Source organism: Triticum aestivum, chromosome 2A (assembly GCF_018294505.1).
Source record: "Triticum aestivum cultivar Chinese Spring chromosome 2A, IWGSC CS RefSeq v2.1, whole genome shotgun sequence".
Classification (NCBI taxonomy): Eukaryota; Viridiplantae; Streptophyta; class Magnoliopsida; order Poales; family Poaceae; genus Triticum; species Triticum aestivum.
The window spans coordinates 142,720,949-142,781,896 of NC_057797.1; the positions used below are offsets into that span (position 1 = coordinate 142,720,949).

A 60,948-nucleotide genomic window follows, 5' to 3' on the forward strand; every position below is an offset into this window, starting at 1 on the left:
TCACCAAACTGATCAACAAAAATTGTTCTAATAATAATTGGTGTGTATACAATAAGATGTGCTAATGAAGTTAGTGACCATCTTTGACTATTTCCAACGTTATATATGTTGCATAGATTGAAATTTATTTATTTATTTCAGGGAAATCCTTATTATTGTATGGGCAGTAAAAGCGACCCCGAAATAGTAATATATATGACAAAATGAGAATGAATTAACAACATATAGTCCTTGTGTTACATAGCTTTGGTGAACATGCTTTTTCCTAAAAAAAGGCCATGCATGCATTCACGGGCTGGGGTATCCAAGTGTATTGTTACTAGCTGGTACCTGAAGAGTTAGAGCATCTCTAGCCGCGCCCCCGGAAAGGCCTCCCCAGGCGATTTTTTTGCGTCGGCGCCCAAAAAACGGCCGCCATGGCAGAGTATTTCCCCGGAGACGAGGCGGCGGCCAACGGCTTCGACCGCCGTTCGTTACGCGAACAGGAGTCCTGGCTCCTGTTCCAGGCGAACATTCCGGCGCCGCCGGACATGCGCATCTGGCCGACGGGGTGGAGGCTCAGCGACGGGGGAGTGCCCGTTCCTCCTTTGCCCGACGCCGTGGCCAAGCCAAATTACTTCGCCGAGGAGGTCGAGGTCGTTCGCGCCTCCCTCACTGACGCCCAGCTCTCCCTCCCCCACTACGCCGCCGACAACCACACGGCCTGGGCAGCGTACTTCGAGCGCCGCCAGCGACAGCGGTTGGCGTCCACCAACGACGCGCCGGTGGTCGGCGGCCAGAAGAACAGCGAGGGGCGCCACCTGTGGTGGGGCGTCCTCGGCCGCACACTCGAGGGCGTGCTAACGCACCTCGAGGGCGGCAACAACCCGTTGTTGGCGTACCCGGCGAGGGCAGCTGCCCTGGCGCACCACCGACGCGCCGGGCCATGGGCGCCAAGGAGGTTCGGATCCTCCTCCTCTTCTTCCTCCTCTCGATCTTCCTCGCACTCCTCCGGTGCCCCGGCCCTGCTCGGCGTCAAGGCCGAGCCCGCGGCGAAGACGCCGCTCGGCCGGCGCACTCGCAGCGCCGGCATCGTCATCAACGAGGGCGGCCGGCGCGCCTCCTCGTCGGCTCCTCCGCGCTTCGTCAAGCCAAAGACGGAGCCGGGGCTCGTGCCGGTGAAGAAGGAGCCGGCCGCGCCGGTGAAGACGGAGCTCGACGACGACGACGCGACCCTGGAATGGGCGCGCAGGGACTCCATAGCGATGGAGAAGGAGCGCCTGGAGAAGGCGAAGGAGCGCCAGTGCGCCGCCCTGTGCCGCTTCGCGGAGCGCCGACGCGGCCGCGACGAAGGCGGGGTCGTCGTCATCTGCGACAGCGACGACGACGACGCGCCACCGCCACCAGCCCGCGTTGGCGACGCCGGTCAGAGGTCCACCAGGGACGGCCGCGTCAAGGAGGAAAAGTCCGATGACGGCGGCGACGACGACGGCAACTACTCGGCGTTCAGCCAGTTTCTCTTTTAGTTTATTAGTTATCTATTTTTCTATGTAATGAAAACTGGCGAACATGTCTAATATATGCCCAAGTTTGCCGAAATTTATCATGTTTCGCCGAACTTCATCGAACTGTGCCGAACTTTGCTAAACAAATTTTATTTTCAAACGCGCCTGGGACGGCCCTGGGGCCGGCGGCTAGGGACCAACTCGCCCCCAGGCTCAATTTTTGCGTCGGCTCACCCCCAGGCGGCGATTTAGGCGCCCCCTGGGAGGCCAACGGCTGGAGACGCTCTTAGCTAGCTAGCTAGAGCTGCTTGAGGAATGGTCACCAAAATGGAAAATTGCATGGTCACAGCACCTAGCGGCAGACCGATAGCCGCTCGTCCTGTCAAAAAATTAGTGCAAAACTATGCAATATAAAAAGCTAGTCATTTTTTTTGCCGGGAATATGGGGAGCTTTATTGCTTTAATAACATCCGATTACAGTCCACCCGTAGGCTGCTAATAAGAAAGGAAGGGCACTCCTCCAGCCAGCAGTCTGACACCAGCATGGTACAGGCTTGCTTTGCACAGAGATCGGCCAAACAATTACCACCCCTCGGGACATGCCTAATAGAAAAAAAGATAAAACTAGCCGACTTCTCCTCAATTTCATCTAAGATAGGCGCAACAATAGAGCGACAATTATTACGCGACGACCAGAGGTTCAGCACCTCTAAGCAATCCACCTTCATCACGACGTGTGAGAAACCACGAAGTTGGGCAAATATAACACCCTCCCTGAGTGCCATTGCTTCAGCGATTAGTGGATCAGTTACTCCGGGGAAGGGTTTACTCCAAGCTCCCATGAAGGACGGGCGGGATCGAGCTACACCACCTCCCCCAGCACAATGTACTTTGCTGTTTATCGCCCCATCCGTGTTGATTTTGACCCAGCCAACGTCAGGTGGGCACCATTGCACCCCCAAGACAACACTAGCAGGTTTTGGAATTTCTAGAAGTAGTAAATCATCTCGGATGGTCTTCACAGCATGAAAAGGATTGAACGGAACCTTGTCATGAGTCCGTCGATTTCTGGCAGACCATATTGCATGCATGATAGTCACAATCTTGCTTCTATCTTGGTCTGCGATCATGTCGTCCATCAATATGTCCTTCGCCCAAGTCGCAGGATGTAATCTGGGTAGTTTGAGGCCCAAAAGGTCTCTCGCTGCAGACCAATACTGCTTGGCGTGTGAGCAGGCTACAAGTGCATGTTGTAGATCTTCCTCTGCCGCATTGCATAGATCGCATCTCGCCATCCTCCTAATATGGCGATGTTGCAGAGTGATGTAGTCCGGCAAAATACCTCGCAGGACACGCCACCAAAAGACACGAACTCTTGGAATGACCTTGAGTTTCCACAAGGCTGTCCAAAGGTGTTTATTTGACGATGAAGTTTCCGCTATCGTTGTGCTCGATCCGAGTCATTAGAGCACGACATGCCGTTTTGACAGAATAAACACCTGATTTTTCCAAGGCCCAAGCATAGAAGTCCTCCCCACCAGAAGCTCTTAACGGAATGTTTAATATTGCATCTGCATCCGGAGCAAGGAAAATGCTATGTACCCTATCCACCAGCCAAGACCCATTCTGATGGTCAATTAACTCTGACACCTTTTGAACATGATCATTGCCAAGGCGCCCTATGGGCTTGAACGCGGAAGTGTTGGGGATCCAACGATCTTCCCATATGGAGATGGAATCACCATTCCCCACCCTTTTGATCAGTCCAGTTTCAACCACAGCACGACCGGCAATTATGGCCCTCCATGTTGTGGATGCAAACTTGGGTGCTGTTGCCTCCAAAAAGTGACAGTTAGGGAAATACTTGCCCTTTAAAACTCTGGAGCACAAGGAATTGGGATGTGTAATGAGCCTCCAACCATGTTTTCCTAGCAAAGCTAGGTTGAATTGAGCAAAGTCCTGGAATCCCATGCCTCCCTTTACTTTTGGTGCTGAGAGTTTATCCCACGATATCTAGTGCAAGGACCATCTATTAATATCACTACTCCACCAGTATTTCGCCATAGAAGATGTAAGTTGCTTACAAACTTTTTTTGTCAATTGAAAACAAGTCATGTTATAGGTAGGAATGTCCTGAACCATGGATTTGAGAAAAACTTCTCCACCTGCGCACGCCAAGTTTTTCACTGACCACCCTTCACTACTAGGAAAAGGGCTATAGATGGAATTGACAGAATTGACACTAATGACGCACCAGACATGTGGTGCGCCATTACTATATACTAATGGCACACCATCTGTTGGTGCGCCATTAGTGTGGAAGACACTAATGGCACACCAGGCACACGGTGCGCCACTAGTAACAAAATGTTTTTTTCATTTTTTTCAAACATACTAATGGCGCATCCGGGCATAGTGCGCCATTAATAGTTAGAACTACTAATGGCGCACCAGTCATAGAGTGCGCCACTACTGTATTTTTTTTACTTTTTTGCAAAACTACTAATGGCGCACCGTTGCATAGTGCGTCATTACTAGTTTAAACTACTAATGGCGCATTGTGCCACGGTGCGCCATTAGTATAAAAAATATATTTTTTTACTTTTTTGCAAAACTACTAATGGCGTATGTCTGTGTGGTGCGCCATTAGTATGTTGGGTTACTAATGGCGCATGTCTCTGTGGTGCGCCATTAGCACCCCCCGCACCCTCCCCCCGCTCCACCGCCGCCGACGACCCCCCGCACCCTTTCCCCCGCTCCACCGCCGCCGACGACCCACCGCAGCCTCCCCCGCTCCACCGCCGCCGATGACCCACCGCACCCTCCCCCGCTCCGCCGCCGCCGACAACCAACCGCACCCTCCCCCGCTCCATCGCCGCCGACGACCCCCGCACCCTCCCCCGCTCCATCGCCGCCGACGACCCACCGCACCCTCCCCCACTCCACCGTCGTCGACGACCCACCGCACCCTCCCCGCTCCACCGCCGCCGTCGACACCCCGCACCCTCCCCCACTTTTTGATAATATTTTTAAATAACAAATTTGATGATATTTTCAAATAAGAAATTTGATGATATTTTCAAATAACAAATTGGATGATATTTTCAATTAAAAATAAAAAAACAAATTTGATGATATTTTCAAAAAAAATTGATGATATTTGATAATATCTTCTGTTCTAGTCCTCCTGAAAATAAAAAATTTGATAAAAAAACTAATTATTAGATGCAACAAGAAATAATGAAAAAAAACGTTACTAATGGCGCACCAGAGGCGGGTGCGCCATTGCTATCAGAAAAAAAAAGTTACTAATGGCGCACCAGAGGAGGGTGCGCCATTGCTATCAGAAAAAAACTACTAATGGCGCACCAGAGGGTGGTGCGCCATTGCTATCAGAAAAAACTACTAATGGCGCACCAGAGGGTGGTGCGCCATTGCTATAGTGTCTAGCTGGATACCCCGTCGCCCGATCCCCCCTTCCCTCTCCCTCGCCAGATCCCCCTTCCCTCCCCCGCCACAACCGCTCCGACGACCCCCGGTCCGCTCCGACGACCCCCGCGCCCGCTCCACACCCGCTCCGGCTCCCCCGCTCCCGCTCCGACAACCCCCGTGCCCGCTCCACACCCTAGCACCTCCCCACTTCCGCTCCCCTCGCGCTGCTTCACCCGAATAGGTCGTCCCCATCGACACCGCATCGTCCCCGCGACCACCGTCGTCCCCGCACCCCACCAAGGAGTACAGGAGCTTTGCAGTGTTCTTCTACGTCATCTACAGCCAGCCGTTCGAGCTCGACGACTCTGCATTGTGCGGATCGAGGTCTTCTTCCACCTCCGGCCACCGCGGCCTCACCGTCAATCCGCACCACCTCGTCAACCCCGGCCCCGCACGAGCTCGCCATCGTCTTCCTCTCGGTGAGCTGCACCAGTTCCCCTCCCCCCCCCCTCTCGGTGACCTGGCTGTCTGGCTTAAGTTGGAGGCTGCAACGGAAGAGTTCATTCAGAAAAAAATACAGGCTTTAAAGATGATTTTTTTCTTACTATTGCCATGTTTTTTCAATTTATCAAGCTCCAGCACAAATATCCGATAGTATTTGGGCTGCAGTTAGTGTACTAATTAGTTGGATATTTGAGTAGTATTGTCAACAGTAATAACTTTTACATGTTTGCATTGCTTCCAAGAGTAACAACAGGTGCTTAGGACACCTTTAGGAGATCTACTCATCTCTAATCATGCTACTCAAGGATAGGAACCATAGGCTTCTCTAATCTGCTTGTGCTAGGTTGTTCTACAGTTCAAGATTTACTCCTTAACTGAATTCTGTAACTAACAAACCAGCTCTTGCAAGTAACAACATGTTCAAGATCAAGGTTGACAGTATGTTCTGACAGTATAAGAGTAGGAATTCTGTGTTGTTTCTAAAAGCTCTACAATATCCAGATTTTATGATATTTGTACATCCAGTTTTTGTGGTTAGATATCTGACAGTATAAGAGTATGTTCTGATAGTATAAGAGTAGTATAAGAGTATAAGAGTAGTATATCCAGTTTTTGTGGTTAGATATCTGAATTGAGAAAAAACATAGCTTTTGCGGTCTCCATATACTACTAATACTACTACTGTATTTCATTTCAAAGTTCAAAATGCCGGTACTGAGATTTTCATTTCCAATGAGTGATGTTTTTCCTAGCAGTAGAAAAATAGCAGTAGCCATGTACTAGGAGTGCATTTTTTTCTAGGGTGATGGATAGATCTAGTGAGTACTGCATTGCTTTTGTCCAACTTTTGATAGGACCAAGGAAATGAGTGCTCGAAAGCATGCCCATGCGTTTGCCCCCCTTCTCTTGGGCCTGGTCTTCTCCCCCTCTTTATTCCCTTTTCTTTTGAACGAGAAAAGAGGGTCATAACCCTTGTAATTATGCACAAGCTCTTTGCTTTATACCCACAAAAAATGTTGGTTCATGGCTGGCTAACTGCAGGTCCAGCCAACTGGTAGGTGGGTGTAGATGCTTGAATTGCATAGGGCCAACTAACTGCCCCTTGAAGGGGGCAAACAAGATGTTGTTGATACATAAATGTAGTTTTCAGTATTCTGTCCAAACTGAAAACTGTTAAAAAGACCATGTGTTTTTTGGTCAAAATCTGCATGTAAAACTGAAATAATCTCCTAGTAGTTAACTGTTATGGACAATTATCAATTTTCTGTAATGATGATGGAACATTATAAAACATTGTACTCCAGTGTATATGAAGGATACAAAAAATTTAGCAACTTCTCTGATTTTATAAAGTTGTTCTTATATGGGTGAAACTTCACTTGTTTTTAGGCTAGTGCAGGGTGTTGCTTCTTCTGTATGGGCCAACTATGTCACAAATAAATTGTTCCTTCTTCTGAATTTGACAAGTAATGACTTGCAAAGATGATGATCATCTTGCTAGTTTGCTGGGTTTTGTCTCCGACCATTGTGTCGTGATGAATTTGCAGGTACCCCGAGAGGCCCTTGAGTTTGCCGGAATGTCGATTAACTTCCGTTCCGGCAAATTCGGGTACTCCATATGTCCTATTTTCAGCAAAGGTCATGCCGAAATTTTCCGTGAATTTTAGCATGACTTTGCTAAAAATAGGACATATGGGGTACTTGCGACTAATGCATGGGCCGGGGTATCTTAGTACTTAATTAAGTAGGATCAACTGCCCCGCCATTCTTGTTGCATTAAACCATAGGTGGCAATAGAGCCAAGTGATTAAGCCCAACTTAGAATTCTCCTTAGCATCGATAAACCCTAGATGATAGATCCAACATAGGTGGCAATAGAGCCAAGTGATTAGTGCCAAGTGATTAGGCCCAACCTAGGGTGCCTCGGCATCGATAAACCCTAAATGATGAAAACTTAACTTGGCTTCTATAGGGTGCCTCGGTGTCGATGAGAACCTAAATGATGTACGCTTAGGCTTTTAGGGTGCCTCGGCATCGACAAACCCTAAATGATAAAAGCTTAGCTTTTAGGATGCCTCGGTGTCGACAAACCCTAAATGATGAGATCATGATCTTGTTCCTTGACAATAACCAACTTTTTGACCAAACTTTTTTCCTATTTAGAGCGAAACATGGCCCACAACGATGAGGTCGGCGGTTCGGGAGGCAAGCAATTCTGGGAGCTGTCCCAGGAGTTGGAGGAAGAACCTCACCGCTATGAGGACGCCGCGGAAGACACCGATCCTGACTACACAATCCCTAGTGGCGTCGGGGATGACACCACTGATGATGGCGCCGCGGATGCCACCACTGATGATGGAGGCGCACGCACAGATGGCAGCCAACCGAAGAGGCAATGGAAGGACCGGCGCCCGAACGTGCTCGACACCGTCAGGGAGGAATTTACTGAAGTGAACTCCGACGGGCATCCGACGGCGCCCAAACACGTAGTCAAGGGGTACTCGATTCAGCTCGGGTGCATTCTCCGGAGCACCGCCTCGATCAACACCGAGAACCTAAGGCATAAGGACCGAGGGAATTTGCGTAGCCTCCTCTTCACGAAGCTGCACGAACGATACAAGTTCCCTGCTGAGTTCGCAAACACACGCCTCTCGGGTAATAAAGTGAACGGTGCCGCCCTCACGACGATGAGCACGGCCCTGTCTACTTGGAAAAGCACGGCGAGGGCAATGATTGACAAAGGTGATAGTTATGAGAAGATCAAGGCGAAATATCCTTTGATTAGCGAACATGACTACAAGGAGTTCAAGATCAAGTGCAATAGCCCTGCAACCCCGAATCAAGTCAGTGGGGGGAAGAAATGCGGCAGTTGAACATAGGGGTCCACCAACTCGGTCCCGGCGGTTACAGAGTGGCGGAGCCTGTATGGGACAAGGAGGACACGGAGCGTGCCGAGCAAGGCCTGCCGCCCCGCTTCGAGAAATACAGTGACAAGCAAACCAGGAACTTTCTCAGGGCCCTGTACAAGGAGGACCCGGTAACAAAGGAGCTTACCACGGATCCGAAGACCAAGGAGCTTGAGCTTGTTCTGGTAAGGAATACACCCCCGCGTAATTAGCTCCATATGGTTGCATTCTAATTAATCCCCAATATTTCTAAATGGTTCACGTTCCTTCCGCGGGACAAAGAAAGCAGTAGCGCGGGGTCGTCTCAGAGCTCCCCTTTCGACACCCCTTTGAATAGGGCGTTGAACGTAATGAAAAACAGGGATAAGCTCAATAAGCCGACATCAGCTGGTCGTGTGGACGGCAAAGGCTTGTCCACAAAATGATCGTCATACTATGCCGCTGGTGGGCGAAAGGAGAAAAAGACCAGCTCGGAAAGCCAGTCGCGCGAGGTTGAAGCACTCAAGGCGCAAGTGGCGCGGATTCCGGAGATGGTCCAAGAGCAAGTGCAACAACAACTGGGATCGACGCTCACCGGCATTATGCCTACCTTGATTCATGGGATAACGACGTGGATTGCGGGTGGCCAATAGGGGCCGCCCCCGATTCCCAGCTTCACGGCCAGCAACTCGCACAACGCACAGGCGGCGCCATTGGTGTCTCCGGCGGCGGCTGTATTGGTGTCTACGGCGGCGGCGCCATTGGTGTCTCCGGCGGCGGCAGTATTGGTGTCTTCGATGCCGGCATTGGAGCTTAATGCACCCGAGTGTACGCCGGCCGGCACCTCGCCAGCAAGCGGCCCGTCCGTCAGTTGCACGCCCGCCGTTAGCGGTGCCTCGACATTAGCCGAGCTCGACGGCATCACGGTAACTAAGCCTCTCGGCCGAGGACTTCATATCCTTGCCTTTGATTGGGCATCCCTGATGCCCTACATGTTTTCGCAGGGCGCCGCCGACGTTCCTTGCACTCTCCTGCACTTCGTGGGCGGCGAGTTGGTCGATGTCGCCAAGGGTAGAATCGTTCAACCGGGCAACCCCGTGTTCCATGGTAATCCGATGCCACCCACAATGTATAGGGTTGAAGTGGTTCAGGTGCTGCCAGGCTGCGACGAGCTGTTACCTCCGATTCGACCCGCTGGGGCCGACGAAAAAGATGAGATGACCCTCAGTGCCTGCGTAAACTGGCCCCTGCTTTGGCCGAAGAGCCAGATTCGTTTGGGGGCGGGGGACACCACCCCACAGACAAGACCGCCAGTCGTGCCGGCGCCAAGCCATGGCAAGAACGCCGCAACGCTACCGGACATGCCGAACATCCCTATGGCACAGGATCCGGACATGCATATGGCACAGGATCCGGACGACGACAACAACGACGATGGTACATTTACCAACGTCGATAAGTACTTTGTCGAACATGGGTACGGTGACGAGTTATGCGGGCCTCCTTCTCAAGAACCCAAACAAGATGACCGCGATCTAGCTGGTACGGCGGAGAAACCCAATTGCAACAGGCGTCGTCTGGCGTTCAGTTCTCAGGAGACGCCTCCAGCTGCCGCCTTCACCGAGCCTCAGATAGCGGAGGTGCCAAATATTATCAGCCCCAACACACTCAAGAAGGCGGTCTGTGAGCAGAACTCGGTCCCATTACAGCAGATCAAGAAGAACGGCCGGAAACGGCAGACTAAAAAGGCCGCCGGTGTGAGCCAGCCGGCACCGAGTACGATCTGTGCTCAGGAAGGGCCACCTTCACCTAAGGATATCTCGAGGAGGGTGCATGTGGCGGGTAGGGCGATGCTACTGACAAATATGCTCAATGCTGCAACCGGTGCTATGCGGAGTCTGCACGACAGTGTTCTTTTTTTGGAGAAGCGGCATCTCAGAGAGAATGATGTGGCATACCCGGTTTTCGTGGCCAAGGTGCCAGAGGGCAAGGGCTTTGTGGATGGCACCATCGGGGGTACGATCGTCCTGCGGTTTGATGACATCTTTGCTATGTTCAACCTTCATCCGCTGCACTACACCTTCGTTCGGCTGTTTTTGCTGAGTATGGAGATGCGGATCATTAGAGACAAGACCCCGGACATCGTGATCGCCGACCCCTTCTACATGCGTGCCAAGCTCTTGAGCAGCGCTGGGGACCGCCAAGTCGCGAGTTCACACCTCGAAGACGTCATTCTGGCAAACCCAGATAAGGATAACTTCCTTGTGGCTTACTTTCCCGAGTAAGTCATCCCTTAACCGCCCCGTAACATATGATTTCTTAGATTTCGATCGTTATTTTTTTTCTAACATTCCGTGTTCTGTGCAGTGACACACATTGCACACTCATCCTCTTAAGCCCGAAATATTCCATGGCCACGTATTTCGACCCGAACCGTAACTCCAAGATAGACTACACAAATATCAAGAAAGTTCTTGATGATGTTCTCCCCGGCTACGCCAAATCTGGAGGCACCTTCCCCAGGGCAGTTCGTAAGTACGGCAAGCACATGTTTGCCCACAATACGATGTTCTGCTGCGTCAAGCAGCCGCCTGGCGGTTAGAAGGATGCCTACTACGCCCTCCATCACATGCGGGCGATCATAAGGGACCATCATCACCTTCTGCTACCAAATAATCTCAAAGATTGGGCCGCGAGCTTGTCGGCAATCCAGGACGCGGACATCAGACAAGAATTCTTCCGCATCCAGTCGGAGTTTGCGGACATCATCCATCAAGATGTCCTTCATACCTCGGGGCAGTTCTTCCTCAGATATCAACCGTCCAACATTGAGATAGACGGAATGCTACAAATGCAGGCTGACAACGCCCGCGATTTCATGACCATCACGACAGACGGCGGCTTCATCCATGCTTCTGTCCATGAGTCGAGTCGAAAGTAGTGATGTGTAGTTCTGAAACATTGATTGGCTCATGTTGTAATTAAACTTTAATGAATTGTATGTCTCTTTGGTTTGGACAGTCGTTCAACTTAGATGTAATCGATGCTATTTATTAGTAGGACCATGAATCGTGCTATTAATGTCTTGCTTTTCTCTTCCGATCCTTTTGTTGCATACTTATATATTGCTTATGTATGTATTGTCTGTTGTTTGGCTTGTGCATAGAGATGCCGTCGTATGTCGTGTACAAGGGTAAGGTTCCCGGAGTCTACGACGACTGCGAGGAGTGTCGGAGACAGGTTCACCGTTTCAGCGGTAACAGTTACAAAGGATACACCACTAGGGCGGAGGCGGAATCTAGATACACCCGCTATCTAGCGGGAGAGAGGAGGGAGCGTTGGAGGAACCGGATGAAGACCAGTTTCATCGTGATGATGCTCATCGTGATGACCGCAGCTCTCTTCTATGTGATGGTAGTTTAGATGATCGATATCGACTTGTAATGTGAAGACAAACTCGATACTCGCGGTCTCAAGACTTGTAATGTTTTATCTTTGTTCGGTCTTTTGAATTCGGAGACTAATATGATGAATTGTATTCGGAGACTAATCTTCTATTGTATTTGATGAATCTGCTGTTGCTGTGTGCTACTATCTATATTCTGCCAAATAATATATTTTGTAACCTGTGTAAAAATCAGAAAAGTAAAAAAAAATCTAATATTCATACTAATGGCGCATCACTACAGAGTGCGCCATTAGTATGCTAAAGTATACTAATGGCGCATCACCAAAGAGTGCGCCATTAGTATGCCAAGTATATTAATGGCGCATCCATCCGCAGTGCGCCATTAGTGTACCAAAGCACATAGTTAAATATGGCCCCTGGGAGGCATACTAATGGCGCATGGTGTTATATACTAATGGCGCACCAGTGGTGCGTCATTAGTAATAAATACTAGTGGCGTGATACTAATGGCGCACCAGTGATGCGCCATTAGTAGGCAAAACTGGTGCGCCATTAGTAGGCCTTTTCCTAGTAGTGCTTGCACTTTACCTCGACACCTTTCACCAATGTGATCAAAGCTACCACTTGTAATCCTTCCCACGGCAGTTGGGAGACCCAGGTAGCGTTCGGTAAAAGCTTCCATAAAAATACCAAGTACTTGTTTAATTTCTGTCCTCAATTGATCTGAAGCATTTGGACTGAAATAAATGACACTCTTCTCCCTGTTAACTGCTTGGCCGGAGCATGCAGCATATAACTGGAGAATTTCATTCAATCTATGTGCGCTTTGTACATTTGCATTCATGAACATCAAACTGTCGTCCGCAAAGAGCAGATGATTAATCCAAGGTGAATGTACACTCACCCTAATTCCTCTATCAACCAGTGCACCACCATAATGATTCATCAAAGAAGTGAGGCCTTCTGCACATATGAAAAAGCTAGTCATTTGCTTTGAGAATACACAGCTATGAAACCTGTCAATACGGTATGCGAGGTCCCACCAGTGTCAACTTTTAGTCAGATGATATAGAGTTTGCATGCATGTGTTGCTATTCTCTCTCTTCTCTCTTCCAAACTAATGCATCCATTTATTTCACATTTAGTACCTTAAATCATTCATATCTCATAAACCAAAATTCCACTTCCAAAACTTTTTATATATTTGAACTCCTGTTAAGACCTTTAAAACAAGACCGATTTTGCATAAATTTTTAATCGGTTTAAAATTTATGAAACATATTTCACATAAATCATATCTATTACAATATCACATTTTTGAAAAAAATTATTTCACTCTTCTCAAACCAAGGTGACATTTCGGTTTCATATTGTTTTCATTTTCAGAACCCATATTTCACTTTTCATATGCTTGTTTCAGAAGAAAGAAATGATATCTATTTCAATTCCACATTTTTGGAATAACATATTTCTCACTTTTGAAATAAACTATTACACATTTTTAAATAATCATTTTCATAAGTTAACATTTCAGTTACATAGTATTTTCATTTTTAAAACTCACATTTCACTTTTCACTTCCTTGTTTCACAAAAATCACATCTATCTCAATTTCATATTTTTAAAATAACACGTCTCACTCATTTGAAATAAACAGTTACACATTTTCAAATAATCAGTTTCACAAGTTGACATTTCAGTTTCATATTATTGTCATTTTCAAAAGCCGCATTTCACAAAAATCACATATATTTCCGTTCCACAGTTTTCAAATAACATATTTCACTTTTTAAAAAATGTTACACATTTTCAAATAATCAGTTTCATAAGTTTACATTTCAATTTTATGTTGTTTTTTTACTTTCAAAACCTATATTTCACTTTACACTGGTTTGTTTCCCAAAATCACATCTCACATTATTGAAAAAGCATATTTCTCTTCTAAAATAAACCGTTACACATTTCAAAATTTTCAATTTCACAAGTTGACTTTAAGTTTCACATTTTTTTCACTTTCAAAACCTAGAATTCACTTTGCACTAGCTTGTTTCACAAAATTACATCTATTTCAATTTCACAATATTGAAAAAGCATATTTTGTTGTTTTGAAGTACATTGTTACACATTTCATAATTTTCAATTTCACAAGTTGAGATTTTAGTTTCACATTTTTTTCACTTTCAGTAGGTGTATTTTACTTTTCACTGGCTTCTTTCATAAAAATCGCATCTATTTCAATTGCACAATTATGAAATAAATTATTTTACTCTTTTGAGATAAAAATGTTACACAATTCCAAATAATTAGTTTCACAAGTTGACATTTGAGTTTCATATTTGGGTTTAATACGTTTATTTGAAAAATGTTATTGTCAAATATTTCTAGTGAAAAAGGTTATTTTCGGATTTTTCTAGTAAAATGGGTGTATTTCAAATATTGGTCTAGAAAGTTCTTGGCGCCAGGAGTCCAAATATATAATAAGTTTCAAAAACGAGTCTATAGTTTCAAAGATATGGTTGATTTAAATTGTCTAAGAGGAAATAAAGTCTATAGATTTGTTCTGCAGGTAGAGTAAGAAGAGAGTCTTGCATGCATACCGTCCCTAACAAAAGGTGTATTTTAGGGTCCATTATGCCGCCATTGAATTTGATTTGACTACAAATAGAGATACAAGAAATATACTAGTGATATAAATCTAGATGGGCCATACAATTTCACGTATCTCGGAAAAAATTGGATAACCTTAGATCTATCGATACATGACCTAACCTAAAAAAATGACTTTCCGGAATGGTCATGCCAACAGGAAAAGGAAGGCGTCATGGATTGGTCACCTTCAACTCTTGAAAAAGTCAAATGTACTTCGTCACAGATGACCGTTTATCTCAACAGCTTGTCCTTACAAAAAAGGCTTTTGCCCCGTTTTATATATCAATCACAGCTCCAGTACAAACACACCCCACGACAACACACGCACACAAGGCGGGATACATAGGAGCTGAGCGCAGCAACACCGCCCCTAACACTACAAGAGCAATCGGGGACCTTCAACGTGAACACGCCACCGCAAAGAGATGAAGCCACATATGACGAACCGTAAGCTCCAAGGCGGCGCCTCCAAGAAGGTTACGACGCTAGCGCGCCGCCACCGCCTGACCCGTGGGTCAGAGTTTCCCCTGGAGCGACACGATGACCGGTGAGAGCCGCGACGACGCCTTCAAGAAGGTAACGCGCTACGCCGCCGCCGGTCCGTCCGAAGATAGAACATGTTTTCACCCCAGCAAACACTCACCGCCACCACACCCCTGCCACCATGCCGCCCACACGACCATGGTCACCGGGCAGCACCAAGCCACGGGCTTTGCCCATGAGCACCGCGCTACCACCATCAGGCCGTCGCCCCGGCATCCAAGACCTTGACACCACCGCACCCGAGACCCGTCGCTACCTCAACCAAAGATACAAAGTGAAAAGGTCTCTCCTTTACACACCCCTGGACAGCCCCGGCGCCGAGACCCAAAGGGCCGGCCCAAAAAAGGCCTCCATCACCCGTCCTGCTGCACCAGGTGCAAGACAAGCTCGGTCCCGCCGTCGGGCGCGAGACGAGGTCGGTCCTGCTGCCGGGCGCGAGACGAGCTCTGTCTCGCAGCCACGGGCGCGAGACGAGCAATGGACCGCAACTGGGAGTGGTCCAGCCCTATGACGAGGGTAGAGCCCGGACGACGAGGGGAAGAGTCGAAGGTCAAAAAAGGCCGCTCACCAATGACCGACGCCGGAGGAGACCAGCCGCCGCCGTGAAACGATCCAGACCACCACCATGAGCTACCACCACGTCGTGGCAGCCCACATCCACGCCAAGACCCCGAGGAGCAGCCCCGAGCCACTTTGCAGCAGCTGCGACACGCCGCCGAAGACGCAGCCCACCCTCGGCCATGGACGCCCGGCGCCCCGCCACCCCGCAAGGAGCAACCAGACCGTCGGCCGCCCCGCCACCACCTTAGCCAGGTCGCCGCCGCCACCCACACGACTGCCGCCGCCACCACCCGGATCTGGACAGGGGCACCCAGATCCGCCGCCAGCAAGGTTCCCGCCCCCGGAACCCCAAGAGCCGCCGCCAGGAGGGAGAGGGGGCGGCAGGACCACCGGGACGCCAGCACGCCGGGGGGGCGGGGGGGAGCAGAGCCCGAGGACGGGCGACGACCGCCGCCGACGATGCAGAAGGTCGTGCCCCGCGACGCAAGCCTCCGGCGCGCGGGAAGAAGACGCCCCGCCGCCTACGCCGCGCGGCCTTTGGGCGGCGACGCGACCGGCGGCGGCGAGGGGAGGGAGGCCGGGGAGGGGGACTGGGGAGCGGCGGTGCTAGGGTTGCCTCCCTGAGTCGCCCGCGGGAGCGACTCGGGAGCGGGTCGCCCGTCGACCCGCGGGAGCGACTCCAAGTATACTCCAGCAGCTTGTCCTTGAGACCTTGACATGCAAGTCTTGAATGCATCGTCTCCTGATGGCGTGGCGCGGCCGGCCGATGACCCGCATCACGCACGGGACCGTCGAGTGACGTAGCTAGGGGATGACCAGGGGTGGTCCATGGACCACCTTGAAATTTATGTAAATATTTTTATTGATGAACTATCCTGACCAGCCCTGACGGGTCTCGGGTAGGTGGACGACCTGCTTCCATCAGGAGACGGACCAGCCGGATCGATCAGGTAGCCTCGGCGAACCACGCAGCCGATCGTCCAGCGCAGTAGAAGGATAGCGAAAACGACCGGGACCTACTACCCAGAGCAGCTGAGCTGCCGATGGATCGAGATCAGCTCAGCAATTGATCCCAGGAGCACTTGCATTTCGGTACTGCTGTCAAATCACCGTCCAGCGGAGGTTTCGTGTCTGAATCCGACTTCTTCGTATGCTTTTGTAGATGTTTCTCCTCAGACAACAACTGACAAAACAAGTGTTTTTAAAAAGGTAATATCACCAGAAGTTATAGAACTTACGCTCGACGTTCAGTTTGGTGTTAGAACTTTGAAAATACGAATTTGTGGTCATCTAACTTGACATCGCGTGTAAATACGGTCACAACATATGCATGTGGACGTATCAGGGTGTATGGCCGCACCTGTTAGTGAGTGGTGACGCATGATGGATTTATTTTGCACAAAACACCCTCATATTTTTTATTTCTGAAAAAGTCAAATTAGTGAAAAATGGGGGAGAGCCTGGAATCCAACCCACGACCAATGTTCACCACAGCAGCCACTCTAACCAACAAGCCATCCCTGTTTGCATGTAACGTATGGGTAGCTAAGTTAGATGTACTGAGAGCTTAAATGATATTTATTTTTTTGCATCTATGAGCAGTGGATGTACATCTGCAGCCCATTTAAGCTATGTTAGTGGTCCTTTTTTCTTACCTGAAACATGTAGAGGCGCGCACTGCTACAGTGATTCATTTAAGCTACTTTAGTGGTCCTTTTTTCTTACCTGAAACATGTAGAGGCGCGCACTGCTACAGTGATTCCGTTAAGCAGGATGAGAAGTCATGTCCAGGTAGGTTGACGCATTAAGATCAACATATAATGCCATCAACATAGTACTTACAAGTATTTTCTTTTGAGAAACACACAGTACTTACATGTGGAGTGGTAAAACAATGTAAGTGATACTAATTGCACATCAGGATGGTTTGACATAGCAGTAAATACAGTGACATTTCATCAATCAAGCTCCTATGCATGGAAATCTGTTCTTTCTCCGTCTGTCACTCTGGCAGGCTCTCTTTGGCAGTATCCACAAGATGCGTGTCTTTCAGAAGGTGATCGTGCTGATGGCTTATTTTTTAACATACTGAGGCTCATTTTGCATATATTTTTTGCGAACTCAAAACCTTGTATTACTCAATCATGGTCTCATTACAATCATCAGCAACTACCTCCAACACTTCAGGAGGACCCGACCCTAACCAAGTCATAGTCCTATTATTTAGGCGACCAAAAGAAGCTAGCAAGTCGCTCGCCTTATTCCGAGAACAAGCGACGTGAGTAATACAAGTTTGATGAAGACTTAACAAATCTCTAATCTCACTAACTAAAGACGAGTAGATCGAACGATCAATATCACCACATGTGATCATGGCCACCGCAACAGAAGAATCAAGCTCAACTTGTATCGGCAATGTAGTTCGTTGGACCGAAGCAGTCAGGCCCTCCGGGCAAGCGCGAAGTTCAGCCTCCAACACATTCCGGCATACCCATATCGCCCTGCATGCAGAAAAGATGATACCTCCTGACTCATCTCTTAAGATCATGCCTGCCCCAGCATCTCCACATGACACAAAAGCTCCGTCCGTATTCAGTTTTGTCCACCCCTACTTCGGTTTTTCCCAACGAGGTAGCTTAGCCTTTACAGCAGCCGTTTGAAGATCCATCATCATACTGGCTTTCCCTTTCACCGAGTCCACCCCTTTATCGTTCTTAATGGCCATCAGAGAGTGAAGGTAACTCTGTAGGAAACGGACCGATACTTCCATCTGCAGTGTCGGTTTATGATGCACCACCTCATTGCGTATGTACCAACTTCTCCAGAACACAAGGAGAATCATACACCTCTCAATATCACTCATAGGCGCGAGAACTTGCAGTAGCCACTCCCTACCACAATTAACAATTGACTGTAGCTGAGGTAATCTCCAGACTTTGGCCATTCTCAAATAAAGATCCCTCCCCAATTGGCAACACACGAACGGGTGAAAATTATCTTCCGTGTCTACTCCACAAACCGGGCAAACATTTGTGGTCTCCAGACAAATCTTATGCTTATTTTTCCATGTTGGCAGTCCATCCGTCGCGACCCTCCATGCAAAATTTGCCACTGTTGGCGGAGCACCACACCTCCAGATGAACTTCCAGCAACTTCTTGCCCCGGTCGGCGATGAACTGGAAGATACTGTATTGGACCTGTGAATCTCGTCGAACGCAAAGTGGTATGCACTCTTCACAGAGAAAACACCCATCTTGTCCGGCCCCCATGCAAGAATATCCTCGCCACGCCTAGGTGAAACCCTGATCTTCAAAATCTCCATCACATCTGCTGGCATGAAATATTGGTTCAGAGTTTGAACTTTCCATGTCCCATTATCGTTCAAAAGATCAGAAACATATCTAATGCGACATACACCCTGCCTCGTGATCGGTTTGTAAGAGAAAGGCCTCGGTATCCAACTATCACACCACACCCGAATGCTTCTCCCATCACCTATTCTCCAAATCAAGCCTTTCTTTAACAGATCCAAACCATGGCTAATAGCCTGCCATGAAGATGAAGCATTACCAGTAAACACCTTGTCTTCTAACTTGCCCGCCGGGTAGTATTTAGATTTGAGCAGACGGGCACACAAGCTATCCGGCCTTGTGATCAACCTCCACGCTTGGCGAGCTAGCAAGGCTTGGTTGAATAAACGAAAATCTTGGAAACCTATTCCACCTCTATCCTTTGGTTGCATTAGATAGTCCCACCCCTTCCAATGCACCTTCCTCTTCCCCTTCTCCGATCCCCAATAAAAGTTCCTCACCATTCTTGTGAGATCATCGCACACCGAGAACGGGAGCTTAAACACTCCCATTATATATGTGGGTAAAGCTTGGGCGACCGACTTTATGAGTACTTCCCTTCCCGGCTGCGCCAAAAATCCATCTCCCCACTGGACAAGCCTTTTCGTAAGGCTTGTCTGAAGATTCTAAAACTTCCCTTTAGACATGCGACCCTCGGGTGTGGGAAGACCCAAGTACTTCTCCTCAAAAACCATGCTTTTGACGTTGAGAACATCCCTGACCTGCTCTTGAAAGGGAGCCGGGCAAGATTCTCCAAAGAAAATAGAGCACTTATCATAATTCAAGCTTTGCCCTGTGGCCATACTATAAAGATCCAAAGATGCTTTAACCTGCTCCGCTTGATCCCTCGACGCCTGAAAGAACAACATGGTATCATCTGCAAACAACAAGTGGGATATGCCTGGAGCTCTCCTACAAATTTTCACGGGAACAATATCGCCGGACTGCACCTTGCTTTTCGAAATAGCTGAAAGTCCATCTGCCACAAATAAGAATAAAAATGGAGAGAGAGGGTCTCCTTGCCGTAGCCCACCCGACGGTGCAAATGAATCCAGAAGAGTTCCATTTAATTTAACTGAATACCTCACCGATGTGACACACGTCATTATCCAATCAATTCATCTGTGAGAGAACCCTAACCTTTGCATCACCTGCTTCAAGAAAGCCCAATCAACTCTATCATAAGCTTTTGACAAGTCCAGCTTATATGCACAAAAACTCCTTGAGGGATCCTTCTCCTGTTTAATATAATGCAAACACTCGAAGGCTACCAGAGCATTGTCAGTAATCATCCTGCCTGGTATGAAAGCACTTTGCTCCACCGAAATTATGTCATCTAACAAAGGTCTTAACCTGTTAACAAGGCACTTGGAAATTACCTTGTACGTGACATTACACAGACTTATTGACCTATAGTCAGACATCCTTACGGGATTAGATATTTTTGGAATGAGCACAATTGATGTATCATTAACCCCCTCTGGCATAACACCAGAGTCAAAAAACTCTCTGACTGCAGCCAACACTCCCTCCTTTACCGTACTCCAATTCCGCTGAAAGAAACGCGCGGGAAACCCATCCGGCCCTGGTGCCTTCAAAGGCCCAATTTGAAACAATACATCAGAGATCTCCTTATCCGTAAACGGCGCACATAACTTGTCATTATCAGCCGGCGTCACCACATGTTCAAACAAGCTTACTACTTCAGATGCATTCAAAGTAGTGTCAGCAGCAAAAATATTGTGGAAATACTCATTAGCAACATTGCTCATCGCTGCAAACTCGGTATGTACGGTACCAATACTGTCCATCAATTCCCTGATCTTATTCTTCCTCGCTCTCCACACTGCTTTACTCTGAAAGTACTTTGTATTGCGATCTCCCTCCTTCAACCAGGAAATCCTCGACCTCTGCATCCACAACATCTCCTCCTGGTACAGCAATTCATTCATTTTATCCATCACACTCCTTATTTCTTCCCTGTCCGCATTCATGTGCATCAGCTCCTCTAATTGGCTTCTAGACCGTGCAAGTTCTTTAGTTACATTACCGAATTTTCTGCTCCATGAACCCAACGCAGCCATTGTTTTTGACAGAGGCTCATTTTGCATTTGCAATTTCTTCAAGATATTTGTAAAACATAATTAATGAAGTTATGTTCTAAGAATATTATACATAAAAACTATCATTAGTGCATAAAAACATTTAAATATGAACTTGTGTATTATATGAAAAATAGTTAATACCGACATTGAAAATGTTTGTTAAATAAATATGTTTAACGAATCCAAAATGTATAGACTCGCAGCTTATATTTAAATTATGCAAAATGATGAATTCAAACATTTACGTGCCTATATGCAGTACAGTGTGGTTGTTAAAAAATGTGAGGGTGTTTTGTGCAAAAATTAAGTAAGCTGAGCGCCACCACTCACTAACAGGTGGGGCCATACACCCTGATACGTCTGCACGCGTATTTTGTGACCATATTTGCATGCGATGTTAAGTTAGATGACCACAAATCCGTATTTTTAAAGTTGTAGCACCAAACTGAACATTGAACGCAAGTTCTATGACTTACAGTGATATTACCTCTTTTAAAATCACCGCTAAGAATCCTCTCGTCTAAACATGAAACAATGGAAAATATTGCAGTATTATTTCGACTCCCTGCTTCCATCACAATGGCGACCTTATATGCCTTGCATTATGCGCACAAGCCTAATAGCACGGATGTGTAGCAAACGTGTCCCTTAATTAGTGTTAGCCTTCTCTCTGAATTTAGAGAGGAAGAAGAGCATATGCCCACCATAAATGGACAACATCACCCCTAAACTTCAAAACCGGTTAATTGATCCCCTAAAGTTTAGAGAACCTAAAAAAACAGCCTCGAAGTCCATTCTAAGTGGTCTGGATAGGTGATAGACTGACTATAAACATCAAGTTTAGCAAAATTATTTGGTCAGCAATCAACTACCGGCTAGCTGACAAGACAGTCAAGATCAAGGCCCATTAAGCACCAAGGAAAAATACACGTATCATCCGGTGGAGTTTGTGATCTATATAGATCCCCAACTGTCTACGCTCACAATGTTAACGTTCCACAGGTGCTGCGTCCTACATTTCCTTTTTCTGACATTTGGACTGCTTTATCCACTCACGGCACTCCTCCGCGGTACCTTTGGGATGCGCAAGCTGCCACTTCACTAGCCTTTCTTTCTGAAAGTGTGAATAAATCTTGCATTAATAATGTCGACAACTAGAACAATGTGATCACTTACAAAGGGAATGGAAACATCAATGTGTACCCATTCTCTGACCAAGGGACCTTCTCCGATGCCCAAAACTCCCATGATGTCTTTCCCATCGAGCAGCGGACCTGTATCTATCTTCCATGCATCGTCGAGATCTGAAGAACCAAATGGTTAAGGTATAAATCAGGACAGCAAATCAGAATTTCAGACTAGTACTGACTGACTCAGTCGGTACTTCACCGAAAATAATTCGGCATCATCAGGTAGGAAACTGAAAATAATTCTGCATCATCAGGTAAGTTCTTTACCGAGGTCGGTTATTAAACGCTCAACTCTGATATATATCTCTTTTCTTCTATTTAGCTCATCCTGCTGGCTGAAGGAACCATTAGCACTGTGGGCTTCTGGATAGGACAGAGTGGATATCAACAGTGCCAGACGCCAAAGGTCCTTTATTCCAAGGAGTAGAAGTCCTGAAATGCTTACACCGTCACAAAATTTTGGTCTAGCAACAAAAAAGGAGCAAGAATGTCATGCAAGAATAGATCCAATTGATTCATCGACAGCAACTATTCCAATATTCTAATAAGTTTAACCAAATATATCGAATGATCAAATCAAGCAATTGACATCACAGACATGGGGTTATAGAGAACCCGACAATATAAAAAACGTTCAGAATTTGAAAACAAGCATGTTCAGCACTGACCTGCCAAAACGCGTGCTACCATGTCTGTTGGTATCTCAAGATATTTGTCATTCGGGTTCTCTTTAACAGTTTCCAGATTTCCATTTGACTCGAGGAAAATAATTAAATCGGCAAACTTGTCACTTGCAGCATGTATTTGGACAATCTTTAACAGCAGAAATAAAAAGATCATGAAAAGTTATAATCCCAAGGCGTACGATATGCAGAAACAAATGCTGTTGGAGGCTGCTCAGGAAACTGTACCGCTTCAGCATCAGAACCATTCAACTTTAGAGAGTTTCCAATAATATAGCGAACGACCTCCTGCAGATGATGCCACAAACTTGGTAATGTACTTGCTTCAAAACCGACCAAATTAGCTCAATTAAAGCACCTAATATCCAGCTTCGTCAGCTTACTTACAGAAGAACTGACCCAAGTCTTTTCTAGAGAACAATTCAACAAAATTTAAGTACATAACAAAAGAATTTTTTTTCCTGCTTTAACAGATACAATTTTTGAATCAAAAAGGGTGAAGATGATGCAATAGTAGCATCTAATATTTGTACTAAGATATATAATATGATTTCGATGAACCAAGACTGCTCTCTCCAGTCATTCTACTTGCAAGCAAAGTTCGAGCTTGCCTCCTTAAATAGTTACCGTTTGCATTGAAGTTTGGAGGATTCATGAGTTAGATGTTACCTTTTTCTTCGTGTACACCATATTTCGAACTGGAGTAAATAGTGCACTATACATGCAAAGCCTTCTCTGTTCATCCTAAACAGCATCACAAAACTTAATTAGTGTTATGAAAATAAAAGGAAATTATTTGCAGGTAAAAGAATGTCAGTCATAACAAAAAGCATGTATAGTAAAGTTGTATACCATAGGAATCATCAGTTTTTCTATAATTAAGATGAAACTGTGATGAGGATCTTAGTATCAAATTTTTTTGACAAGAAAACACTAGGAGAGGCTCCTACTGCTGTATTATTATATATAGTGGAGGATTTACATGGAATATTACAAGTCCATCAGCAAAATTCTATGACCAAATTACAAAGATCTGAGAAAGAGTTTAATAGATGATATAATGTCCTTTTGGAATCTATAACGAAGAAACTCAAAAAACTGTTCGCAACCTTCTCAACCAGGTTCAGAGTGATAATACTGTGTGTAATCATTTATAAGATTTACTGAATTGATAAACAGATTCATTTTTTTACGAAATTGATTAACAGATATTGGAAAATGGAGAAGCTTTACTTGGTAGTACCAACCATGATTTCAATCGGGTGCAAAAAAAATGTATGTGCCCTGTTTTTGTTTGTAAAAAATGAATCCCACACAGTTTACAGATAAGAATAAGGGTAATGTTGGTTACACTTTCGACTCTGCTCAAAATGTTACACCCTTGACTATAAGCATTTTAAAACCATCACTGAAAAGTATTTTAAGCCAAGCATGGAAGATAGAACAAAGAAAAAAAAACATGCATAAATCATGTCAGAGTACGATATTTCACGGTATATCCTTAACAAGACATGCTGAAAATCTCAGACCTGCGACATGGAACCAGAACCACCTCTGAAAACAGAGCAGCCAATTGATTGTGCAAGATTCCATGCTGCTTCAATATGTGAAACACATAGCCTGCGTCAACACAAGATACGAGATGAGACTGAGTTGAAGTAAATATGCCAATGGAAATAAACACATCAGTGAACACTGGTGGTGTAAAACTCTACGAATACAGAAGTTCGAAGTGTAATTTTGCCAGACATTGTTGCATATATTGAAAACATGGAATAATTACATATTAGAATATGGACATACCAATCATGTTTGTTGAGAACTGGAGGAACTGTTTTCTCAGGAAATGCAAAAACAACGTAAAATAATCCCAAATCACGGATATGGCACATTGCATCAACCGGATATTTGTCTGACATCATGTGGTCAACCTGCACAATGTACACTTAGATAAAAATGGTGACCTAGGGTTTTGCATGATATCAAAAGATTAAAAAGAAGTGACAACGAAACATGGCTTGGCAATAAGAAGTGTAGAAATCAAACTTCCTGACCAATACGTTCTCTGCTAATCTTGCTACCAAGATTCAACTTCACTTTTTCATCAGAAGCGGCTTCCTATAAATTTTCAGCTAATGTAAAGCTGAATCTAGCAGCTGTCAGAGATAAATATTGGCACATACAACGGAAATTAATGTTCCAAGTCACTGTTCAACTATTTAATTAACTAGAAAGGCTATGAGTTGACTACTTATGAACACACATATAAGATTTTGACTTACAAACATGAGAAACATTTTTACTTCTTTTCATGTCATATAGTGTGTAATATTAGCAAATCAATTTATACAACTTTGTAATCTTAATGGTTTAGATAGTAGCATCATAAAATTAAAGGATAAAACTATAGCAAGAGTTATTGGAGATCAGGTATGTGATGTTTGAATATACCAAATCGGATTGCTCAAAGAACCCTCAGGGGATCATCGAGGAATGTAACTTTGGCTGGTAAAGGAGTAACAATAAGGCCTTTCTTCAGATCTTCAAGACCTTCATAGAGTATAGGATCGATTAATTATGGTTACATAGAAGCACGGATTTTAAACTGGTCACATGAGTTTACAAACGTATAACGGCTAAACTCACCTCTTCCAGTTAAATCTTCCACCGATTTCGTGTTGATATTATAGAATAAGCTGCCCAAATTCAAAATTCAGAGAGGACAAAATAGGATACTATATTAAAAATAAACATTGTAGCAATGAAAGCATAAATCTAAATACCCAAAAAATATCATTTGAAAATGAAAATTGTATTACCTATTAATTGTTAGGTCCCTGCGGAATGCATCTTCTTCGGGCGTACCATCCTCCTGCACATCAACAAGTATGACATACCAGTAAACTAGCAAATTGGTGCACAAGGTCTGTAAAATGAGTATGCAAAGCAATTCTAAGTGCATGTGCATACCACAGTGGGAATACGACTGTTTTCAGCATATTTTTCGGACCTCAAGTTGACAAAATCAATCCAGATGTCAGAGATGTCAGATAGATGTATCCTTGCGGTTTCCAAGTGCTTAGATTGGCTGGGATTGCTGAAGGAAACTATAAAATGTCACAAGTTCAGGATAAAAGGCATTTAAATTACTGCATATGTTAATGCGAGAAAGTATGGTACACTTGGGAGCTAAGAACATGTATGAGAGAAGTGCATATGACACCCCCCAACTGTAGCCCTAGTCTAATATACACCCCCCAACTCCAATACCGTCTAATATACACCCCCCAACTCTCAAAACTGGCCATAATTCAACCCTCCCTTCCCTGTTGACCGGTTTTGACCCAGTTTAACCGGTTTTGACTGAGTGAACAGTAAAAATAATATTTTAAAAACCATAAATATTTTCTTTGAAAATTTTCAAAAATGTTCCAAGTTCTTTTCACCGCGTGAACAGTAAATTAAAAAAAATCACCTTTTCAGCATGTTTGGACACCTGAGTAAATTCGAGATGTCCGTAAATTCGAATTTTTTTTCAAAATTTCAGCTTGGTGAACAGTAAAATCGGTTTTTTAAAAACCCTTTTTTGCATGGATGATGTTTGAGTGCGTGGTGATTTTTTTTGGATTTTTTTCCCGAAATATTGTTCACCATGCTGAAAATTTTGAATATTTTTCGAATTTACGGACATCTCAAATTTACTCAGGTATCCAAACATGCTGAAAAGGTGATTTTTTTTTAATTTACTGTTCACGCGGTGCAAAAACTTGGAACTTTTTGAATGTTGTCAAAAAAAAATTTGTTTTTAAATTTTTTATTTTTTACTGTTCACTCGGTCAAAACCGGTCAAACTGGGTCAAAACCGGTCAACAGGGAGGGGAGAGTTGAATTCTAGCCAGTTTTGAGAGTTGGGGGGTGTATTTTAGACGGTATTGGAGTTGAGGGGTATATATTAGACTAGGGCTAGAGTTGGGGGGTGTAATATGCACTTCTCTCAACATGTATATAACACTCTGCTTGGACCAAAAGGTGACCTATCCTATGGTACACTTATGAACATGTACAAAACACTTGGCTTGGATAAAATAGTGGCTCTCCCTGCCTCTATTAAACTCAACTCAAACAAAATTGAAATGCACAGAAGTGTTAAGGCTATAAATCTGAAAGAAATGGCAAATGATATCAGCTATAGTAAGATTGCATACCATGGGATAATACAAGGTTCTTTCAGCTCCTGACCGATCACCTTGTAGTACTTAGTTATTTCCCCACAAAATTTTACGCCGGTCATGTTATCATCAAGCGCGATATCGATGTCGGTAGAGTCTTTCCCCAATAGCTGCAAAGAATATGCCAAAGCATGAGTTTAAGTCACGAGACTGGCCAGTGCACAACAATCGTTTCATAAACTGCAAGCCAAATTAAGATGCGATTTTCATGGAATTCACTACTTGATCATTAAACAATTCCTCCTTTATTTTGACAACTAAAAATGTCTCCTTAAACCCCAGTACATAAACCCTAGTAGTAGAGAATATAAAGGACCTACATCTACGTATCATTCAACGATTTTTCCTATATTTTTCTAAACACGAAAAAAGGCACTGCTCACCTTGTCTCTGACCCATCCGCCGGCGACGCGGAGCTGGGTGCCGAGGCCTCGGTGGTGGACAACATCGAGAAGGCGCCCGAAAATCCGCTGCTCCAGCTCTGTGAGCACTATGCCCTGCTGCTGCGCTCCCACCGCCATGCCGGCTGGAGACAGTTCTCCGAAGGCGGAGAGGGGGGAGCAAAAGGAGGAGGCCGCCGCGAGGTGGGAGGAGCAGGCGGAGAGACCTGCAGTGGTTGGCCTCCCGGTTGTTAGGATTACACCCTCCCGTGCCGTGTGACAGCACCGTGCGGTTCGTCGGCGCGAGCATCGTGTTCTCCGGAGTGGCGGCCGCCGGAGAACAGCGGCATATGGATCGATCGCTCCCGTCGTTGGCGTAGGGTGAGCTGGCCCATTAACTCCGATCGCCATGTTTGTAGGCGTAGGGTACAATCTGGGGAAGCAACTTGTTAACAAGCGCTCCTTTGGAAACCTCGCAACGATCAGCGCCACTTGGCGCGTTTTTAGCCATTCGACACCTGTCGCTCTGGGCTTTTTCTCTAGATTTTGTTTTTTTATTTTCCACATGCATTTTTGGCTTTTTAAACGGTTATTTTGGGTTTTTTCAACATTTTGTTTTCCACCGGTCTTCTTTAGCTTTTTGATTAAAAAACAAAAAAAATGTGCAAAAAAACACATTTTTTTTGTTCTTTCGCGAGAGTCATAGTTTTGCTTCCGTCAGAAAATTTTGTGAATATGAAAAAATCATGAATTTGAAAAAAAATTACGAATTCAAACATGTTTGTGAATTTAAATTTTTGCCTCCGTATTTGAGAAAACTCTCAAAATTGAAATAAATTCGGATTTGAAAATTGTTCTCTAATTTAAAATAAATCCTTGAATTTTACAATTGTTCTAAAAAAATATTTAAAAAGTGTGAATTTGAAAAAAGTTAATAAATTTAAAAAATTAGTGATATAAAAAAGGTTCATGGACTTTGAAAAATGTTAGCAGATTTAAAAAGGACTATGAATTCTAAAAATGTTCATTTTTGGTCAATACCAGTCAAAACAGGGATGAAACTGATTTGACTAGAGACATATTGATTTCTGACCTGTTTTGAAAGTTTGAGGTTATAAGGTATACGTTTTTGAAGTTCGGGGTTGTTTCTTATACTTTTGAGAATTGAGGATTGTAATGTGGACTTCTCTCTAAAAAAATAAGTATGTCGGACTGGACGTCAATCACACACACAAGGTTGCTGTTGCTGAGTCGCCAGCGACAACGACCTCATGGCCAACTAGTCCGTGCTCACAAGCGACCCTCCTCCCCGTGGCCAAGTGGCTCGGCGACGACGTTTACGTATAAGTGTATCCTCCTCCTGGACTGTACAGGAGGAGTCTCCTCCGTCCACTGCACGAACTTGTCGGGCGATCTTCACCACGGGATGGATAGTCCTCGACAATGAGGGAGGATCTGCACCGCTGGTTAGGGAGCCTTCCTCCACCAATGGCGTGTGGTTACCGGCAATTTGCGCATCGAAGTCGCACATGAACTAGGATAGGGCCAACCGGAGGACGATTGCGGCATGGAGCTAATGGAGAACCAGGCTGAATTGGGGGCTCTGAGCTACTCGAAAAAGAATTTTTTTTTGTTGATACGAGTAGTCTATCACATGTCAAGACGTCATAATATTGTTGTAAAAAATATGGCTCAATTTAATTAGACATCAACTTTTTAAAAACGCGTGACACTTACAAGTTTAATTGAGAAGATAAAAGACTGCACCCGCTAAAAAAGAGAGAGAGGATGAAAGACTAAACTCTCGACCATATAAATCCAGACTAAAAATATTTTACTCTCTTCGTAAAAAAATATAAGAGCGTTTAAATCACTACTTTAGTGATTTAAATGTTTTTACATTTCTTTATAGAGGGAGTATTTATTTGTACACCAATCCAAGATATACAAACACATAATTCCATCAAACGTCAGAAAACATAGTAGACATATAAACGACAGAAACATGACGCCCCTAGCCAAAGCGAGTAACAGATAGCTACACACTGATAAAGCACATCACCGTAGTCTACATATAATTGTACGTGCATACTAAGACATGCTACATAGACATGTCCTTCATCATGGCTTAGCCTTCGTCCTCAGGTAGTGCGCATCGCCCTTTGGCCCCTCTGGTGCAGCTGGGTGTGGGACTTCAGGCTTAGACACTTCTGAAACGTCGATGTGAGGCACTTCAGGAATCTTTGGCATCTCACCTATTCTAGGGTGCGGTATCTCTGGCATCTTTGGCCCCTCTGGCATAGGAGGGTGTGCTAGCTCGGTCTTAGGAGCCTCGGGCACAACAGGGTGCGGGACTTCAGGTATCTTTGGCACCTCCGGTACAATCAGATGGGGCATTTTTGGTATAGCAGGGTGCGGCACTTCCGGCACTGTAAGGTGAGGCACTTCGTGTTGGGGAACGTAGTAATTTTAAAAAAAATTCCTACGCACACGCAAGATCATGGTGATGCATAGCAACGAGATGGGAGAGTGTTGTCTACATACCCTCGTAGACCGAAGCGGAAGCGTTGACGCAACGTAGAGAAAGTAGTCGTACGTCTTCCCGGTCCAACCGATTCAAGCACCGTTACTCCGGCACCTCCGAGTTCTTGGCACACGTTCAGCTCGATGACGATCCCCGGGCTCTGATCCAGCAAAGCTTCGGGGAGGAGTTTCGTCAGCACGACGGCGTGGTGACGATCTTGATGTTCAACCGTCGAAGGGTTTCGCCTAAGCACCGCTACAATATGACCGAGGTGGAATATGATGGAGGGGGGCACCGCACACGGCTAAGGAACGATCACGAAGATCAACTTGTGTGTTCTAGGGTGCCCCCTGCCCCCGTATATAAAGGAGCCAAGGGGAGGGGGCAGCCGGCCAAGGAGGGCGCGCCAAGGGGGAGTCCTCCCTTCTTTCCTAGTTGGAGAAGGAGAAGTGGGAAAGAGCAGGAAGAGGGAAAGGAAAGGGGGGCGCCGCCCCCCTCTCCTTGTCCTATTCGGACTAGGGAGGGGAGGCGCGCGCGGCCACCTCTTGCCTCCTTTCCTCTTCTCGCTTAGGGCCCATGTAGGCCCAATAACCCCCGGGGGGGTTCCGGTAACCCCCCGGTACTCCGGTAAAATCCCGATTTCACCCGGAATGATTCCGATATCCAAATATAGGCTTTTAATATATCGATCTTTATGTCTCGACCATTTCGAGGCTCCTCGTCATGTCCATGATCACATCCGAGACTTGAACAACCTTCGGTACATCAAAATACATAAACTCATCATGAAACTGTCATCGTAATATTAAGCGTGCGGACCCTACGGTTCGAGAACAATGTAGATATGACCGAGACACGTCTCCGGTCAATAACCAATAGCGGAACCTGGATGCTCATATTGGTTCCTACATATTCTACGAAGATCTTTATCGGTCAGACCGCATAACAACATACGTTGTTCCCTTTGTCATCGGTATGTTACTTGCCCGAGATTCGATCGTTGGTATCTCAATACCTAGTTCAATCTCTTTACCAGCAAGTCTCTTTACTCGTTCTGTAATACATCATCTCACTGTTGGGGAACGTAGTAATTTCAAAAAAATCCTACACACAACGCAAGATCATGGTGATGCATAGCAACGAGAGGGGATTGTGTTGTCTACGTACCCTCGTAGATCGAAGCGGAAGCGTTGACGCAACGTAGAGGAAGTAGTCGTACGTCTTCCCGGTCCGACCGATACAAGCACCGTTACTCCGGCACCTCTGAGTTCTTGGCACACGTTCAGCTCAATGACGATCTCTGGGCTCCGATCCAGCAAAGCATCGGGGAGGAGTTCCGTCAGCACGACGGCGTGGTGACGATCTTGATGTTCTACCGTCGCAGGGCTTCGCCTAAGCACTTCTACAATATGACCGAGGTGGAATATGGTGGAAGCGGGCACCGCACACGGCTAAGGAACGATCACGAAGATCAACTTGTGTGTCTATGGGGTGCCCCCTGCCCCCGTATATAAAGGAGTGGAGGAGGGGAGGGCCGGCCCTCTCTATGGCGCGCCCTAGGGGAGTCCTACTCCCACCGGGAGTAGGATTCCCCCTTTCCTAGTCCAACTAGGAGTCCTTCCATGTAGTAGGAGTAGGAATCAAGGAAGGGGCGCAGCCCCTCCCCCTAGTCCAATTCGGACTAGGCCTTGGGGGGCGCGCGGCCTGCCCTAGGCAGCCCCTCTCTCTTTCTCGTATGGCCCAATAAGGCCCAATACTTCTCCCGGCGAATTTCCGTAACTCTCCGGTACTCCGAAAAATACCCGAATCACTCGGAACCTTTCCGAAGTCCTAATATAGTCGTCCAATATATCGATCTTTACGTCTCGATCATTTCGAGACTCCTAGTCATGTCCCCGATCTCATCTGGGACTCCGAACTCCTTCGATACATCAAAACTCATAAACTCATAATATAACTGTCATCGAAACCTTAAGCGTGCGGACCCTACGGTTCGAGAACAATGTAGAAATGACCGAGACACGTCTCCGGTCAATAACCAATAGCGGAACCTAGATGCTCATATTGGCTCCTACATATTCTACGAAGATCTTTTATCGGTCAGACCGCATAACAACATACGTTGTTCCCTTTGTCATCGGTATGTTACTTGCCTGAGATTCGATCGTCGGTATCCAATACCTAGTTTAATCTTGTTACCGGCAAGTCTCTTTACTCATTCCATAATACATCATCCCGCAACTAACTCATTAGTTGCAATGCTTGCAAGGCTTAAGTGATGTGCATTACCGAGAGGGCCCAGAGATACCTCTCCGACATTCGGAGTGACAAATCCTAATCTCGAAATACGTCAACCCAACATGTACCTTTGGAGACACCTGTAGAGCTCCTTTATAATCACCCAGTTACGTTGTGACGTTTGGTAGCACACAAAGTGTTCCTCCGACAAACGGGAGTTGCATAATCTCATAGTCATAGGAACATGTATAAGTCATGAAGAAAGCAATAGCAACATACTAAACGATCGGGTGCTAAGCTAATGGAATGGGTCATGTCAATCAGATCATTCAACTAATGATGTGATCCCGTTAATCAAATAACAACTCTTTGTCCATGGTTAGGAAACATAACCATCTTTGATTAACGAGCTAGTCAAGTAGAAGCATACTAGTGACACTCTGTTTGTCTATGTATTCTCACATGTATTATGTTTCCGGTTAATACAATTCTAGCATGAATAATAAACATTTATCATGATATAAGGAAATAAATAATAACTTTATTATTGCCTCTAGGGCATATTTCCTTCAGTCTCCCACTTGCACTAGAGTCAATAATCTAGATCACATCGCCATGTGATTTAACATCAATAGTTCACATCTTTATGTGATTGGTTCACATCTCCATGTGACTAACACCCAAAGGGTTTACTAGATTCAATAATCTAGTTCACATCGCTATGTGATTAAGACCCAAAAAGTGATCATGTTTTGCTTGTGAGAGAAGTTTAGTCAACGGGTCTGCCACATTCAGATCCGCATGTATTTTGCAAATTTCTATGTCAACAATGCTCTGCATGGAGCTACTCTAGCTAATTGCTCCCACTTTCAATATGTATCCAGATTGAGACTTAGAGTCATCTGGATCAGTGTCAAAGCTTGCATCGACGTAACCCTTTACGATGAACCTTTTGTCACCTCCATAATCGAGAAATATATCCTTATTCCACTAAGGATAATTTTGACTACTGTCCAGTGATCTACTCCTAGATCACTATTGTACTCCCTTGCTAAACACAGTGCATGGTATACAATAGTTCTGGTACACAGCATGACATACTTTATAGAACCTATGACTTAGCCATAGGGAATGACTTTCATTCTCTTTCTATCTTCTGCCGTGGTCGGGCTTTGAGTCTTTACTCAACTTCACACCTTGTAACACAGGCAACAACTCTTTCTTTGACTGTTCCATTTTGAACTACTTCAAAATCTTGTCAAGGTATGTACTCATTGAAAAAACTTATCAAGCGTCTTGATCTATCTCTATAGATTTTGATGCTCAATATGTAAGCAGCTTCACCGAGGTCCTTTCTTTGAAAAACTCCTTTCAAATACTCCTTTATGCTTTGCAGAATAATTCTACATTATTTCCGATCAACAATATGTCATTCACATATACTTATCAGAAATGTTGTAGTGCTCCCACTCACTTTCTTGTAAATACAGGCTTCACCGCAAGTCTGTATAAAATTATATGCTTTGATCAACTTATCAAAGCGTATATTCCAACTTCGAGATGTTTGCACCAGTCCATAGATGGATCGCTGGAGCTTGCACATTTTGTTAGCACCTTTAAGATTGACAAAACCTTCTGGTTGTATCATATACAACTCTTCTTTAATAAATCCATTAAGGAATGCAGTTTTGTTTATCCATTTGCCGGATTTCATAAAATGCGGCAATTGCTAACATGATTCGGACAGACTTAAGCATAGATACGAGTGAGAAACTCTCATCGTAGTCAACACCTTGAACTTGTCGACAACTTTTTTGCGACAATTCTAGCTTTGTAGATAGTAACACTACTATCAGCGTCCGTCTTCCTCTTGAAGATCCATTTATTTTCTATGGCTTGCCGATCATCGGGCAAGTCAACCAAAGTCTATACTTTGTTCTCATACATGGATCCCATCTCAGATTTTATGGCCTCAAGCCATTTTGCGGAATCTGGGCTCATCATCGCTTCCTCATAGTTCACAAGTTCGTCATGGTCTAGTAACATGACTTCCAGAACAGGATTACCGTACCACTCTGGTGCGGATCTCACTCTGGTTTACCTACGAGATTTGGTAGTAACTTGATCTGAAGTTACATGATCATCATCATTAGCTTCCTCACTAATTGGTGTAGTAGTCACAGGAATAGATTTCTGTGATGAACTACTTTCCAATAAGGGAGCAGGTACAGTTACCTCATCAAGTTCTACTTTCCTCCCACTCACTTCTTTCGAGAGAAACTCCTTCTCTAGAAAAACTCCGAATTTAGCAACAAAAGTCTTGCCTTCGAATTTGTGATAGAAGGTGTACCCAACAGTCTCCTTTGGGTATTCTATGAAGACATATTTCTCCGATTTGGGTTTAAGCTTATTAGGATGAAACTTTTTTATATAAGCATCACAACCCCAAACTTTAAGAAACGACAACTTTGGTTTCTTGCCAAACCACAGTTCAGATTGTGTCGTCTCAACGGACTTAGATGGTGCCCTATTTAACGTGAATGCAGCTGTCTCTAATGCATAACCCCAAAACGATAGTGGTAGATCGGCAAGAGACATCATAGATCGCACCATATCTAATAAAGTACGGTTATGACATTCGGACACACCATTATGCTGTGGTGTTCCAGGTGGCATGAGTTTGTGAAACTATTCCACATTGTTTTAATTGAAGACCAAACTCGTAACTCAAATATTTTACTTCTGCAATCATATCGTAGAAACTTTCATTTTTGTTACGATGATTCTCCACTTCACTCTGAAATTCTTTGAACTTTTCAAATGTTTCAGACCTTTGTTTCATCAAGTAGATATACTCATATCTGCTCAAATCATCTGTGAAGATCAGAAAATAATGATACCTATCGCGAGCCTCAATATTCATCGGACCACATACATCAGTATGTATGATTTCCAACAAATCTGTTGCTCGCTCCATTGTTCCAAAGAACAGAGTCTTAGTCATCTTGCCCATGAGGCATGGTTCGCAAGCATCAACTGATTCATAATCAAGTGATTCCAAAAGCCCATCAGCATGGAGTTTCTTCATGCGCTTTACACCAATATGACCTATACGGCGGTGCTACAAATAAGTTGCACTATCATTATTAACTTTGCATCTTTTGGTTTCAATATTATGATTATGTGTATCACTACGATCGAGATCCAACGAACTATTTTCATTGGGTGTGTAACCATATAAGGTTTTATTCATGTAAACAGAACAACAATTTATTCTCTTACTTAAATGAATAACCGTATTACAATAAACATGATCAAATCATATTCATGCTCAACGTAAACACCAAATAACACTTATTTAGGTTCAACACTAATCCCGAATTTATAGGGAGTGTGCGATGATGATTATATCAATCTTGGAACCACTTCCAACACACATCGTCACTTCACCCTTAACTAGTCTCTGTTTATTCTGCAACTCCCGTTTCGAGTTACTAATCTTAGCAACTGAACTAGTATCAAATATTAAGGGGTTGCTATAAACACTAGTAAAGTACACATCAATAACATGTATATCAAATATACTTATGTTCACTTTGACATCCTTCTTATCTGCCAATCACTTGGGGTAGTTCCGCTTCTAGTGACCATTCCCTTTGCAGTAGAAGCACTTAGTCTCAGGCTTAGGATCAGACTTGGGCTTCTTCACTTGAGCAGCAACTTGCTTGTTGTTCTTTTTGAAGCTCCCCTTCTTCCCTCCGCCCTTTTCTTGAAACTAGTGGTCTTGTCTACCATCAACACTTGATGTTTTTCTCGATTTCTACCTTCATCAATTTCCGCATTACGAAGAGCTTGGGAATCGTTTCCGTTATCCCTTGCATATCATAGTTCATCATGAAGTTCTACTAACTTGGTGATGGTGACTAGAGAATTCTGTCAATCACTATCTTATCTGGAAGATTAACTCCCACTTGATTCAAGCGATTGTAGTACTCAGACAATCTGGGCACATGCTCACTAGTTGAGCGATTCTCCTCCATCTTTTAGCTATAGAACTTGTTGGAGACTTCATATTTCTCAACTCGGGTATTTGCTTGAAATATTAACTTCAACTCCTGGAACATCTCATATGGTCCATGACGTTCAAAACGTCTTTGAAGTCCCGATTCTAAGCCATTAAGCATGGTGCACTAAACTATCAAGTAGTCATCATATTGAGCTAGCCAAACGTTCATAATGTTTGCATCTGCTCCTGCAATAGGTCTGTCACCTAGCGGTGCATCAAGGACATAATTCTTCTGTGCAGCAATGAGGATAAACCTCAGATCACGGATCCAATCCGCATCTTTGCTACTAACATCTTTCAACACAATTTTCTCTAGGAACATATCAAAATAAACACAGGGAAGCAACAACGCGAGCTATTGATCTACAACATAGATATGCTAATACTACCAGAACTAAGTTCATGATAAATTTAAGTTCAATTAATCATATTACTTAAGAACTCCCACTTAGATAGACATCCCTCTAATCCTCTAAGTGATCACGTGATCCAAATCAACTAAACCATGTCCGATCATCACGTGAGATGGAGCAGTTTCATTGGTGAACATCACTATGTTGATCATATCTACTATATGATTCACGCTCGACCTTTCGGTCTCCGTGTTCCGAGGTCATATCTGTATATGCTTGGCTCGTCAAGTATAACCTGAGTATTCCGCGTGTGCAACTGTTTTGCACCCGTTGTATTTGAACGTAGAGCCTATCACACCCGATCATCACGTGGTGTCTCAGCACGAAGAACTTTCGCAATGGTGCATACTCAGGGAGAACACTTCTTGATATTTAGTGAGAGATCATCTTAAAATGCTGCCGTCAAACTAAGCAAAATAAGATGTATAAAAGATAAACATCATATGCAATCAAAATATGTGACATGATATGGCCATCATCATCTTGTGCCTTTGATTTCCATCTCCAAAGTACTGTCATGATCTCTATCGTTACCGGCATGACACCATGATCTCCATCATCTTGATCTATATCAATGTGTCGTCACGTGGTCGTCTCGCCAACTATTGCTCTTGCAACTATTGCTATCGCATAGCGATAAAGTAAAGCAATTATTTGGCGCTTGCATCTTATGCAATAAAGAGACAACCATAAGGCTTTTGCCAGTTACCGATAACTTCAACAAAACATGATCATCTCATACAACAACTTATATCTCATCACGTTTTGACCATATCACATCACAACATGCCCTGCAAAAACAAGTTAGACGTCCTCTACTTTGTTGTTGCAAGTTTTACGTGGCTGCTACGGGTTTAAGCAAGAACCAATCTTACCTATGCATTAAAACCACAACGATAGTTTGTCAAGTTGGTACTGTTTTAACCTTCGCAAGGACCGGGCGTAGCCACACTCGGTTCAACTAAAGTTGGAGAAACTGACACCCGCCAGCCACCTGTGTGCAAAGCACGTTGGTAGAACCAGTCTCGCGTAAGCGTACGCGTAATGTCAGTCCGGGCCGCTTCATCCAACAATACCGCCGAACAAAAGTGTGACATGCTGGTAAGCAGTATGACTTATATCGCCCACAACTCACTTGTGTTCTACTCGTGCATATTACATCAACGCATAAAACCTAGGCTTAGATGCCACTATTGGGGAACATAGTAATTTCAAAAAAATTCCTACGGACAACGCAAGATCATGGTGATGCATAGCAACGAGAGGAGAGAGTGTTGTCTACGTACCCTCGTAGACCGAAGCGGAAGCGTTGACGCAACGTAGAGGAAGTAGTCGTACGTCTTCCCGATCCGACCGATCCAAGCACCGTTACTCCGGCACCTCCGAGTTCTTGGCACACGTTCAGCTCGATGACGATCCCTGGGCTCCGATCCAGCAAAGCATCGGGGAGGAGTTCCGTCAGCACGACGGCGTGGTGACGATCTTGATGTTCTACCGTCGCAGGGCTTCGCCTAAGCACTGCTACAATATGACCGAGGTGGAATATGGTGGAAGGGGGCACCGCACACGGCTAAGGAATGATCATGAAGATCAACTTGTGTGTCTATGGGGTGCCCCCTGCCCTCGTATATAAAGGAGTGGAGGAGGGGAGGGCCGGCCCTCTCTATGGCGCGCCCTAGGGGAGTCCTACTCCCACCGGGAGTAGGATTCCCCCTTTCCTAGTCCAACTAGGAGTCCTTCCATGTAGTAGGAGTAGGAAACAAGGAAGGGGCACAGCCCCTCCCCCTAGTCCAATTCGGACTAGGCCTTAGGGGGCACGCGGCCTGCCCTAGGCAGCCCCTCTCTCTTTCTCGTATGGCCCAATAAGGCCCAATACTTCTCCCAGCGAATTCCCGTAACTCTCCGGTACTCCGAAAAATACCCGAATCACTCGGAACGTTTCCGAAGTCCGAATATAGTCGTCCAATATATCGATCTTTACATCTCGACCATTTAGAGACTCCTCGTCATGTCCCCGATCTCATCCGGGACTCCGAACTCCTTCGGTACATCAAAACTCATAAACTCATAATATAACTGTCATCGAAACCTTAAGCGTGCGGACCCTGCGGTTCGAGAACAATGTAGACATGACCGAGACACGTCTCCGGTCAATAACCAATAGCGTAACCTGGATGCTCATATTGGCTCCTACATATTCTACGAAGATCTTTTATCGGTCAGACCGCATAACAACATACGTTGTTCCCTTTGTCATCGGTATGTTACTTGCCTGAGATTCGATCGTCGGTATCCAATACCTAGTTCAATCTTGTTACCGGCAAGTCTCTTTACTCGTTCCGTAATACATCATCCCGCAACTAACTCATTAGTTGCAATGCTTGCAAGGCTTAAGTGATGTGCATTACCGAGAGGGCCCAGAGATACCTCTCCGACATTCGGAGTGACAAATCCTAATCTCGAAATACGCCAATCCAACATGTACCTTTGGAGACACCTGTAGAGCTCCTTCATAATCACCCAGTTACGTTGTGACGTTTGGTAGCACACAAAGTGTTCCTCCGACAAACGGGAGTTGCATAATCTCATAGTCATAGGAACATGTATAAGTCATGAAGAAAGCAATAGCAACATACTAAACGATCGGGTGCTAAGCTAATGGAATGGGTCATGTCAATCAGATCATTCAACTAATGATGTGATCCCGTTAATCAAATAACAACTCTTTGTCCATGGTTAGGAAACATAACCATCTTTGATTAACGAGCTAGTCAAGTAGAGGCATACTAGTGACACTCTGTTTGTCTATGTATTCACACATGTATTATGTTTCCAGTTAATACAATTCTAGCATGAATAATAAACATTTATCATGATATAAGGAAATAAATAATAACTTTATTATTGCCTCTAGGGCATATTTCCTTCACTCACAACTAACTCATTAGTTGCAATGTTTGCAAGGCTTATGTGATGTGCATTCTCGAGAGGGCCTAGAGATACCTCTCCGACAATCGGAGTGACAAATCCTAATCTCGAAATACGCCAACCCAATATGTACCTTTGGAGACACCTGTAGAGCACCTTTATAATCACCCAGTTACGTTGTGACGTTTGGTAGCACACAAAGTATTCCTCCGGCAAACGGGAGTTGCATAATCTCATAGTCATAGGAACATGTATAAGTCATGAAGAAAGCAATAGCAACATACTAAACGATCGGGTGCTAAGCTAATGGAATGGGTCATGTCAATCAGATCATTCACCTAATGATGTGATCCCGTTAATAAAATAACAACTCTTTGTCCATGGTTAGGAAACATAACCATCTTTGATTAACGAGCTAGTCAAGTAGAGGCATACTAGTGACACTCTGTTTGTCTATGTATTCACACATGTATTATGTTTCCGGTTAATACAATTCTAGCATGAATAATAAACATTTATCATGATATAAGGAAATAAATAATAACTTTATTATTGCCTCTAGGGCATATTTCCTTCAGTCTCCCACTTGCACTAGAGTCAATAATCTAGATTACACAGTAATGATTCTAACACCCATGGAGCCTTGGTGTTGATCATGTTTTGCTCGTGGAAGAGGCTTAGTCAACGGGTCTGCTACATTCAGATTCGTATGTATCTTGCAAATCTCTATGTCTCCCATATGGACTAGATCCCGGATGGAATTGAAGCGTCTCTTGATGTGCTTGGTTCTCTTGTGAAATCTGGATTCCTTTGCCAAGGCAATTGCACCAGTATTATCACAAAAGATTTTCATTGGACCCGATGCACTAGGTATGACACCTAGATCGGATATGAACTCCTTCATCCAGACTCCTTCATTTGCTGCTTCCGAAACAGCTATGTATTCCGCTTCACACGTAGATCCCGCCATGACGCTTTGTTTAGAACTGCACCAACTGACAGCTCCACCATTTAATGTAAACACGTATCCGGTTTGCGATTTAGAATCGTCCGGATCAGTGTCAAAGCTTGCATCAACATAACCATTTACGATGAGCTCTTTGTCACCTCCATAAACGAGAAACATATCCTTAGTCCTTTTCAGGTATTTCAGGATGTTCTTGACCGCTGTCCAGTGATCCACTCCTGGATTACTTTGGTACCTCCCTGCTAGACTTATAGCAAGGCACACATCAGGTCTGGTACACAGCATTGCATACATGATAGAGCCTATGGCTGAAGCATAGGGAACATCTTTCATTTTCTCTCTATCTTCTGCAGTGGTCGGGCATTGAGTCTTACTCAACTTCACACCTTGTAACACAGGCAAGAACCCTTTCTTTGCTTGATCCATTTTGAACTTCTTCAAAACTTTGTCAAGGTATGTGCTTTGTGAAAGTCCAATTAAGCGTCTTGATCTATCTCTATAGATCTTAATGCCTAATATGTAAGCAGCTTCACCGAGGTCTTTCATTGAAAAACTCTTATTCAAGTATCCCTTTATGCTATCCAGAAATTTTATATCATTTCCAATTAGTAATATGTCATCCACATATAATATCAGAAATGCTACAGAGCTCCCACTCACTTTCTTGTAAATACAGGCTTCTCCAAAAGTCTGTATAAAACCAAATGCTTTGATCACACTATCAAAGCATTTATTCCAACTCCGAGAGGCTTGCACCAGTCCATAAATGGATCGCTGGAGCTTGCACACTTTGTTAGCTCCTTTTGGATCGACAAAACCTTCTGGTTGCATCATATACAACTCTTCTTCTAGAAATCCATTCAGGAATGCAGTTTTGACATCCATTTGCCAAATTTCATAATCATAAAATGCGCCAATTGCTAACATGATTCGGACAGACTTAAGCATCGCTACGGGTGAGAAGGTCTCATCGTAGTCCATCCCTTGAACTTGTCAAAAACCTTTTGCAACAAGTCGAGCTTTGTAGACAGTAACATTACCGTCAGCGTCAGTCTTCTTCTTGAAGATCCATTTATTCTCAATTGCTTGCCGATCATCGCGCAAGTCAACCAAAGTCCACACTTTGTTCTCATACATGGATCCCATCTCAGATTTCATGGCTTCAAGCCATTTCGCGGAATTTGGGCTCACCATCGCTTCTTCATAGTTCATAGGTTCATCATGATCTAGTAGCATGACTTCCAGAACAGGATAACCGTACCACTCTGGTGCGGATCTTACTCTGTTTGATCTACGAGGTTCAGTAGCAACTTGATCTGAAGTTCTATGATCATCATCCTTAACTTCCTCACTAATTGGTTTAGGTGTCACAGAAACCGGTTTTTGTGATGTACTACTTTTCAATAAGGGAGCAGGTACAGTTACCTCATCAAGTTCTACTTTCCTCCCACTCACTTCTTTCGAGAGAAACTCCTTCTCTAAAAAGGATCCATTTTTAGCAACGAATGTCTTGCCTTCGGATCTGTGATAGAAGGTGTACCCAACAGTCTCCTTTGGGTATCCTATGAAGACACATTTCTCCGATTAGGGTTCGAGCTTATCAGGTTGAAGCTTTTTCACATAAGCATCACAGCCCCAAACTTTAAGAAACGACAACTTTGGTTTCTTGCCAAACCATAGTTCATAAGGCGTCGTCTCAACGGATTTTGATGGTGCCCTATTTAACGTGAATGCGGCCGTCTCTAAAGCATAACCCTAAAACGATAGCGGTAAATCTGTAAGAGACATCATAGATCGCACCATATCTAGTAAAGTACGATTACGACGTTCGGACACACCATTACGTTGTGATGTTCCGGGTGGCGTGAGCTGCGAAACTATTCCGCATTGTTTCAAATATAGACCAAACTCGTAACTCGAATGTTCTCCTCCACGATCAGATCGTAGAAACTTTATTTTCTTGTTACGATGATTTTCAACTTCACTCTGAAATTCTTTGAACTTTTCAAATGTTTCAGACTTATGCTTCATTAAGTAGATATACCCATATCTGCTTAAATCATCTGTGAAGGTGAGAAAATAACGATATCCGCCATGAGCCTCAACATTCATCAGACCACATACATCTGTATGTATGATTTCCAACAAATCTGTTGCTCTCTCCATAGTACCGGAGAACGGCGTTTTAGTCATTTTGCCCATGAGGCACGGTTCGCAAGTACCAAGTGATTCATAATCAAGTGGTTTCAAAAGTCCATCAGTATGGAGTTTCTTCATGCGCTTTACACTGATATGACCTAAACGGCAGTGCCACAAATAAGTTGCACTATCATTATCAGCTCTGCATCTTTTGGCTTCAACATTATGAATATATGTATCACTACTATCGAGATTCATCAAAAATAGACCACTCTTCAAGGGTGCATGACCATAAAATATATTACTCATATAAATAGAACAACCATTATTCTCTGATTTAAATGAATAACCGTCTCGCATCAAACAAGATCCAGACATAATGTTCATGCTCAACGCTGGCACCAAATAACAATTATTTAGGTCTAATACTAATCCCGAAGGTAGATGTAGAGGTAGCGTGCCGACCGCGATCACATTGACTTTGGAACCATTTCCCACGCGCATCGTCACCTCGTCCTTTGCCAGTGTTCGCTTAATCCGTGGTCCCTGTTTCGAGTTGCAAATATTAGCAACAGAACCAGTATCAAATACCCAGGTGCTACTGCGAGCTCTAGTAAGGTACACATCAATAACATGTATATCACATATACCTTTGTTCACCTTGCCATCCTTTTTATCCGCCAAATACTTGGGGCAGTTCCGCTTCCAGTGACCAGTCTGCTTGCAGTAGAAGCACTCAGTTTCAGGCTTAGGTCCAGACTTGGGTTTCTTCTCCTGAGCAGCAACTTGCTTTCTGTTCTTCTTGAAGTTCCCCTTCTTCTTCCCTTTGCCCTTTTTCTTGAAACTAGTGGTCTTGTTGACCATCAACACTTGATGCTCCTTCTTGATTTCTACCTCCGCAGCCTTTAGCATTGCAAGAGCTCGGGAATTGTCTTATCCATCCATTGCATATTATAGTTCATCATGAAGCTCTTGTAGCTTGGTGGAAGTGATTGGAGAATTCTGTCAATTACGCTATCATCCGGAAGATTAACTCCCAGTTGAATCAAGTGATTACAATACCCAGACATCTTGAGTATATGCTCACTGACAGAACTATTCTCCTCCATCTTGCAGCTATAGAATTTATTGGAGACTTCATATCTCTCAATCCGGGCATTCTGCTGGAATATTAACTTCAACTCCTGGAACATCTCATATGCCCCATGACGTTCAAAACGTCGTTGAAGTCCCGGTTCTAAGCCGTAAAGCATGGCACATTGAACTATCGAGTAGTCATCAGCTTTGCTCTGCCAGACGTTCTTAACGTCGTCAGTTGCATCAGCAGCAGGCCTGGCACCCAGCGGTGCTTCCAGGACGTAACTCTTCTGTGCAGCAATGAAGATAATCCTCAAGTTACGGACCCAGTCCGTGTAATTGCTACCATCATCTTTCAATTTTGCTTTCTCAAGGAACGCATTAAAATTCAACGGAACAGCAGCATGGGCCATCTATCTACAATCAACATAAACAAGCAAGATACTATCAGGGACTAAGTTCATGATAAATTTAAGTTCAATTAATCATATTATTTAAGAACTCCCACTTAGATAGACATCCCTCTAATCATCTAAGTGATCACGTGATCCAAATCAACTAAACCATAACCGATCATCACGTGAAATGGAGTAGTTTTCAATGGTGAACATCGCTATGTTGATCATATCTACTATATGATTCACGCTCGACCTTTCGGTCTCAGTGTTCCGAGGCCATATCTGCATATGCTAGGCTTGTCAAGTTTAACCTGAGTATTCTGCGTGTGCAAAACTGGCTTGCACCTGTTGTAGATGGATGTAGAGCTTATCACACCCGATCATCACGTGGTGTCTGGGCACGACGAACTTTGGCAACGGTGCATACTCAGGGAGAACACTTTTTATCTTGAAATTTAGTGAGAAATCATCTTATAATGCTACCGTCAATCAAAGCAAGATAAGATGCATAAAAGATAAACATCACATGCAATCAATATAAGTGATATGATATGGCCATCATCATCTTGTGCTTGTGATCTCCATCTCCGAAGAACCGTCATGATCACCATCGTCACTGGCGCGACACCTTGATCTCCATCGTAGCATTGTTGTCGTCTCGCCAATCTTATGCTTCTACGACTATCACTACCGCTTAGTAAAGCATTACAGGGCGATTGCATTACATACAATAAAGCGACAACCATATGGCTCCTGCCAGTTGCCGATAACTTGGTTACAAAACATGATCATCTCATACAATAAAATTTAGCATCATGCCTTGACCATATCACATCACAACATGCCCTGCAAAAACAAGTTAGATGTCCTCTACTTTGTTTGTTGCAAGTTTTACGTGGCTGCTACAGGCTTAAGCAAGAACCAATCTTACCTACGCATCAGAACCACAACGATAGTTTGTCAAGTTGGTGTTGTTTTAACCTTCGCAAGGACCGGGCGTAGTCACACTCGGTTCAACTAAAGTTGGAGAAACTGACACCCGCCAGCCACCTGTGTGCAAAGCACGGCGGTAGAACCAGTCTCGCGTAAGCGTACGCGTAATGTCGGTCCGGGCCGCTTCATCCAACAATACCGCCGAACCAAAGTATGACATGCTGGTAAGCAGTATGACTTATATCGCCCACAACTCACTTGTGTTCTACTCGTGCATATAACATCAAACCATAAAACCTAGGCTCGGATGCCACTGTTGGGGAACGTAGTAATTTCAAAAAAATTCCTACGCACACGCAAGATCATGGTGATGCATAGCAACGAGATGGGAGAGTGTTGTCTACATACCCTCGTAGACCGAAGCGGAAGCGTTGACGCAACATAGAGAAAGTAGTCGTACGTCTTCCCGGTCCAACCGATCCAAGCACCGTTACTCCGGCACCTCCGAGTTCTTGGCACACGTTCAGCTCGATGACGATCCCCGGGCTCTGATCCAGCAAAGCTTCGGGGAGGAGTTTCGTCAGCACGACGGCGTGGTGACGATCTTGATGTTCAACCGTCGAAGGGTTTCGCCTAAGCACCGCTACAATATGACCGAGGTGGAATATGATGGAGGGGGGCACCGCACACGGCTAAGGAACGATCACGAAGATCAACTTGTGTGTTCTAGGGTGCCCCCTGCCCCCGTATATAAAGGAGCCAAGGGGAGGGGGCAGCCGGCCAAGGAGGGCGCGCCAAGGGGGAGTCCTACTCCCACCGGGAGTAGGACTCCCTTCTTTCCTAGTTGGAGAAGGAGAAGTGGGAAAGAGGAGGAAGAGGGAAAGGAAAGGGGGGGCGCCGCCCCCCTCTCCTTGTCCTATTCGGACTAGGGAGGGGAGGCGCGCGCGGCCACCTCTTGCCTCCTTTCCTCTTCTCGCTTAGGGCCCATGTAGGCCCAATAACCCCCGGGGGGGTTCCGGTAACCCCCCGGTACTCCGGTAAAATCCCGATTTCACCCGGAATGATTCCGATATCCAAATATAGGCTTCCAATATATCGATCTTTATGTCTCGACCATTTCGAGACTCCTCGTCATGTCCATGATCACATCCGGGACTCCGAACAACCTTCAGTACATCAAAATACATAAACTCATAATGAAACTGTCATCGTAACATTAAGCGTGCGGACCCTACGGTTCGAGAACAATGTAGACATGACCGAGACACGTCTCCGGTCAATAACCAATAGCGGAACCTGGATGCTCATATTGGTTCCTACATATTCTTTGAAGATCTTTATCGGTCAGACCGCATAACAACATACGTTGTTCCCTTTGTCATCGGTATGTTACTTGCCCGAGATTCGATCGTTGGTATCTCAATACCTAGTTCAATCTCGTTACCAGCAAGTCTCTTTACTCGTTCCGTACTACATCATCTCACAACTAACTCATTAGTTGCAATGCTTGCAAGACTTATCTGATGTGCATTACCGAGAGGGCCCAAAGATACCTCTCCGACAATCGGAGTGACAAATCCTAATCTCGAAATACGCCAACCCAACATGTACCTTTGGAGACACCTGTAGAGCACCTTTATAATCACCCAGTTACGTTGTGACGTTTGGTAGCACACAAAGTGTTCCTTCGGCAAACGGGAGTTGCATAATCTCATAGTCATAGGAACATGTATAAGTCATGAAGAAAGCAATAGCAACATACTAAACGATCGGGTGCTAAGCTAATGGAATGGGTCATGTCAATCAGATCATTCACCTAATGATGTGATCCCATTAATCAAATAACAACTCTTTGTCCATGGTTAGGAAACATAACCATCTTTGATTAACGAGCTAGTCAAGTAGAGGCATACTAGTGACACTCTGTTTGTCTATGTATTCACACATGTATTATGTTTCCAGTTAATACAATTCTAGCATGAATAATAAACATTTATCATGATATAAGGAAATAAATAATAACTTTATTATTGCCTCTAGGGCATATTTCCTTCACTTCGGGCATCTTGGGCACCTCCGGTACAATTGGGTGTGGTAGTTCGGGCATCTTTGGCACCTCTGGCGCGGTAGGGTGTGGCACCTCAGGTGTCTTTGGCACTTCGGGCATCTTCGGCACCTCTGATACAATTGGATGTGGCAGTTCGAGCATCTTCCATACCTTCGGCATGGTAGGGTGTGGCACTTCAAGCGTCTTTGGCACCTCAGGAACAACGGTATGTGGGATTTCTGGCTTTGGTTGCTCCGGTGTGGTGGGTTGCGACGCTTCAGGCATCTTTGGCACCTCTGGCACGCCTGTGGGAAATTCAGGCTTTGGTAGCTCTGGAACGGTAGGGTGTGGCAGCTCTGGCATCTTTGGAATGATGGGGTGCGGCATTTTCTGGAACCTTGGGCACCTCGGACACAACTAGATGCGGCAATTCAGGCATCTTCGGCACCTCAGGCACGGTAGGACGCGGAAGGTGCTCCTCCTCTGGCCCCTTCTCTTTAAGGTACCGTGCGGCGCTGATCATGCCAGTGCATGAGAGCAGCAGCGCCCGCCACGAAGGCAAGCGTGGGACGGTGGTCTTCTTGGAAGCCATGCTGAATTGTCTGCGCTTGTGCTCGTGTATGTGTGTGTGTGTGTGAACTAGAACTAAGCTAGTTCTTTGTGTGAGATATCCATACGAGAGATGAGAAGGCTTGTATTTATAACACCTGGCCCAAAAGTGAAATCAAGCTTCATGTTTATTTTTGTCAGTGGCAGCTCATCTGCATCTCGCGGTGGTTGCCCAGTCTGGTCGCCTCGTGTGATCCCCCGATCTGTGTCTGTGTGTGGTTTAATTAGTTGGGAATACTGAGACGTGGGTGACCTAATTGGTATCTATGCACAAGTATCATGAATACACGTGTCCATATAGCTGGGCAGCTGAAAAATATGGATTAAGATTGTTCAACAAAAAGGCGAGAGGCAGAGCAATTTTGGGAAACTATATTTATGAGACTGCAGGTTTGGTGATGCATTTCAAAATTACTAAGCACTAGTAGAATTAGAATGTCCGTGTGTTACTGCGGGCTACAATATATATATATTTGAGTGACTAAACAACAATCGTCATGTAAACCTATATATATATACTAGTACACATGCCCGTGCGTTGCACCGGGCGAAAAAGGGCAGAACCTGCCTCCGGTGCCATTATGCACCATTTTATATTCAATTGTAATAAACTTCAATGATAATGTTAAATGTTAAAATTTTCTTTTTTAAAATAGAAGGTAATGTTTACATAAGAATTGGAATATTTTTTTAAGAATAGTTAACATTTTTATGAAATGTGAACATATTTCTGAAAAAGATCATTTTTCGAACAGATGCTTTTCTTGCAAAGAGTCTTTTTTAGGGGTAATAATGTTTTGTTTTTGAGGTGTAATAGCATTTTTCTGTATAATATTTTTTTAATGTTTTGTTTTTTGAAAATATATTTTTCTGCAACTGTTTTTTGCACAAGCCGCATCATGTGATATTTTTTAACAATGTGAAAAAATATTCTTAGTGGGATACTTAAGTGATGTGTTCGTAGTTGGATGTAAGCCAGGGTTATGTGGGTGTCAGGTTTGACAAAGTAGTGTGTAAAAAAAAGTTTGGCAAAGTAGGGAGGTGATATATCCCAGTCTGGTATAACTGTCAGGAAAAATAAGAAACCAATGAAAAAAGAACTTAATATTAATAGACACATCAATATCAATAGATACATCAACCATAGAGTTATGTATTCACATTTGCTATGATACATTTTCATAGAATTTACATATATACATGAATCAAAGATCAACAAAAAAGAGGTGCAGCACTTAAAAATACAAGTGCTCGTCATTGTCGCCATGTGCTGCAACTAATAATAGTAAAAATAAACACCCCTGTGGTTCTCTAGGAAGTTGGAACAGCAACTTACTAATACCAATTCGGCAGCTACAGTGAGTTTATTCCTCTTGAAACATCCATGTGGTTGGCTCATGTTGCCCAGCCTTATTTTTAGAAAATGGTGCTATGTTCTGAAATTAGTACCACATTCGGAAATGACATCTTGTGGACTCTTGGAATACAATCCAATTCAAATCAAATTAATCCACAACAGCTTAGGCATTGAGTGACCAATAACAATATTTATCTGAACACAACAATGACAGTGGAACAGGTTCAGTTAAACAACTCTAAGAGATTTATTTTTCTGCAGGGAAACAACTCACCTTTTCAAGAAGCAACCATGTATTCCTTTCCTCCTTGAAGTCTTAGAACTGCAGCCTCCACTTTGGCTATCAAGAGCAGCAGCAGCAGCAGCAGCACGTCTCCAGGACTTTTTCCAGAAACTCGTCTCTAACATGATTTACATTTTCACTCATGCCCACACATAGATTGACATGCTCAACACTCGTTAGTCTTGCTAATCTACAGTTTCTGGCAAACACGCGTTGAACCATTTTTCAGGACACTCGAAGAAAGCACCCAAATTTCCACGGCTGAATCACAAATTCACAATCATCTAAGGAGCAGGTACATAAGTAAACCGATGCAATTTACAAAAACCATAATTAATCTTGGCTTGGCGCATCCTTTGCAGACTCGGTAGGACTGAAAATATCGTCCCTAGTCAATAATCTGAATAGTTGACTGCAAAACCTGTACAATCTGATGAGCATTGCAAATTTAAAGAGGTTCTAGAATAATTATTGAAGTGTTGAGAAGTGCCTAGTGCACATGAATAGAACCCCAATAGAACGCCAAAGGACCATCCCCAAAGCCAGAGAATCTCGTCTCCCGTCAATCCAAAGATTAGTCAAATAAGAGTTATTAACAGTTCTTCATGCACTCATGTAGTCATAAGTTCAGTTTTGGTTGCCTAATCTGCTGGAATTTAGTCTATATTGGGGCAGCCCAATAACTATTTCAGAAATTCCTAATAAATCCTAGAGGCCCACTTAGCCCATTTGTGCAAGGCAAGGGATACTACTAAAGTTTAATCCCACATTGCTAGCTTAGAGGGAGTTGGACCTCCTTATAAGGGAGGCTCCTTCCCCACTTGTATGAGCATGAGAACAAGAGGGACATCCACGCGCGCTCCTCCTCCGCCGCCCGCCTCGCCGCGCCGCGCCGCGCCGCGCCGCGCCGCGCCGCGCCCCGCCGCGCCGCGGGTTGCGGGAATGAGCCGAGCCGATGTCTAAATTTTTGCCACGCACTACGGGTATGCAAAAGGTCACTCGGAAGCTGAAACATTTTGTCTGTGCCTGGACACTGAATTCGAACGGCGCGCCTCTTCGGCTGCTGTCTGTTCGTTTCGTCTCCCGCATTCCCTTCAGCTCCCGGCGCAACTTCTCGCCTCCTTCTCTTGCGCCTATAAAAGGGAGATCGCTCCTCTCAGAGAGACGCACCAGAACTACTTCTTCCTCTCGCCACCGGTTCCTGAGCACTGCGCTGCTGCTACGATCTTCTCCATCCCGGCTTGCCGCGTGCACCGCAGGTCAGGACAGTAGGCCTCCGAAACTGCACTCTTTGAGTCCTGTACGGGAGAAGGGTGATAAGGTTTTTGGGGAGCGCTCTGCGCGACTACTGGCTGCTTCATCACGGACAATCCGGTCGCCGACAACTACTTCCCCAACGACGACTTCTTCCCCGACGTCCACGACCTCCTCGACGACATGGCAGGCGAGGACACCGACCCCAAGTCCAGCGCTCCTGCTGCTGCTGTGCCGTACGTGTTCCTCTCCTTTCTGTTAGAAGTCCTACTACAGTTCTTTGCTCTAGTTTCTGTCCTACGTATGTTAGGTTATATGTCGTATAAGCAACTTCATCTAGCCATGTTTTATCTACTATTTCTATTAATAAAATCATTCGGTAAATTGCTCATATATCCAACAATCCAAAAACCTTATTATAGGCAATTTACCCCGAGTGGTTTTGCTGCTTCCATGAAACCTCCTATGTTTGAGGGTATCCACTATAAGAGGTGGCGCGTGAGAGCAGTCTTATGGTTTCAGACCATGAGCTGCTATGACGCCACTCTTGGCAAACCTGAAGGAGAGCAAGATGCCCAACAGGCACAAGCTTTTCAGAAAATGGATACCTTGTTTAAGGCTGCTCTCTTGAGTGTTCTTGGTGAGAACATAGTTGATGCTTATGCGTTAATTGACAATGGAAAAGATATGTGGGATGCACTCGAGGCCAAGTTTGGGGTCTCGGATGCCGGCACTGAGCTGTACATCATGGAGCAATTCTATGATTACAGGATGACTGAAGAGCGCTCCGTGGTTGAGCAGGCTCACGAGATACAGTCATTTGCTAGAGAACTTGAGCACTTCAACTGCATGCTACCGGACAAGTTTGTTGCCGGGGGTATCATCACTAAGCTTCCTCCTTCATGGAGGAACTTTGCTACCTTACTGAAACATAAGAGACAGGAGTTTTCCGTTCCGGATCTCATTGGTACTCTTGATGTGGAAGAAAAGGCGAGAGCAAAGGACACACGTGCTCGAGGTATTGAGGGAGGATCTAGTGCCAATCTGGTACAGAAGAAAAACTTCCAGTCCCACAAGTTCAAGAACAAGGGCAAGTTTGATGGTAAAGGAAAGTTTGATGGGAAGAACAAGGCTGTGCAGCACACGAACTTCAAGAAGAAGAATGACAAGAAGAAAGGTGCTTGTCACGTGTGTGGAGATCCTGATCATTGGGCTCCTAGTTGCCCCAATCGCTATGACAAGCGTCATCCTGGGAAAGGCGGAAAGACCGCTAATGTTGTCATCGGGGACATTGACATGAAGGATGCTGGGTATGGTATATTTCCCACTATTCTTTCAGTATGTCATTCTCCTGATTGGTTGATTGACATGGGTGCTAATGTGCATGTATGCGGTGATATTTCCATGTTTTCGTCTTATCAGACAGCAGGGACTTCAACCGTGCTGATGGGCAACGGTTCAAGTGCTTCTGTTCGTGGTATTGGCACGGTCGATCTGAAGTTTACTTCGGGGAAGATCGTGCGGCTGAAGAATGTGCATTATGTCCCCTCCGTCAATAAAAATCTTGTTAGCGGATCTCTTCTGTGTAGAGATGGCTATAAGCTTGTCTTCGAGTCAAATAAATTTGTAATATCCAAGTATGGAACCTTTGTTGGTAAAGGCTATGAGTCAGGAGGCCTGTTTCGTTTATCCTTATCAGACGTTTGCAATAAAGTTGTTAATCATATTTGCAACAATAGTGAATCAAATGTGTGGCATTCACGACTTTGTCATGTTAACTTTGGTTGCATGTCGCGACTAGCGAAGTTGAACTTAATCCCTAATTTCACCACCGTTAAGGGATCTAAGTGTCAAGTGTGTGTGCAAGCTAAGCAACCTCGTAAGTCTCATGTGACTGTGGAGACGAGAAATCTTGCACCACTAGAACTTATACATTCAGATCTATGTGAAATGAATGGTGTTTTGACAAAAGGTGGAAAGAAATATTTCATGACGTTAATTGACGACTCCACTAGATACTGTTGTGTGTATCTTCTGAAATCTAAGGATGAGGCTTTGAACTTTTTCAAGATCTATAAAGCTGAAGTGGAAAACCAACTTGATCGGAAAATCAAGAGGCTTAGGTCCGACCGTGGTGGAGAGTATTTTTCCAATGAATTTGATGCTTTTTGTGTGGAACATGGTATAATCCATGAGAGGACGCCTCCCTACTCACCTCAGTCAAATGGGGTGGCTGAAAGAAAGAACCGTACTCTAACTGATTTGGTTAACGCCATGTTAGACACATCGGGTCTCTCCAAGGCATGGTGGGGGGAGGCGATATTGACAGCATGTCATGTCCTAAATCGAGTTCCCACAAAGAACAAAGAGATAACTCCATTCGAGGAATGGGAGAAGAAAAGGTTAAAACTCTCTTATCTGCGAACATGGGGTTGTTTGGCGAAAGTCAATGTTCCAATTCCAAAGAAGCGGAAACTTGGACCAAAGACTGTGGATTGTGTTTTCTTGGGATATGCTTTTCATAGCATTGGCTATAGATTCTTGGTTGTAAAATCTGAGGTACCTGACATGCATGTCGGTACGATCATGGAGTCGAATGATGCGACTTTCTTTGAAGATATCTTTCCCATGAAGGATATGGCTACCTCATCTAATCAGGAGATGCCTAGTTCATCGAATCAGGAACCAGTTACAATTACCGAACCTGCCATTTCGATGGAACACTTTGAAAATCCCGTGGAGGAGAACAATGAAGTTCCTATTAGGAGCAAGAGACGGAGGACTGCAAAGTCCTTTGGTGATGATTTTCTTGTGTATCTCATAGATGACACTCCCAGTTCTATTTCAGAGGCTTATGCATCTGAAGATGCTGACTACTGGAAGGAAGCAGTTCGTAGCGAGATGGATTCCATCTTGGCGAATGAAACTTGGGAGATAACTGATCGTCCTTATGGGTGCAAACCTATAGGATGCAAATGGGTATTCAAGAAGAAGCTTAGGCCTGATGGTACTATTGAAAAGTACAAGGCTCGGCTCGTGGCTAAGGGTTATACCCAAAAGGAAAGTGAAGATTTCTTTGATACTTACTCACCTGTGGCTCGACTGACCACTATTCGAGTTCTACTTTCACTAGCTGCCTCACATGGTCTTCTCGTTCATCAAATGGATGTTAAGACTGCTTTCCTGAATGGAGAGTTGGATGAGGAAATTTATATGGAACAACCAGATGGGTTTGTAATAGATGGTCAGGAAGGGAAAGTGTGCAAATTGCTGAAGTCTTTGTACGGACTCAAGCAAGCACCCAAACAGTGGCATGAGAAGTTCGAAAGAACTTTAACAGCTGCAGGCTTTGTTGTGAACGAAGCTGACAAATGTGTGTACTATCGCCATGGTGGGGGCGAGGGAGTTATGCTTTGCTTGTATGTTGATGACATACTGATTTTTGGAACAAATCTGAATGTTATTAAGGAGGTCAAGGATTTCCTATCTCGCTGTTTTGAGATGAAAGATTTAGGAGTGGCTGATGTCATTCTGAACATCAAGTTGTTGAGAGATGATGATGGTGGGATTACATTGCTTCAATCTCACTGTGTGGAAAAGATCTTGAGTCGCTTTGGCTATACTGACTGCAAGCCCTCTCCAACACCATATGATGCTAGCGTGCTGCTTCAAAAGAATCGAAGAATTGCTAGAGATCAATTGAAGTATTCTCAGATTATTGGCTTGCTTATGTACTTAGCCAGTGCTACAAGACCTGACATCTCTTTTGCTGTTAGCAAGCTGAGCCGGTTTGTCTCAAAACCGGGAGATGTGCATTGGAAAGCTCTAGAGAGAGTTTTGCGTTATTTGAAAGGCACTGTAAACTATGGAATTCACTACACTGGGCACCCAAAGGTGCTTGAAGGGTATAGTGACTCAAACTGGATCTCAGATGCTGATGAGATAAAGGCCACGAGCGGATATGTGTTCAATCATGGAGGTGGCGCTGTTTCTTGGAAGTCTTGCAAGCAGACCATCTTAACGAGGTCAACTATGGAAGCAGAACTCACAGCACTAGATACAGCTACGGTCGAAGCAGATTGGCTTCGCCGACTCTTGAATGACTTGCCGGTTGTTGAGAAACCTGTACCGGGTATCCTTATGAACTGTGACAATCAAACTGTGATCACGAAAGTGAACAGCTCTAAGGATAACATGAAGTCATCAAGACACGTTCAGAGAAGGTTAAAGTCTGTCAGGAAAATGAGAAACTCCGGAGTTATTGCATTGAATTATATCCAAACGTCTAAAAATCTGGCAGATCCTTTCACTAAGGGTCTATCACGTAATGTGATAGATAATGCATCGAGGGAGATGGGTATGAGACCCACAATATGAGTTGTTCACAGTGGTAACCTATTCTTTGTGATCGGAGATCCCGTGAATTAGATGTGGAAGACAAGCTGTTGGTCAACTGGGAGGAGAGTATCCTTATTTTTAAAAATACCACTCCATGAAGATGCAATACTCTCCTAATCTGCATGGCAGGTTGATGTATATCTTAATGTGTTCTAAGTGGCTCTTTGAAGCAGAGATGTTGTCCTGCAGAACATCTTTTGAAGAACACACCTATATGAGTCTGATTGTCAAACGTCGCAATCTATGAGAGTAGGGTTCTCTCTAGTAAACTCATGAAAGGTCATGGAGTATGACGCATAAGCTCCACCCGTGGGGAAGACCCACGGTAGCCACGTATCGGTCAAGGCTTTATGTGAAGCTAGATTCGCAGAAAACTTGCAGTTCAAGGCCCAGTCCATTGTTCAAGTTGCTTACTAGTGTAGCATAGAGCTCTAGGTGGAAGTTCAACTTAACAGTCTCCACTGCAATACCGGTATATAAAACAGTGTTTTGGAATCAAAGGTAAATTTCTGTGTGCCTCTAGGATCTGGTGGGGGATTGCTGGAATTTAGTCTATATTGGGGCAGCCCAATAACTATTTCAGAAATTCCTAATAAATCCTAGAGGCCCACTTAGCCCATTTGTGCAAGGCAAGGGATACTACTAAAGTTTAATCCCACATTGCTAGCTTAGAGGGAGTTGGACCTCCTTATAAGGGAGGCTCCTTCCCCACTTGTATGAGCATGAGAACAAGAGGGACATCCACGCGCGCTCCTCCTCCGCCGCCCGCCTCGCCACGCCACGCCTCGCCTCGTCACGACGCGCCGCGGGTTGCGGGAATGAGCTGAGCCGATGTCTAAATGTTTGCCACGCACTACGGGTATGCGAAAGGTCACTCGGAAGCTGAAACATTTTGTCTGTGCCTGGACACTGAATTCGAACGGCGCGCCTCTTCGGCTGCTGTCTGTTCGTTTTGTCTCCCGCATTCCCTTCAGCTCCCGGCGCAACCTCTCGCCTCCTTCTCTTGCGCCTATAAAAGGGAGGTCGCTCCTCTCAGAGAGACGCACCAGAACTACTTCTTCCTCTCGCCACCGGTTCCTGAGCACTGCGCTGCTGCTACGATCTTCTCCATCCCGGCTTGCGGCGTGCACCGCAGGTCGGGACAGTAGGCCTCCGAAACCGCACTCTTTGAGTCCTGTATGGGAGAAGGGTGATAAGGTTTTTGGGGAGCGCTCTGCGCGACTACTGGCTGCTTCATCACGGACGATCCGGTCGCCGACAACTACTTCCCCAACGACGACTTCTTCCCCGACGTCCACGACCTCCTCGACGACATGGCAGGCGAGGACACCGACCCCAAGTCCAGCGCTCCTGCTGCTGCTGTGCCGTACGTGTTCCTCTCCTTTCTGTTAGAAGTCCTACTACAGTTCTTGGCTCTAGTTTCTGTCCTATGTATGTTAGGTTATATGTCGTATAAGCAACTTCATCTAGCCATGTTTTATCTACTATTTCTGTTAATAAAATCATTCGGTAAATTGCTCATATATCCAACATAATCTTAGAGCACACAACTGTCGGATGCAAGCTAAAACAAAGATGTGAAGAAAAAGACTGCTCCTTGTAATGTCAGATTGTGTGATCCTTTTGCTTGCAAACTCAATCTATGGTGCTTCAGATAGACTGAGGATCTGAATCAAAGTTACAACAAGAGTGTTCTTTCCCATGTAAATAAGCGTTGGAGATTCTTTCCCTGTTCCTATCTAACTTTGGATGCAAGAATCTGAATGTGTCATTGTAGAACTGCAATAATTGACTGAATGCAAACTTACACTTGATTGAGCACTTGAACTGTTGTTTTTTTTGCAGGCAACGCCCAAGTTGTTGTTGTCGCTGCAGCTCAAGATCCACGCCTTCCTGCTCTGGCTGTCCGTTGGCTTCCTGATGCATGTCCGCGTGCTGCTGATCAACTCCAAGACTATAATCACATAATTAAGCAATGCACATCTCAACTTACCGGACAACATGAAGGATAAATATCAATATTTTAGCAGGTAAATTTAAGACTTAGATGCTCTGAATTTCATCATTTGCGAGAAAAATGATATTGCAAGGCACATCATTTTATTGTACAATCAGCTCTCCAAAAGCACCTAAATTTCAGTGTACAATCAGAATTGCTAAGAACCATTTGCTACAGAACTTACGGTGTACCGAAAGATATTCATCAAGAGCTAGCTAAACCATTTCATATATGAAGCGAAAATCAAGAATTATTGGCATTAAGGTAAACCGTCAATGCACATACCCAAAAATTTGAAGCAACCAATTTGACTATGTTGGTCTGATGATCCTTCCATTAGTCTTCGTAGGAGCCAATTTGTTAAAATGTAGTACAAGGCAATATAATTTGTTAACTGCAGCAGAAACGACCATTAGATTAGATTAGAAGATTATTCTGAAAACAATTTGGAGCCGGAACCAAACCTTGCTGAGCCCTCCACTGCCTCGCGTCCACACATTCAAACGCATCATGCATGCAGCTCTCCTATGTCTGCTGAGTGTTGCCGGCGAGCTCCTGGGCGCCTCCAAGCGTGCGTGCTTGCTGGGGTGGAGAAGGGGAGCGAGGTTCGGTGATGTGGGCAATGATCGCTGGCTTGACTTGGTCTAAGGGCGAGCACGGGGCAGTCAGTGGGGGTGGCGACTCGGCGATGGGGTGGTCGGGCGGCCTCAGCGGCCGGGGCGGCGCCGCGCTGCAGCCCGTTGAAGTGACCACCACTCCCTTCTCTCTCCCTCTGGCCTCTCATCTCCTTCCCGTCCTCTCTTTTCTCTCCCACTCATCTCTCTCTTCTCTCGCCGGCGTGGGCCATGGCGCGTCCACCAGCCATTGTGCTCGAAGCTTCGGCCGTCTTCCTTCCAGATCCACCGCTTGCGTGCAATTTCCCACCAGATCCGGCCAGATCCGACAGGTCCTCGCCGACTGCGCCATCGCAAGGCCGCCGTCAAGCTCGGCGTCGTGGGCGACGCCCCAGCCCTTCCCGCTCTCCCGCCTCTCCTCCATGCCTCTTCATTTTCTCCTCCTTCGTCTCCTCGTGTGGCTCCTGCCTCCCCCGCAGCTTGATCCGGCGCCGGAGCACAGTGTCGCCTCTCCGATTCGCCTCCCCTCCCCATGGCCGCCCCCTGCAAAAAAAGAAACATAAGGATCGCGCGTTGGATACTCTCAAAGGCAGGGGTGTTCCTGCAAATAAATGTTTTCTCATATACCCACTTAAAATAGGACTGCGGGTTAATTTCGCAGAAACTGAGGGACTTTTTTGCAAAAAGGCCGATGACGCACGACCAGAAGCAGTCGCTTGTTTATTATTAACTAATACTAATACTAGTAGAATGCCCGTGCGTTGCTACGGGCTACCATGCATATAAATAAATCAAACAAATAATTAAGGACGTCTTCACGGTCGAAGCTCATTTTTCCCTCGTACGTCCGGGCTTGTTCGGACATCAAATGGGCGCCGAGTAGGCTCCCCAAAATTCAACTGTTTGGACAGTCCGAGCTCCCCAAATTAAGCCCATACGTGAGGGAGAAATGTGGTTGTCTGAACTACCAGTCGTGTTATCACCCACACACAGTCTCAATACAAAAACCCCACCCCATGACGCACCCTTCCGTTTTCCTGCGGAACCCTTCCCTTCCTGCTCGATTTCATGCCATAGTGGGACATTTCTACTGAAGTCTTCTCCCTTAAAACCGGATGACATCCACCTCACCTTGACCACGGCGCCTTGTCTCCTTGCACCATACTTCCTCACTGACCTAAAAGAGTGATAAGTATGTACATAAAACTCAAAGGAGTTGTTAAAAAAACTTAAATAAATGATGCTATCGGGCCGAAGCTCCGCGTCGGTCCCAGGTTGGTCGTTGGGTCTGACTTGATCCAATAGACCACGCGTCCTCCGCTGGTCCATGGGACATGGGACCCGCACACCGGTTATCCCCGTTCCTCCTTATCTTCTTCCTCGATGCGGATCCTCTTATATCCATTGTCTTTCTCATTATCATGGTTGAGGTCATTCCTTCAGCATCGATATCCTCAAATCCCCCATGACTCCCTCTCATGAATAGGCCGACGACCTCCCTCATCCTTTCTCTATCACTCGCTAATCCCATGGAGCCATCTCCTTTACCACGCCAGGGACCTCCCGCATGCATCTCTCGCAAATCCCCATGGCCCCCTCAGGTGGAGGACAGTCACCTGTGCTGCAAAAATCCATGGAAAAGTTGCGCCCGACACCTTCGGAACCTGCGACCAGCACCCGCAGAAGCTGCAATGCGTGGAGGTGAGGTCCTGGCGAAACCGGTGAGATGTTGAAACCGATCGTCGACAAGATTCAACAGCTGTTAAGTTTTGCTGGAACATGTGCTCATGTTTGTTGTGTAGGTAGCCCACGTGATGTAGATGCTACAGCCGATGACGTTATTTGTTGGAACCATTGGCAAGTTTTGCTGGAACTGATGCTTGGCAGACCCCGCAACGTGAATGCTATAACCGGCAAAGCAATTTGCTAGAATCAGCGACAAAATTTGCTAGACAGGTAATTTGGGCAACTGCGACGACATGAGGGTCCTCGGCGAGCCGTCAGAGTCAAATGCCCCTTAGTGTGCCATGGTCAACATTTTTCTTCCTCGAACCAGCTCTGCGGCAGGAGCTGCACCCGGGGGTGATGGCAAGCTGCAACATGGTGACACCGTGCTACAAGCCAGGAGAGATCGACGGCGACCACCAGGGGCGGTTCAATGATGTCGACATGATGCTCCAAGGTAGCCGATGGTGTTGCAAGGGGAAAGAGCTATGGTGCGAGGTGTCGATTCCCGTCCCTCCACGAATCACCCATGGTGAGCTGCAATGAACGAACCAGTGCTTCATGTAGGGGCAGAAGAAAAACTTAAATCGAATGGCTATTAGCGTCCAGATAAAACGGTAGTGCGTAAATCGGATGACCCGACAACTGCAGCGCCGCGAATTTGGGCTAGTTGACCGACGCCTAGCTGCCACCAAACCTGAAGTTCGTAAATGTGCTGTCACATCTTGATTAAACATTAACTAAGTTTCTGGTATAAAAACGTGAAAGTTTGTTCATCATTTTAGCCAAATATAGTAGTATTTATATAGTATGGTAACCCATTTCTTGGGATCGATTGTAGTCAATGGCCCATCCTGCTGCTCTACGCCTCTACTGATGAAGCCTTGATAATACACTTGTTTCTCAAAGTTCTAGGGAGCAGAAGCATTTCCATGTTTGCTTCCCTTTAGTGAAGCTGAAGGTAATGGCCTGTCGTTCAATATTCAAACACCTGAAGTTTTTCATGCCCACAAATACCCGATGATATTCTTATTTTCATACAAAAGGATTTAAAATTTAAACCAAATATACACCATTTTCTAATTGTTGTCACATTTGAGACAAACCAAACTAATATTGAAAACACATATGATATTATTCTTTTACACAACACATATGAAATTATGAACTGATTTAGACCATTTTTTATAAGCAAATGTAAAATAGAGCCATATGCTATCATATTCTTGAAAGAACACTTTCTGGAAATCAAAATGAAATGAAATAATCGTACATTAGTCTCCACGAGTCTCACATATATAGACCATCTCATATATCCCAATTTCGTGTCAAATAATGAGATCATCGTCAAGATACATCTTCCTGATTACAGTGCAAAGTAATGCTATATCACAAATGGTTGTAAATCAACAGTAATTATGTATAAGCATGCATGAGATCAATACTCAGGTTGTAGTAGAAATTAGTGATAAACCAATAAATAAAATATGTATACGCACGTAAGAAATTTAGAAGTGCATCTAAGCATAACATGTGCAGGTCACATACCAATAATATAGACATAGTTAGCATCGG

General features: G+C 44.9%; 1 protein-coding gene and 2 pseudogenes across 5 annotated transcripts; all 3 read right to left on the bottom strand.

Moving 5' to 3' along the window:
• Positions 1–21,934: 21,934 nt before the first annotated feature.
• Positions 21,935–27,545, bottom strand: LOC123191592 (tRNA nucleotidyltransferase cca2-like; annotated as a pseudogene).
• Positions 27,546–46,946: 19,401 nt separating this feature from the next.
• Positions 46,947–47,785, bottom strand: LOC123185030 (protein PELPK1-like; annotated as a pseudogene).
• A 1,047-nt stretch (positions 47,786–48,832) lies between these two features.
• LOC123188038 (uncharacterized) lies at positions 48,833–58,218 on the bottom strand. 5 transcript variants are annotated; one of them, XR_006494305.1, is made up of 5 exons: positions 57,499–58,218; positions 57,320–57,428; positions 56,567–56,989; positions 49,375–50,024; positions 48,833–49,295 (listed from the first exon to the last, which is right to left on the bottom strand). XR_006494305.1 is itself a non-coding variant. In XM_044600065.1 (4 exons), the coding sequence occupies exons 1-4, from the start codon at positions 57,544–57,546 to the stop codon at positions 49,772–49,774; spliced, it is 336 nt and encodes a 111-aa protein (XP_044456000.1). In that variant the 5' UTR covers positions 57,547–58,218; the 3' UTR covers positions 48,833–49,771. The 5 variants fall into 5 exon arrangements, 1 of the variants encoding a protein (XP_044456000.1); XR_006494307.1 differs by having other exon boundaries at positions 48,833–50,024; positions 56,567–56,952; XR_006494306.1 differs by having other exon boundaries at positions 48,833–50,024; positions 56,567–56,970.
• Positions 58,219–60,948: the final 2,730 nt, after the last annotated feature.

Excerpts from the sequence above, each read along its gene's own strand:
- LOC123188038 (XM_044600065.1), bottom strand. The coding sequence starts at position 57,546 with ATGATGCGTTTGAATGTGTGGACGCGAGGCAGTGGAGGGCTCAGCAAG. Across the intron at positions 57,429-57,498 it reads GCAGTGGAGGGCTCAGCAAG|TTAACAAATTATATTGCCTT; the intron begins GTTTGGTTCCGG and ends TTTCTGCTGCAG. Across the intron at positions 49,805-56,843 it reads GTTCAAGTGCTCAATCAAGT|GTTTTGCAGTCAACTATTCA; the intron begins GTAAGTTTGCAT and ends CAGATTGTACAG.